Source organism: Pleurodeles waltl, chromosome 9 (assembly GCF_031143425.1).
Source record: "Pleurodeles waltl isolate 20211129_DDA chromosome 9, aPleWal1.hap1.20221129, whole genome shotgun sequence".
NCBI classification, from domain to species: Eukaryota; Metazoa; Chordata; class Amphibia; order Caudata; family Salamandridae; genus Pleurodeles; species Pleurodeles waltl.
Window position 1 is genome coordinate 1,192,222,792 of NC_090448.1, and position 71,488 is coordinate 1,192,294,279.

Sequence of the window (71,488 nt, forward strand, 5' to 3'; positions counted from 1 at the left end):
CCTCGTAAATATGAAATACTGACCGCGCTGCTAGAGTGGAAAAAAAATGATGGGACGGCGGCGCAAGCTCCTTGTAAATATGGAATACCGACCGCGCTGCTATAGTGGAAAAAATAATGATGGGACCGCAGTGCAAGCTCCTTGTAAATATGGAATACCGACCGCGCTGCTAGAGTGGAAAAAATTATGATGGGACGGCGGCGCAAGCTCCTTGTAAATATGAAATACCGACCGCGCTGCTAGAGTAGAAAAAATAATGATGGGACGGCAGCACAAGCTCCTCGTAAATATGAAATATTGACTGCGCTGCTAGAGTGGAAAACAAATGATGGGACGGCGGCGCAAGCTCCTTGTAAATATGGAATACCGACCGCGCTGCTATAGTGGAAAAAATAATGATGGGACCACAGTGCAAGCTCCTTGTAAATATGGAATACCGACAGCGCTGCTAGAGTGGAAAAAATGATGGAACGGCGGCGCAAGCTCCTTGTAAATATGGAATACCGACAGTGCTGCTAGAGTGGAAAAAATAGTGATAGGACGGCGGCGCAAGCTCCTTGTTAATATGGAATAGCGACCGCGCTGCTAGAGTTGAAAAAATAATGATGGGACGGCGGCGCAAGCTCCTTGTAAATATGGAATACCGACCGCGCTGCTATAGTGGAAAAAATAATGATGGGACCGCAGTGCAAGCTCCTTGTAAATATTGAATACCGACAGCGCTGCTAGAGTGGAAAAAATGATGGAACGGCGGCGCAAGCTCCTCGTAAATATGGAACACCGACAGCGCTGCTAGAGTGGAAAAAATAATGATGGGACGGCGGCGCAAGCTCCTTCTAAATATGGAATACCGACCGTGCTGCTAGAGTGGAAAAAATAATGATGGGACGGCGGCGCAAGCTCCTTGTAAATATGGAATACCGACCGCGCTGCTAGAGTAGAAAAATAATGATGGGACGGCAGCACAAGCTCCTCGTAAATATGAAATACTGACCGCGCTGCTAGAGTGGAAAAAAAATGATGGGACGGCGGCGCAAGCTCCTTGTAAATATGGAATACCGACCGCGCTGCTATAGTGGAAAAAATAATGATGGGACCACAGTGCAAGCTCCTTGTAAATATGGAATACCGACAGCGCTGCTAGAGTGGAAAAAATAATGATGGGACGGCGTCGCAAGCTCCTTGTAAATATGAAATTCCGACCGCGCTGCTAGAGTAGAAAAAATAATGATGGGACGGCAGCACAAGCTCCTCGTAAATATGAAATACTGACTGCGCTGCTAGAGTGGAAAACAAATGATGGGACGGCGGCACAAGCTCATTGTAAATATGGAATACCGACTGCGCTGCTATAGTGGAAAAAATTATGATGGGACCACAGTGCAAGCTCCTTGTAAATATGGAATACCGACAGCGCTGCTAGAGTGGAAAAAATGATGTAACGGCGGCGCAAGCTCCTTGTAAATATGGAATACCGACAGTGTTGCTAGAGTGGAAAAAATAGTGATAGGACGACGGCGCAAGCTCCTTGTAAATATGGAATACCGACCGCGCTGCTAGAGTGGAAAAAATAATGATAGGACGGCGACTCAAGCTCTTTGTAAATATGGAATACCGACCGCTCTGCTAGAGTAGAAAAAATAATGATGGGACGGCGGCACAAGCTCCTCGTAAATATGAAATACTGACCGCGCTGCTAGAGTGGAAAAAAAATGATGGGACGGCGGCGCAAGCTCCTTGTAAATATGGAATACCGACCGCGCTGCTATAGTGGAAAAAATAATGATGGGACCGCAGTGCAAGCTCCTTGTAAATATGGAATACCGACCGCGCTGCTAGAGTGGAAAAAATTATGATGGGACGGCGGCGCAAGCTCCTTGTAAATATGAAATACCGACCGCGCTGCTAGAGTAGAAAAAATAATGATGGGACGGCAGCACAAGCTCCTCGTAAATATGAAATATTGACTGCGCTGCTAGAGTGGAAAACAAATGATGGGACGGCGGCGCAAGCTCCTTGTAAATATGGAATACCGACCGCGCTGCTATAGTGGAAAAAATAATGATGGGACCACAGTGCAAGCTCCTTGTAAATATGGAATACCGACAGCGCTGCTAGAGTGGAAAAAATGATGGAACGGCGGCGCAAGCTCCTTGTAAATATGGAATACCGACAGTGCTGCTAGAGTGGAAAAAATAGTGATAGGACGGCGGCGCAAGCTCCTTGTTAATATGGAATAGCGACCGCGCTGCTAGAGTGGAAAAAATAATGATAGGACGGCGACTCAAGCTCTTTGTAAATATGGAATACTGACCTCGCTGCTAGAGTGGAAAAAATAATGATGGGACGGCGGCGCAAGCTCCTTGTAAATATGGAATACTGACAGCGCTGCTACAGAGGAAAAAATAATGATGGGACGGCGGCGCAAGCTCCTTGTAAATATGGAATACCGACAACGCTGCTAGAGTGGAAAAAATAATGATGGGACGGCGACGCAAGCTCCTTGTAAATATGGAATACCGACCACGCTGCTACAGTGGGAAAAATAATGATGGGATGGCGGTGCAAGCTCCTTGTTAATATGGAATACCGACAGCGCTGCTAGAGTGAAAAAAAAAAAGATGGGACGGCGTTGCAAGCTCCTTGCGCATATGGAATACCGACCGCGCTGCTAGAGTGGAAAAAATAATGATGGGACCACGGCGCAAGCTCCTTGTAAATATGGAATACCGACAGCGCTGCTAGAGTGGAAAAAATGATGGGATGGCGGCGCAAGCTCCTTGTAAATATGGAATACCGACTGCACTTCTAGAGTGGTAAAAATAATGATGGGACGGCGGCGCAAGCTCCTTGTAAATATGGACTACGGACCGCCCTGCTAGAGTGGAGAAAATAATGATGGGACCACGGCGCAAGCTCCTTGTAAATATGCCCAAGTTCCTTCAAAAGCCACTGAGGTCACAGCACCAGAACTTCCATTCATGACTTGTGTTTCCTCTTCTTAATATCGGAGTCGGTCTCATGATATTGGTTGAATTTCTGGTTGCTTCAGTGACCTTTGACCTAGTGAGATTGTCTTTGAGATTCAGGGCCTCATTTACGAGGCACTACCGGCACACTGCGCCACTGGGGCATCATTTGTTTCTACTCACCGGTGGCACAGTGTGGCAGCCCACATGTACAAGACCGTGCAAAGCCACCTTCCCTTGTAAATATGGACCTCTTTCAGGAATAACACTGCGTGAAAAGGGCGTTCCATGGGTGTTCCTTGTGGTGTTCCCACACAACACCCATGGAATCCAAAGGAGTCTGACACATTCCCAGATTTACAAGTCTGAGAATGCGTCAGATTCCTACTCCACCTCAGGGGAGGGGGCGTAAAAGTGATGCAACAGAGAGAAATATCTTTATTTCTCCCTGTTTTTCCTCTTTCTATGCAGCACACATAGGGGCTTATTCACAAGCCCCTAGCACCACCAGATTGTCACTTTCAGTGGCGCTCCAGTGGCGCTGTCCCCTTTTGGATACATACAAGGCGGCGCTAAGCCACTTTTCGTGGCTTTATGTCACCTTGTAAATATGGCCCCATCTGTGGGGTTTTCTGCGGTAGAGGGGCATGCACTGGGTGTTGCTGTGGCCGTTTCCATGCAACACCCATTGCTTTTGATGCTGCCCCAGATTTACGAGAAACATAAACCTGAGGCAGCGCCAAAAACGAATGCCACCCCAGGGGTGGCGTTTGAGTGGCACAACACAGAGGAATTATTTTATTTCTCCTTGTTTTTGCTTTTTCTATGTGTGCTGCATTCTTCAGGACACATGTATAGAGCAGCCATCTGTGCGCCCGCGCAGGAGGAGAGGACAGAAAGGGTCTGTATCTTGTGGATAGCGTGCATTGCTGCCCTTGCCCGATGGCGCAGGCCGGAGCGGCATGGCACTTGCTGCACCATGGGCCTTGTAAATGATGCCCACAGTGTCATGACATCACTTGGAATTAGCTGGACCAGTTGTTTGAGCCAAGGCCTCAAGACATATCGATACCCTGGAGGTCACGACATGAAGTCATGCGAGGGCCTCCTCCGCCTTTCACCCATCTCAGCCACGGAAACTACTGAAGCATTAATGTAGCGCTTCATGGTATGAGTAATGAGTAATGCACTGAGGGCCTGTGAAACGGATGCAAAGCATCAAGCATTCCTTTCCCATCATTCTGGGAACTGCAGTTTTCGAGTACTTATATAGGCTTATTAACGTTATAATATTAAAATGCTTTCATGGATGACAAATTAATGTTTGCAGCCCAAACATTTTGCAGAAACATTGAAGGGAACAATTTACATCACTTGAAGTCCTGCCTTGTTCTTCCTCTCTCTGGGGGTGGGTGGGAGGGCAAGAGAAGTGGAATCACACAGTTGTCAAGAGGCCCTGAGCCGAGCCTGGCTGACACCCTTGGCTAGGGCTGTCGCTTTGTATTCCGGACATTTGTAAATCATCACATTACACAAAACTGGTAATTTTCACTTTGATGTCTTATTACAAACCCGTAACTGCTTTGCTCTACTGGTGATGAAGTGTCACTCATAATGGCACGCATAATCCTTACAATGCCACTAAAAACATTTGTTTCAGTCCTTGTTTGGGCAGTGAAAGCTGCCGTTTCAGGCCTCTTGGGCACCGGCCGGCCCCGTGTGCAGTGCACAAGGGACAGCCTGGTGCACAAGAGGCCTGAAACAGCAGCTTTCCTACGGCCCTATCCTGAGTGTGCCCGATCTCGGAAAACACTAAACAGGGTTGGGTCTGGATGACCAGGCCTGACCCTGCTTAGCACTTCCGAGATCGATCGGGTACATTCAGGACTCCGCAGGTCACCGACCTCCACATCAGCAGAAATCCTGTATTTTTTCAATTCTGCAGAATTCCACTGAGTCGATCTCCATCAACTCTGCACAGGGCTAGTCATAAGACAAGACTTAAGACCTAGGAGCTGTCACCGCCAGGGTCAAATGTCGTCCCTATGATCCATGGGTAGGGCTGACGTGGCCGGTGTAGAATTTAAAAATTGCTTGGACCTAGCTTAATGCTTTAGATATCGAGACAACTGTTTGAAAACTTCCACCAAGGCCATGTGGTGGGTTGGGTCCCGGGAGTGTCTACAGGTTCCACAGTATTAACTGCTCGTTTGAGTGCCTGCTTGAGGTCATCGGGTCTTTCTGAAACAGCAGGGTGAGAGAGCAATGGGGGGTACACCAAAGTGTAAGAAATAACCAATAAACAATAACCAGTTGTAGGAAAGTGCCACTGTTGGCATGGTTACCACCCCACACTTTTTGCCTAGTGTTGATGCCAACTTTGATTGAAAGTGTGCTGGGACCCTGCTAACCAGGCCCCAGCACCAGTGTTCTTTCCCTAAAACGGTACCTTTGTTTCCACAATTGGCACTGCCCTGGTACACAGTTAAGTCCCTTTTTAAACATACACATGGTACCAAGGGCCCTGTGGCCAAGGAATGTCCCTAAGGGCTGCAGCATGTATTATGCCACCCTCAGGGACCCCTCACTCAGCCCACGCACACTGCCTTGCAGCTTGTGTGTGCTGGTGGGTAGAAAAAGGCAAAGTCGACATGAAACCCCTTTCAGGGTCCCATGCCCACAAATCACTGCCTGTAGCATAGGCAAGTCACCCCTCTAGCAGGCCTTACAGCTCTAAGGCAGGGTGCACTATACCAAAGGTGAGGGCATAGCTGCATGAGCAATATACCCCTACAGTGTCTAAGTCTATTCTTAGCCATTGTAAGTGCAGTGTAGCCATAGTCAGTATATGGTCTGGGAGTTTGTTATTACAAACTCCACAGTACCAAAATGGCTTCACTGAATACTGGGAAGTTTGGTATCAAACTTCTCAGCACAGTAAACCCACACTGATACCAGTGTGGGATTTTTTTTTTAAATGCACACAGAGGGTATCTTAGAGATGCCCCCTGTATGTTAGTCCAACTGGCAGTAGGCACTATCAGTGCCAGGAAACTCCTTCCCTGGCACTGATAGCGGTCTCCCCGCCCTCTCTCCAGAGTCCTCCCCCACCCTCCCCCTCCCGACTTCCCTCCGACAGCCACATGCGCACACATACACACTCATACACACACACATACCCACATCCACCCACGCATGCACACATACATACCCACACACCGCAACACACACTAACATACATTGTCGCACACACGCATTCACAACGCACAACAGACACATAAACTCACATTCAGTCATACACGCACGCATTCCACGTGACTCACACCCACATGCATGCATACAAAAACAGACACACACCCTACACAGTCACACACACCCCCAGACACGCACACAACACCCCCCAGACCCACTCCTGTCGGAGAACCTGACTTACTTGCTTGTAAGGGGTCCTCCGGCTGGAGACGGGACGCGGCGCTGCTGCCAGCTGCAGCGTCCGCCAGCAAAACACCGCCAGGCTGTGTCATGGAACATGATACGGTCGGCTGTGTTTTGCTGGCGTGGCGCTGCTGCCGGCAGCAGCGCCACCTTACCACCGTCCGCCGCCATGATGGTCAACAGAATTCCACCAGCCTTCTGGCGGAATTCTGCCTACGGTCATAATGCGGTTGGCGGCTGGTAGCCATGGCGACGGTATGTTGGCGCCCGTCGCCGTGGCGGTAGGCGGCATTTGCCGCCAGTGCCATAAGAGGGCCTGTATCTCATTTTGATATAGTATATACAGATGCAGCTTCCGACACCAGTCCAACAGAAAACATCAATGAAAAACTGTGGTAGATAAAGGAGGGGGCAATAGTAAAAAGGTCATGGGCGGAGGCAAGATATCATCAGAGACAGAGCCTGAAGAGGCAAGTCTCTAGAAGCCCCAGAGGAGACCCGTATAGCCAATTGACTTGCCCTGGCATGTGGGCGTGGGGGAGGTGATTATTGCTCCACCACGTGTACGGTGTGGGAGCCAGTTCGCTCATGTGGAGTCACGTGTGAACTGTGTGGGAGCCCGCTCACTCTCGCAGAGCTATGCATGTACTGTGTGGGAGCCCACTCACTCTCGCAGAGCTTTGCATGTACTGTGTGGGAGCCAGCTCACTCATGCGGAGTCACGCGTATATTGTGTGAGAGCCAGCTCACTCATGCAGAGCCATGTGTGTACTATGTGGGAGCCAGCTCACTCATGCGGAGCTACGCATGTAGTGCGTAGGAGCCAGCTCACTCTTGCGGAGCTACGCATGTACTGCGTGGGAGCCAGCTCACTCTCGCAGAGCTACGTGTGTACTGCTTAGGAGCCAGCTCACTCTTGCGGAGCTACGCATGTACTGCGTGGGAGCCAGCTCACTCTTGCAGAGCTACGTGTGTACTGCGTAGGAGCCAGCTCACTCTTGCGGAGCTACGCATGTACTGCATAGGAGCCACGTCACTCTTGCGGAGCTACGCATGTACTGCGTGGGAAAAAAGCTCACTCTCGCAGACCTACGTGTGTACTGCTTAGGAGCCTGCTCACTCTTGCGGAGCTATGCATGTACTGCGTGGGAGCCAGCTCACTCTCGTAGAGCTACGTGTGTACTGCGTAGGAGCCAGCTCACTCTAGCGGAGCTACGCATGTACTGCGTAGGAGCCACGTCACTCTTGCGGAGCTACGCATGTACTGCTTAGGAGCCACGTCACTCTTGCGGAGCTACGCATGTACTGCTTAGGAGCCAGCTCACTCTTGCGGAGCTACGCATGTACTGCGTGGGAGCCAGCTCACTCTCGCAGAGCTACGTGTGTACTGCGTAGGAGCCAGCTCACTCTTGCGGAGCTACGCATGTATTGCATGGGAGCCAGCTCACTCTCATGGAGCTACGCATGTACAGCGTGGGAGGCATCTCACTCTTGCAGAGCTGCACATGTACTCGCTTAGCCCGATACAATCTGGGAGATCCAGAGCAATCAAATTGTGCGTACAGGAAAGCGAGGTCAAAACAGGACAGAAACTGTCTGCGCCGCAGCGCACTGCCTGCCCACCTCCAAGCACCCCTTCGGGTGCCAATATTAAATGGCCTGAAGCAGAATAACAAACTGAAACAAATATTAAACACAACAAAAATGTATGGTAAAATCAAACTCTATTTATCTTATGCGAAAGCAGCAAAGAAAGGGTACATTAATATACTGACAAGGCAATTTATAGCTGCGGAGATATTAAGATTGGTGCGGGATGTGAGATGGCATGCTATGACTTATGGGAAATGTGGTTTATTTAAAAAAGTCTATTTTGATTGGCTGCTGTTGAAATTGGTATTAAACAGCAAAGAAGGAGAAGCATAATCCGAAGCCTAGAATTACAGCTGTGCATGGCGTAGGCAGACACTGCTGATGAGGGCAGAGCCCCAGAATGCATTGTTGCTTGCAAGGGATCCTGGGAGATGAGGGCAGAGTCCCAAAATGCAGTGCTGCTTGCAAGGGATCCTGGGAGATGAAGGCAGAGTCCCAGGATGCATTGCTGCCTGCAAAGGATCCTGGGAGATGATACCTGGGAGATGAGGGCAGAGTCTCAGAATGCATTGCTGCTTGCAAGGGATCCTGGGAGATGAGGGCAGAGTCCCAGAACGCAGTGCTGCTCGCAAGGGATCCTGGGAGATGATCCCTGGGAGATGAGGGCAGGGTCCCAGAATGCATTGCTGCTTGCAAGGGATCCTGGGAGATGAGGGCAGAGTCCCAAAATGCAGTGCTGCTTGCAAGGGATCCTGGGAGATGAAGGCAGAGTCCCAGGATGCATTGCTGCCTGCAAAGGATCTTGGGAGATGATACCTGGGAGATAAGGGCAGAGTCCCAGAATGCATTGCTGCTTGCAAGGCATCCTGGGAGATGAGGGCAGAGTCCCAGAATGCACTGCTGCTTGTAAGGGATCCTGGGAGATGATACCTGGGAGATGAGGGCAGAGTCCCAGAATGCATTGCTGCTTGCAAGGGATCCTGGGAGATGATACCTGGGAGATGAGGGCAGAGTCCCAGAATGCATTGCTGCTTGCAAAGGCTCCTGGGAGATGAGAGAAGGGTCCCAGAATGCACTGCTGCTTTCAAGGGAACCTGGGAGATAAGGAGACCCAGGCACCAGGGGCAACCAGGGTGTGCCAGGGTGGGGAGCTGGCAGGGCTCACGGGTCTGGGAACAGGGAGGACATGAGGTCATGTCCAGTTCTAAACGTGAAGCAGAGTTTTCAGCCATGAGTCATGTGTGAACGTCCCCCTCATCCCTAATCTCTTCCGGCCCAGTGTGCCTGGAGGTCAGGCTCCTAATAAGGAGAGATTCCTGCCTGATGAGTGGAAACAAGGACATGTGGGGGCTGATAACTATGTGCTGTGTGCTGAGCCGGGCGTAGCGCCTTCAGCCGAAACTAGGCACTGCAGAGACCCATGTACTGTGTGTGTACTGAGACCAGAGCTACTGCCTGCAGGCAAAGCGAGGCACTGTTGTCTGCAGAGACCCTTGTACTGTGTGTGCACTGAGGCCAGAGCTACTGCCTGCAGCAGAAACTAGGCACTGCGTGCTGTCTGCAGAGGCCCATGTGCTGTGTGTGCACTGAGGCCAGAGCTGTTGCCTGCAACAGAAACTAGGCACTGAGCGCTGTCTGCAGAGACCCATGCACTGTGTGTGAACTGAGGCCAGAGCTACTGCCTGCAGCCGGAACTAGGCACTGCTATCTGCAGAGACCTATGCACTGTGTGTGCACTGAGGCCAGAGCTCCTCCCTGCAGGCAAAACCAGGCACTGCTGTCTTCCGAGACCCATACACTGTGTGGAAGGACTACCATTTGCAGGGAAAACTAGGCACTGCTGTCTGCAGGGATCCCTGTTCTGTGCGTGGACTGAGGCCAGAGCTACTGCCTGAAGCTAAAACTAGGCACTGCTGTCTGCAGAGAGCCATGCACTGTGTGTGCACTGAGGCCGGGTGCAGCGCCTGCAGCCGAATCTAGGCACTGCTGTCTACAGAGATCTATGCACTTTGTGTGGCAGGCCTACTACCTGCAGAGGAAACTAGGCACTGCGCGCTGTCTGCAGAGATCCATGCACTGTGTGTGACGGGCCCACTACCTGCAGAGGAAACGAGGCACGGTGCCCTGTCTGCAGAGACCCATGCACTGTGCGTGAGGCCAGAGCTACTGCCTGCAGCAGAAACTAGGCACTGCTGTCTGCAGAGGCCCATGTACTGTGGGTGCACTGAAGCCAGAGCTCCTGCCTACAGCAGAAACTAGGCACTGCTGTCTGCAGAGGCCCATGTACTGTGGGTGCACTGAGGCCAGAGCTCCTGCCTGCAGCAGAAACTAGGCACTGCTGTCTGCAGAGGCCCATGTACTGTGGGTGCACTGAAGCCAGAGCTCCTGCCTGTAGCAGAAACTAGGCACTGCTGTCTGCAGAGGCCCATGTACTGTGGGTGCCCTGAGGCCAGAGCTCCTGCCTGCAGCAGAAACTAGGCACTGCTGTCTGCAGAGGCCCATGTACTGGGTGTTCACTGAGGCTGGGCGTGGCGACTGCAGCCATATGCCCCTGTAGCCTGGGTACAGATGCAAGGTAGGTAAGAACTCCAACAAGGGACTTCATTAAACCAAGAATCTTTGATAAATTCAGATATAATTATGGAGATGCCCACGAGTGACATCCAATCTGATGTAAACAATTCTTCAGTACAGAGTCGATGGAGTGAAACAAATTGACACAGCAGGTGTGCAAAGGAGTAAAGTTATATTTTTGAATCCAACAAATATGAAAGGTATAACAATGCGGGTTCACAAATTATATCTCCAAATACATTGACATTGCAAAGTTGGAAGCAGCAGGTGGGATCCTCGTGTAACATAAGTCAGCATATCAACAGCCCACTCACAGGACTGTCCCTAGGAGACCTAGGTCCATAAACATATGGGAGATGAGTTGGGTCATGCCTCTACGTTTCGGCCCACTTGTCACCATCGATGAGGCCTTCATCAGGCCTTCAAGTTCATAGGATGAGGAAAAAAAACCCTTGGTAAGTGAAACAGCACTTTTATAAAGCCTCTATTTGAACATCTGTGTGTTAATTCAAAAAAGATAAGAATGATATACCAGCCACCTGGGTACTTAGGGGTGAGTACTCGTAAACATGCTTGACGCTAAAAACCACACAATGTGAACTGCAGAGCCAAAGTGTCAATAACGAATCAAGAAGGTAGTCACCAGACCTAGGTCCACAATCACCAAAGATGTCTGAAACTAAAGACCAACAGTGCCGAAAGGGTGATAAGAAAAAGGTCAGCTGAGAAGCACTTAGGGCCATATGTATGAACACATTTTCCCATAGACACAGAATGGGCAAAACTCCTTGCTACATCTGGCCCTTACGTACTACGTGGAAAACACTTTTTAAAAAAAGCCGGTCAAAGAATCCAGTGAGAATCAAACACGATCTAAAAAGAAAGTCAAAACAATCTAATGTAATATTCTATCGCCAAAAGGGAGCAAACGCGGAGTCTGCTCCTAGCCAGCAGGAGCTTTAAAAATGCTCCTGTCGGCTGGGAGCAGACTTGTGATCTGTTTCCCTGCCCTCAATGATGTGGGCAGGGAAACAGAACACATACTGGTCCCACCTGGAGGGGGCGGCATAAATAGCTGATCCCTCCAGGCGGAAGCAATGCCGTCTTCCGCACCATGCAGAGAGGCAGGTGGGGCAGTGGGGACTTGGTGGTTCCCTGGGTGAGCACCGGGGCACCCACCTATTATAAATTGAGGCCTCAAGGAATGATGTCCCTGGGGCCAAAATAGACTCGGGGAGGGAGCCTGTGAGGCCCAATCCACTTTTGAAAAGGATGTGGCCCCAGGGTCTGGGTGCTCTGGGCCCTATAATGGCTCGGGAGGAGGGCCACCTGCCCCCCCTCCACTTTTATTTTCATTTGGCCCTGGGTAATGAGGTCCAAGGAGCTAAATTAGGCTCAGGGAGGTGGGTCCACACGCCCCTTCCCTGAATTAATTCCTCATCCCCGGGGTATGGGATCTCTGGGGCCTAATAAATCTTGGGAGGAGGCTGTGTGGCCATTCTCCTTTTTTATCACTTTTGGCCCGGGTGGAGGAGGTCCCTGAGATTCAGGAAGACTGGGGAGGGATCACACGCCCCACCTCTCCTGTTTATTTGTATTTGGTCATGAGAGATGGGGTCCCTGGGGCCTAAAATGGTTCGAGAGGGGGTCTTGTGGCCCCTTCCCTTTTTTATTGGCTTTGGCCCCAGGCGATGGGATCACTGAGGCCTGATGAAGCTTGGGGAGGGGGCAGCATGCCCTCCCCTTAGAATCTGGCCAGGGGGATGGGGTCCCCAGGGCCTATTAAGGATCAGGGACATGTAGCGTATGACCGCCACCCCCTTTTTGTTCAATTTGGACCCAGGGGATGAGCTTCCATGCAGCCCTACCCTTAATATATATGTTTTCACCTCAGGAAATGGGGTCCCCTGGACCCAAAGGCCAATCCTACAATAGATTCCCAAAGGCTGCCTGCGGCGTGGGATTGGCTGTCTGCAGGTGGTTGGCTGCATGCCCTGGCATCAGGCCAGGCCCCGTGGCTAACCCCCTGCCACTCACAGCAGAAGGTCCTGTACAGCATAGAGTTGGCTGCCTTTCGGAGGGTTGGCCACAGGGCCGGGCTGCAGGACAGGTCCTGACCCCAACCCCCGCCGTGCACAGCGGGGTTGGATTTACGAAACAAAGGTTAAAGTAACCTTGTAGTTATGTGAAATGTACTATAATATGTGTCCTTAGGTAACTTTAGTTCGCACCCCTGGCACGGCTAATTACCCCATATATTACATCACTTTTGATATCTTCTATGACATCATTGATAATATCACTGCAACATTTGCAATAAAATTATTGATGAGAAAACTATGCATGGCAGGGGCGCTAGTTAGAGTTACCTAGTTTGGACCTGGCTCAGTGTTCTTTTCAGTGAGGATGCAGGTGTGGGCAAAGGGGGGGTGGGGAAGGAGACCACAAGGAATGTATTTTCCTACAGAGGGTGTTTTCCACACTCCTGTCACTCTCCAAGCTTTGAAAGTGTATCCATGCAAGGCTCCAGCAAGGGGGGCTTTTCAATGTCAACAGTCACTGGGTGCGGTCCCCAGAATGGAAACCACAGGTTGTCAGGCTGCCTTTAAGGAAAACATCCCTCTGAAGAGGGTCTTTGTACAGTGGGGGGTGCCCTGACCTCCTGAGGCCCCACCGCCTCCCCCTCACTCTCTTGGACCTGTCCCCGGAAACTTTGGGAAAACATTCCCCTCAGGATGTGGGAGGAGCTGCACCCAGCCTCAGAAAACGGTATCATCCAAAACAGGAAGTGGCTGCAGGGACCCGGGTCCAAGGCACCATGAGGGCGGTGGAGTGTACCGTGAAGGCCTCTCATGGATGTATGAGGTATTTGCATTGCATCAACCTAGCCACGAGGCAGCATAGCGCTGTACTGGGTCAAAGACAAGCATAGAGTTAAGGAGAGGGCGTGGGTTATGGGTGGGTAATGCACTGTGATGTGGTGTTCTTTAAAGAGGGGCGTCTTTAACCCCTTCCTGAACTGGAGAAGCTCTGGGGCGACTCCTGATGAATCATGGAGGTTCACATTCCAGGTGCATGCCTGGCAGAAGTCCTCTCATCCGGGAATACCAGGTGTGCACTTAAAGTGAACCATTCTGCAGCGGACATAGGGTCTGTGGAGGTGGAGGGGGGAGGGGTGGACACTGGGCAGAGGTTAGTACTGCAGGGAGGGCCTGGCCTCTAAGGGTTGACCTCCTAGTGGTCCAGCAGGTGTTAGCAGCTGAGGCTGAGATGGAGCATCTGCTGGGGTGGAGGGACGATAAGAAGGAAAGGGTAAGCAGAGGGGAGAGTGTTCCTCCACCCACCTCTGCGATCGGAGCCCAGGACCACTGACATCTACCACCAAACTCTCCTTAAAACACTCTTTACCAAGAAACATCTCAGGGGCCACTGGGTCTGTCTAGGGTGGCAGCTCTGCCCGAAGGAAATTGGATCTGTGAGTCTGACAGGGCCTTTAAAAGAAATAACCGAAAGGTAACTCTGTTTGAAAAGATGAATACCTTCAGAGCTGCCAAGTGGAGAAACTTTCAGCCAGTCCTGGTGTGTCGGCCAACAGTGCACTGCATTGTGGGTCTTGTAGGTGTACTGTCAGCACTCAGGGGCATATTTATGAGTTTTTAGAGCAGGGCAGCGCAGCCAGTCACCTTGTGGGGCGGCCCTGCATCACAGGGAAAGGGCAGGAGGGTGCCATATTTAAGCAAAATTGTAAATTTCGGTCCTTCCCCCTGCGCTGGTGCCCTTTTGACAGCCTAGCGCCAATGCAGGCACCCTTCAGCAGGGTGCAAGGGGGCCTGTGTTGCATACAGGATTGTTTTTGTGCAGCAATAGAAAACTTCCTGCACAAAAATTATCCTGAGAGGCGTTTTCCTCTTTTTTTTATGTGTGCTGCAGAATGCAGTTGAAATGGAAAGAGTTAAAAATTAGAAAAACAGTGATATTATTCCTTGTTACACCTCACCTGGGGAGACGTAAGGCTTTGACGCATCTCCAGATATGCAAGACCTTGTAAATATGAGGATGAGCCAAAATCCATGAGTGTTGCTGGGAACACCCACTGCAGTGCCCATGGAACGCCTCCGTGGCACACACTAAGGTAATGCAGAGATTTCCGCTGCCGCGCCTCACTCCATGTTTATGAGGCCATTCAAAGAGGCTTTGCGCAGGTTCAGAAATATGATTTAGCAGTTTGCGCTGCCGTTACGTCACAACAAGTGATGCAACAGCGGCACAAGGGCCTTGTATATTTGGGCCTATGTATGAGAGCTAACATCCTAGCATCCACCATGCCCTTGGATAAAAAGCTGGGCTGGCTAGAATTGCCAGTTGGGAAAAATAATATGAAAAATAAAAGGCAGAAATGAATATGAATTTTGTTTAAAGTGTTCCGGGCGTCTGCTGAAGCCCCTCATGCATTCTGGTTCCTTTGCTGATAAGCGGTGGCGCAGGTACCATTGGTGCAGCAGGTGCAGTGGCACCGGGTCCCGTGGACCCTGCCTCCTGCTTTGTTTACTACTCCAAGAGCGGTCACAGAGGACTCCTTGGGCCTCGTGTCATACGAGCTTCGCTACCGCTTACAATATGTTTTTAGGAGCATGTTTACAAAGAAATGGCGGAGGGCAGCGCTGCAAGTCCTTCTGCTACACTGCGTAGCGCTGCCCTACACCAATTGGAAAGGGCAGCAATGCGCGCTGTTTAAGATATGCGGTGCACTCCTGTCGTTTCAGCCAGCGCTGGTGCACAGTGGGCTGCCTCGCGCCAGCCCAGGCACCCTGGGGTCTGCGTCGTTGGCAGGATAGCTTTGTGCAGGAACGGCCACATGGAGAGAGGAAAAAGCGAGGAGAAATAAAGATATTCTCCTTGTTGCCCTTTCCCGGGGAGGCGTAAGGGCTTGACGCACACCAGGTTTACAAGTTCTTTTAAGTCTGGAGCAGGTCAAAATCTTTGTGAGTTGATTGGGAAACCCAAGGCAATGCCCATGGAACACCTCCTTGACGAAAAGTAAGGCGACGCAGTAACGTGCGCACTGTTGTCTTACACAATATCCAAGAGGCCATTCAAAGGAACACAGAGGGGCACATTTATGACAGTGGCGTTGCACCCAGTGCAGCATCACTTTTCTTGCGCCCCGTAGCGCCCCCAAACGCCACCATGTGTGCGCTGCATTTAATATACGGCACACCATGGCAGAAGTTAGGGATCTAGCGTCAGAATTTGCTATGCTAGTTCGGTGCTTTGCAGGGTTAGTGTCAATTCTGACGCTAACCTTGCAAAGGCCACTGAGGCCCATTGTACCCACTGGAAGCCTCCCTTTAACGCCTGCTCTGAGCAGAGGTAACAGTGCCGAAACAGACGACGCACAGAAATCTCTCCGGTTTCCTTGCGCCCTGTTTCTTCAGCCCCTTGCCGGGGGACGCCGCCTTCATACATCATACCTGGCGCAGGCACAATGTGGCGCAAGAGGTTTTATTTCTGCGGTGCACGCATTGCGCCACTTTGTAAATCTGGTGCAGCGATTCTGCCCTCGGGGGCCGCATGAGCGTAACATGACGCCAATGTGTGGCGAGGAGCGCTGGGCTCCTAAATCTAACCAGGAGCTCTCTGGGCTTTGTGGTTCACTCATAAACGTGGCCCGTGGAGCTCATTCCAGGAGGGAATACCGCAGGACATTGGCTTTGTTCTTGTTCTTTTACAAGACGTCTCTTTCGGCGATCTCACTCCAAACATGGTCTCTCCTGGTCAAGTATAAACCGTAGGTACTGTCACCAGTTCAAGCCCCCCCGCTTCTCGGTGCAGCCGGTACTTCTAGGGGGTGCCACCAGGCAGTGGCAACTTGGGGGGCCCTGCAGAGGACATGGAGGGCCCCTCTCCTCTCCGCACTCACTCGGCAGGACTTAGCCCATTGTGCTGCGCTGAGCTCCCCACCCCCCGCAGCACGGGGCTGCGGGGGCCTTTGTTGCGCCACTGCCACCAAGTCCCTCTAAAATCTTCCAGCATCTTAGCAACAGTTACAATCCAACACATTATTTCGACAAATTTGTTTTTTTTCATTTTGGGAGCGTCCAATGACTTTATCTTGTAGGGGGAGGGGCGGCTTGTCTATTGCAAAGTTTAAGACTTATTGTACCAGAGGGGACGTGCCAAGGCCTGCCAGGGGTCAGGACAATGTGCACAAGGGATGAAGGAGCTTCCGGGTCCGGGGCAAAGCGGTGTCTGCAGGAGGGGCCACGGGAAGGGGTGCCAGCCTGGGGACAGAACAGCGTACCCCCGAGTAAAGGGCAGGCTGGGGTAGAGTAACAGTACCTCACAGTACCCATGGAGGGTCATTGATGGAGCAGCCAGGGGACAGTCCAGAGTAACCCAGGAGTGGAGGACAGGCTGGGATAGAGTAACAGTACCTCACAGTACCTACGGAGGATCACTGATAGAACAGCCAGGGGACAGCCCAGAGTAACCCAGGAGTGGAGGACAGGCTGGGATAGAGTAACAGTACCTCACAGTACCTATGGAGGGTCACTGATGGAGCAGCCAGGGGACAGGGCAGATTAACCCAGGAGTGGGGGACAGGCTGGGATAGAGTAACAGTACCTCACAGTACCTATGGAGGGTCATTGATGGAGCAGCCAGGGGACAGTCCAGAGTAACCCAGGAGTGGAGGACAGGCTGGGATAGAGTAACAGTACCTCACAGTACCCATGGAGGGTCACTGATGGAGCAGCCAGGGGACAGGACAGAGTAACCCAGGAGTGGAGGACAGGCTGGGATAGAGTAACAGTACCTCACAGTACCCATGGAGGGTCATCGATGGAGCAGCCAGGGGACAGTCCAGAGTAACCCAGGAGTGGAGGACAGGCTGGGATAGAGTAACAGTACCTCACAGTACCTATGGAGGGTCATTGATGGAGCAGCCAGGGGACAGTCCAGAGTAACCCAGGAGTGGAGGACAGGCTGGGATAGAGTAACAGTACCTCACAGTACCTATGGAGGGTCATTGATGGAGCGGCCAGGGGACAGTCCAGAGTAACCCAGGAGTGGGGGACAGGCTGGGATAGAGTAACAGTACCTCACAGTACCTATGGAGGGTCATTGATGGAGCGGCCAGGGGACAGGACAGAGTAACCCAGGAGTGGAGGACAGGCTGTGCTAGAGTAACAGTACTTCACAGTACCTACGGAGGATCACTGATAGAGCAGCCAGGGGACAGGGCAGAGTAACCCAGGAGTGGAGGAGGACAGGCTGGGGCAGAGTAACAGTACCTGAGAGTACCTATGAAGGGTCATTGATGGAGCAGCCAGGGGACAGGGCAGAGAAAACCCAGGAGTGGATGACAGGCTAGGGTAGAGTAACAGTACTTCACAGTACCTATGGACGGTCACTGATGCAGCAGCCAGGGGACAGCACAATGCCACCCAAGAAGAGAGAGCATTCTGGGGCAGAGTAACAGTACCTCCAGGAAGAGCATATCAGGGCCAGGTTGGGGCAGAGTAACAGTACCTCCAGGTAGAGCATCCCTGGGCCAGGTTGGGGAAGAGTAATAGTACTCAAGGATTGGTATACCTGGACCAACCAGGGGTCAGGACAGTGTAACCAAGGACGCGAGGGCAGTCGCTGTGGGGCAGAGTTACTGCAGCAGCAGGGGTTGTCAGGGCAGTCACAGCAGGGGGTGAACAGGTATTAATACTTGTCCTACGGAGGAGACGTCTCGGGGCTGACAAGCACCTTGAACAGGGTAACCAGAGACCAGAGCCTAAGAAGAGGGGTACTCTGGTACCCCAGCAGGGCTGGTGGAGAGTCCCTGTGCAGACGAGAAATCATCCCAGGGCCTGTAAGGCTCACTCAAGAAAACTGCGTGCGCGCATGCGCAGTGCAGCCCAAGATAGGGGTACTCTGGTACCCCAGCAGGGCTGTGGAGAGTCCCTGTGCAGAAGATACACCCCCCAGGGCCTGTCAGGGGCCTCAGAAGAGACCTCCGTGCGCGCATGCGCCGTGCAACCTGCGATCCTACTGCTTTTAACAAAGGTCCCTGAATTCTGCTCTGTGGATTTCGCTGGTAAAAGGACACAAACCCCTCCCTCACGCGAGAGGCATCGTCATCAGAGCCTTGTTGCTCACCTCAGGCAGCTGGTGCGGGCTGGGGTGGGCCCGACATGTCAGGACCTCTGAGGGTGCTAAGTGTTCTGGGAGATAGAAGTAACCTTCTCCAGTCAGCCCTCCTACTGGGGGCTCCCCACATTAAGCACAAGAGGGCTGTGACCAGCATGTCCCCCCCCGGTGCGCACGTCTGGGGGCTCCTGCAGGCCCTCATCGGGTGGGAGATCGGAGCTGGATGAGACTCCCCTACAGGTAGGAGTGACCGAAGGTACTCACGCGGGGTACCTCCCCGTGGAGCCAACGCGCTCGTGTTATTACTCACTATCCCCGGTGCTCTGGCTACGCAACACTGATGGAACAACTACTGACCCGTAGCGCCCCTGCACACAACCCCGGAGACCGCCCACTGTCCTGGCAGGCTTCCCTCGTGGCACTAGGGCAGGGGACCGGGCAGGCCCCACCTACTCACTCCTCATTGTAATTGGTAAAGTAGACTTCCCTTAAGTTTCTGCTTACATCTCTGTCACCTGTTTACATTAACAGCAGCCAATGCTTGTTGGATTCTGACTGTTCGACCTATTTCTAACCTCTCTGTCCTCCTCTTCATCTTTCTCGGCCCCTCTGTCACTTCTTTTCCTCTTTCATTGGATCAGTGTTTCAGCTCACCTTTCCTCTTCAGGCCTCATTCCTTGTTCTTCTGCCTGTTTCTGCCCTGTCTTTCCTCTGTTTTCTCTGTTTCTGCACTGTTTTTCCCCTGATTTCTCTATTTCTGCCCCCACTCCTCTTCAGGCCTCATTCCTTGTTCGTCTGCCTGTTTCTGCCATGTCTTTCCTTTGATGTGTCTGTTTCTGCCCCTCACTCCTATTCAGGCATCATTCCTTGTTCTTCTGCCTGTTTCTGCCCTGTCTTTCCTCTGATTTGTGTCTTTCTGCCACTCTTGAGGCTGAGTCCTGATTCTTCTGCTTGTTTCTGCCCTGTCTTTCCTCTAATTTGTCTGTTTCTGCCCCTCACTCTTCTTCGGGCATCTTTCCTGAATCTTCTGCCTGTTTCGTCCATGCCTTTCCTCTGATTTCTCTGTTTCTACCCCCACTCCTCTTCAGGCCTCATTCCTTGTTCTTCTGCCTGTTTCTGCCCTGTCTTTACTCTGTTTTCTCTGATTCTACCACGTCTTTCCTCTGATTTCTCTGTTTCTGCCCCCACTCTTCTTCAGGCCTCATTCCTTGTTCTGCCTGTTTCTGTCCTGTCTTTCCTTTGATTTTCAGTTTCTGCCCCTCACTCCTCTTTAGGCATCATTCCTTGTCCCTCTGCCTCTTTCTTCCCTGTCTTTCCTCTTGTTTGTCTGTTTCTGCTCCTCACTCCACTCTTCAGGCCTCATTCTTTGTTCTACTGCCTGTTTCTGCCCTGTCTTTCCTCTGTTTTCTCTGATTCTGCCCTGTCTTTCCTCTGATTTCTCTGTTTCTGCCCCCACTCCTCTTCAGGCCTCATTCCTTGTTCTTCTGCCCTCCTCTTCAGGCCCTACTCCTGAATCTTCAGCTTGTTTCCTGCCCTTCTTGGCTCTGTTTCGTGTTTCTCCCCGGTCTTTCCTCTGATTTCCCTGTTTGTGCCCCCACTCCTCTTCAGGCCTCATTCCTTGTTCTTCTGTCTGTTTCTACCAGGTCCTTCCTCTAATTTGTGTCTTTCTGGCCCTTATTCCTCTCTTCAGGCCTCATTCCTTGTTCTTTTGCCTGTTTCGCTCCTCTGATTTGTCTGTTTCTGTCCCTCACTCCTCACAAGGCCTCATTCCTTGTTCTTTGGCCTGTTTCTGCCCTGTCTTTTCTCTGATTTGTCGGTGTCTGCCACTCTTTAGGCTGAGCCCTGATTCTTCCGCCTCTTTCTGCCCTGTCTTTCCTCGGATTTCTGCCCCTCTTTAGGCTGAGTTGTCATCCTTCTGCTTGTTTCTGACCTGTCTTTCCTTTGATTTGTCTGTTTCTGCCCCTCACTCCACTTTTCAGGCCTCATTTCTTGTTCTTCTGCTGTTTCTGCCCTGCTTTCCCCCTGTTTTCTCTGTTTCTGCCCTGTGTTTTCTCTGATTTCTCTGTTTCTGCCCCCCCCCCCAACTTCTCTTCAGGCCTTATTAATTGTTCTTCTGCCTGTTTCTGCTCTGTCCTTCCTTTGATTTGTCTGTTTCTACCCTCACCCCTCTCCAGGCCCCATTCCTGAAATTTCTGCTTGTTTCTGCCCTGTCTTCCCTCTGATTTCTCCGTTTCTGCCCCACTCATCTTCAGGCTTTATTCCTTGTTCTTCTGCCTGTTATGTTCCTCTGATTTCTCTGTTTCTGCCCTGTTTTTCCTTTGATTTGTCTGTTTCTGCCCTGTCTTTCCTTAGATTTCTATGTTTCTGCCCTGATTTTTCTGTTTCTGCCCCTCACTTCTCTTCACACCTCATTCCTTGTTCTTCTGCCTGTTTCGTTCCTCTGATTTCTATGTTTCTGCCCTGTCTTTCCTCTGATTTTTCTTTCTGCCCTGTCTTTCCTCTTTCTGCCTTGTCTTCCCTCTGTTTTCTCTGTGTCTGCCCTGTCTTTCCTCTGTTTTCTCTGGTTCTGCCTTGTCTTTCCTTTGATTTCTCTGGTTCTGCCCTGTCTTTCCTCTGTTTTCTCTGTGTCTGCCCTGTCTTTCCTCTGATTTCTCCGGTTCTGCCCACGCTCCTCTTCAGGCCTCATCCTGGATTATCACACCTAGTTCTCTTCCCTGTCCCTCCTGTGGGTCTCTGGCCCTAGGTCCCAGCCCGAGGCCTCTGCCTGTTTCTTCTCTCCCCTTCCTCTTGCCTGGTTTGGACCCTCTTAACACTCAGTCCTGACATTCTGCCCGTCTTCCTTCTCCGGCCTTTATTCCAGAAGCTTCTGCCTGTCCTCGTCCTCTTTCCCACATCGCTTGGTTTAGGTCTACCTATAGAAAGGACCTTTTGGTTTTACTAAAAGTATGTATACCTATCAATCTATCTATGTATAGTACCTTCTACGGGTAGTTATAGTTACAGCCACGTTTCCATAGGAAATTCATTTTTCAGTTTGCTCCTCACTTTGGTGGTGTTTGATGAATCTTCATGAAACTTTCAAAAGAAGTTGCATCCCTTTCAGCTCCTTCCTGGAAAGGTCTGCAGTGATCCATCAAGCAGGGGCAGAGAAAGGTGGGCGGGGGCACGTTCTTCCCAAGCATTTTCCATAGCAAAATTGAACAGCACTACAGCCAAGCAACTGAACAGACCTGCACCAAATGTGGCATCTAAGATGGAGATCCAAAGCTTCAGGGAGAGGTGCGAGCAAGGACGCGAGACCTGGGGCCATGTGTACGAACACATTTTCCCATGGACATAGAATGGGTAAATCCCTTTGATACATCTGGCCCCTGGTTCTTGAAGAACCCCCGCCATGTGCTGTCTCCTCCGTTGACTCCAAGAGCAGAGGACCAACCATTGGACGATGCACAAGAGGGCAGAGTCCATCTCAGCCCCAGATGAGAGCGGTCAGGAGAGCAGGTGGTCCTGCGAACAGCAGCACTCGGACACCTCCACCAGTGTCCACCTAATGTGGCCACTTCCAGGGAATGGCACAGCATGAAGGGCATAGTCAGCTCCCAGTGCCTAATTTGTGCCGGTGCCTGCTGGTGGGGAGCTCTGGCACAGGAATTTATTTTTATCATCAAACTTTGACTTGGAGCAAGAGAGAGAAAGGCATAAAATGGAAGAAAACAAAAAGAAAGATGGAAAAACAGTGACAAGGGGGAGCTCAGGGAGGGAAAAAAACCTGCAAGCGTGAGATAAAGTGTCAGGAAGTGAAGGTGGAGGATGAAAGAGGCTCATGCAAATCACAACTGAGCTACCTGAGTGCTCACATCTCTGCATCTGCTGGCTCCTAAGAAAGGGTTGGCCTCTGCTCTTATTTATTTGTTTACAACATAAGCACTACAGTAATTCCTGGTGTCTGTAGAGCTCATTATCGGTGATTTGTGCCCACTAAGCCCTATTACCAGCTCTTAGAGTCTGATATGACCCAGTGGCACTGTGACATGCCCGCCGGGCCCCAGGGGCACTGTGACTTGTCTGCTGAACCCCAGTGGCGCTGTGACTTGCCTGCCGGGCCCAGTGGTGCTGTGACTTGCCTGCTGGGCCCAGTGGCACTGTGACTTGTCTGCTGAACCCCAGTGACACTGTGACTTGCCTGCTGGGCCTTAGAGGCACTGTGACTTGCCCGCTGGGCCACAGTGGCACTGTGACTTGTCTGCTGAACCCCAGTGGCACTGTGACTTTCCCGCCGGGCCCAGTGGTGCTGTTACATGCCTGCCGGGCCCAGTGGTGCTGTGACTTGCCCTCCGGGCTCCAGGGGCACTGTGACTTGCCCGCCGGGCCCCAGTGGCACAGTGACTTGCCCGCTGGGCCTCAGGGACACTGTGACTTGCCCGCCGGGCCACAGGGCACTGCTTGATGTCTGTTAGGATTGAGTAGCAGTGCTTTGTCTGTGTTTGGCCTCAGCAAGGGCCTGATTTAGAGTTTGGTGGTGGGGGGGGGGGTTACTGTGTCACAAACATGTTGGATCTCCCATCTGCCGTATTATGATCCCATCATACCCTACATGATATCTGTCACATTTGTGACTGAGTAAACTGTACGGCAAACTCCAGATCATGCCCGCAGTCGGCCCAGTGACCATTCGCTGGCTGCAGTAGCGCTGTCTACTTTCTGTTAGGCTGTAGTTGCTGCTCTTGGAGCATTTAGGAACCATTATCCCGTTCCTCTGAGTCTCATTGACAGCGCCTTACTGCAGCTAGGCCCCTTATTGATGTATGAGGAGTGTGGGCACTTGTTGCAGCATTTGGTAGCTCCCGGTCTTGCATAATCTCCCCTGAGCCCGGCATCCATGCCTTGTGGTCCCAGCATCCATGCCTTGTGGTCCCAGCATCCATGCCTTGTGGTCCCAGCATCCATGCCTTGTGGTCCCAGCATCCATGCCTTGTGGTCCCAGCATCCATGCCTTGTGGTCCCAGCATCCATGCCTTGTGGTCCCAGCATCCATGCCTTGTGGTCCCAGTAGCCATACCTTGTGGTTTCTCCTTCTGGTGTCACGCCTTCTGGTTCTGCCTCCCTGGTAGCCACACAATGTGGTCCCTGCTTCCCAGTAGCCTTGACCTGTGGATTTGCTTCTAAGTTTTCACACCTTCTAATCTGTGCTTGCCTCAGCCATGAAATGTCCCCTTCCAGGACCAGGACATGGGTGCCCACATGGCTAAGACACGTTTCCTGCATGAGCCAGGACATAACCCTTCCAGGACTGGGACATTTCACCTTCCTGGCCAAGACATATCTCCCTTGATGGCCAGCACATATCAACTGCATGGGTGATGAAATACCTCCTACTAGGAGATATCTTTCTTCATGGCCAGCACATATCACCTGCTAGGACCAAGACATATCTTCATTTCTGAGTCATATCACCTGCCAGGACCAAGACATATCTCCATGTGAATCACATCACCTGCTAGGGCCAAGACATATCTCAATGACTGAGTCATACCACTGGCAAGGGTCACAAAATATCTCTATGTCCGAGCCTATCACCTGCTAGGGCCATGACGTATCTCTATGGCTGAGTCTTGTCACCTGCTAGGGCTAAGATGTATATCTATGGCCAACACATATCATCTGCTAGGGCCAAGACATATCTCCATGACCAAGCCATATCACCTTGTAGGGCGAAGACATATCTCCATGACCAAGTTTTATCACCTGCTTAGGCCAAGACATATCTCCATTACAAATCCATATCACCTGCTAGGGCCAAGACATATCTCCATGACCAAGTCAGATCACCTTCTAGGGCGAAGACGTATCTCCATGGCCAAATTATATCACCTGCTAGGGCCAAGACATATCTCCATGGCCAAGTCATATCACCTGCTAGGGCCAAGGCATATCTCCATGGCCAAGTCATATCACCTGCTAGGGCCAAGGCATATCTCCACGGCCAAGTCATATCACCTGCTAGGGCCAAGGCATATCTCCACGGCCAAGTCATATCACCTGCTAGGGCCAAGGCATATCTCCACGGCCAAGTCATATCACCTGCTAGGGCCAAGGCATATCTCCATGTCCAAGTCATATCACCTGCTAGGGCCAAGACATATCTCCATGGCCAAGTCATATCACCTGCTAGGGCCAAGACATATCTCCATGGCCAAGTCATATCACCTGCTAGGGTGAAGACATATCTCCGTGATAAAGTCATATCACCTGCGAGGGCCAAGACATATCTCAGTGATAAAGTTGTATCACCTGCGAGGGCCAAGCCATATCACCTGCTAGGGCCAAGACATATCTCCATAGTGAGTCCTATCGATTACCTGGGCCATGAGATGCATACATGTACATGGTATGTTGACACAGAAGCATGCCCTTGCTTTACCAGGACAAGGTCAGGGGCCTCTTCCAATCCAAGACCAGGAGATTTCTGGATCTTGGGCCAGGACATGCGTAGGCCTTTATTTTAATACTGTTGGTGTAATCCTGCCCCATGATTGGCCTTGCAGTAGTTATGTAATATTCTGCCCTCTTATACATCCTACCCACCTGCCGTGTGTGCTCTTGCATGAGACTTAGCTTGGGCAGAAATGCCTGAAGTGAACTGTGAAATTGAATGTGCAACACAAGTGTTGTGCTAGTATCATTCACTGGCTATAGAGCCTGGGCCTTGGCACTTCTACCCTGTGAGCTATTTTAACTGCATGTATATAGTGCTTACCTCCCCTGACAAGGCATTGAAGCGCTTTACGCTGGGTAAGAGGCTGCTTCGGGAACCCAAGGTTGGTGGTTAATCCAGAGATTGTTGGTTATTTCTGGTTACTGGGGTTGGGGCTGGGCTCACACACACACCCATGCATGTGCTCTAGTTTCTCAGGTGTGATCTCAGGTGGGGAGCGAGGCGCTGGTGGCATTCATTTCCGGGCTGAAGACTAGAACCCCCCATGGTTCGGACCAAGCTACGCCCCAGGGTGTCCTTTTCAAGGAAGTAGACGTCTTGATTTTGAAATGAGGGCCATTTGCATCAATAGGGCGCTAGGGATTAAGGTGGGCATGCAGATGTGAGCGAGGAGGCTGTGCTCAGAGGGGGGAGGCGTGCTGGGGGGGCTCATTTGGAATAAAGAGACCAGACAATCTGACCTTTAGTCAAGGGAGCTCTTCATGCAAGGCTTTGGGGATACCCAGGAGGCTTTCTGCAAGCCAAGGATGGAAAACTGTAGAAGAATCCCTACTTGCACATGACATGGCTCTGTCTAGGCACTTGGACAGGCACTAGAGTCAGCAGTCCTGTGAGGCATCAGGCTCACATCTGTGCATGGTTTGCTGGGACAGCGCCTTGAGACCCTCACGGATAGTTGTCGCGCTTTATGAATCCTGACTGATTGACTGCCCGGACAGTGGACACTCCCCGGAGACAGCTCTACAGGTGAACATTGAAAATGAGGACTTTAAGATGAAACCTGCCCAAAGTGCACTTGATCGTGGGACACTCAGAGACCTTTAAGACACCTGTAAGTTGTCCTCATGGGAAAGTGGACTGTCTCTTTGCGTAGCCTCTGTCTCTCCTCTCTCTCCCACTGTCTCTTCTCTGTCTCTCTCGCTCTCTTTCTTCCTCCCCTGACTCAGTCTCTCCCAGGTGTCCTCCTAGGTGGCCTCTGTTTCTTCTCTCTCTTCTCTGTCTCTCTCTCTCTCTCCTCCACCCCTGTCTCAGTCTCTCTCTCCGGTGTCCTCTCACGTGGCCTCGCTCTCTTCTCTGTCTCTTCTCTCTCTCTCTCTCTCTCTCCCCCACCCCTGTCTCAGTCTCTCTCTCCGGTGTCCTCTCACGTGGCCTCACTCTCTTCTCTGTCGCTCTCCCTTCCTCTGTCCCTGTCTCAGTCTCTCTCTCCGGTGTCCTCTCACGTGGCCTCGCTCTCTTCTCTGTCTCTTCTCTCTCTCTCTCTCTCTCTCTCTCTCTCCCCCACCCCTGTCTCAGTCTCTCTCTCCGGTGTCCTCTCACGTGGCCTCGCTCTCTTCTCTGTCGCTCTCCCTTCCTCTGTCCCTGTCTCAGTCTCTCTCTCTGGTGTCCTCTCACGTGGCCTCGCTCTCTTCTCTGTCGCTCTCCCTTCCTCTGTCCCTGTCTCAGTCTCTCTCTCCGGTGTCCTCTCACGTGGCCTCGCTCTCTTCTCTGTCGCTCTCCCTTCCTCTGTCCCTGTCTCAGTCTCTCTCTCCGGTGTCCTCTCATGTGGCCTCGCTCTCTTCTCTGTCTCTTCTCTCTCTCCCACCCCTGTCTCAGTCTCTCTCTCCGGTGTCCTCTCACGTGGCCTCGCTCTCTTCTCTGTCGCTCTCCCTTCCTCTGTCCCTGTCTCAGTCTCTCTCTCTGGTGTCCTCTCACGTGGCCTCGCTCTCTTCTCTGTCTCTTCTCTCTCTCTCTCTCTCTCTCTCCCCCACCCCTGTCTCAGTCTCTCTCTCCGGTGTCCTCTCACGTGGCCTCGCTCTCTTCTCTGTCGCTCTCCCTTCCTCTGTCCCTGTCTCAGTCTCTCTCTCTGGTGTCCTCTCACGTGGCCTCGCTCTCTTCTCTGTCGCTCTCCCTTCCTCTGTCCCTGTCTCAGTCTCTCTCTCCGGTGTCCTCTCACGTGGCCTCGCTCTCTTCTCTGTCGCTCTCCCTTCCTCTGTCCCTGTCTCAGTCTCTCTCTCCGGTGTCCTCTCATGTGGCCTCGCTCTCTTCTCTGTCTCTTCTCTCTCTCCCACCCCTGTCTCAGTCTCTCTCTCCGGTGTCCTCTCACGTGGCCTCGCTCTCTTCTCTGTCGCTCTCCCTTCCTCTGTCCCTGTCTCAGTCTCTCTCTCTGGTGTCCTCTCACGTGGCCTCGCTCTCTTCTCTGTCGCTCTCCCTTCCTCTGTCCCTGTCTCAGTCTCTCTCTCTGGTGTCCTCTCATGTGGCCTCGCTCTCTTCTCTGTCGCTCTCCCTTCCTCTGTCCCTGTCTCAGTCTCTCTCTCTGGTGTCCTCTCACGTGGCCTCGCTCTCTTCTCTGTCGCTCTCCCTTCCTCTGTCCCTGTCTCAGTCTCTCTCTCTGGTGTCCTCTCACGTGGCCTCGCTCTCTTCTCTGTCTCTTCTCTCTCTCTCTCTCTCTCTCTCTCTCCCCCACCCCTGTCTCAGTCTCTCTCTCCGGTGTCCTCTCACGTGGCCTCGCTCTCTTCTCTGTCGCTCTCCCTTCCTCTGTCCCTGTCTCAGTCTCTCTCTCCGGTGTCCTCTCACGTGGCCTCGCTCTCTTCTCTGTCGCTCTCCCTTCCTCTGTCCCTGTCTCAGTCTCTCTCTCCGGTGTCCTCTCATGTGGCCTCGCTCTCTTCTCTGTCGCTCTCCCTTCCTCTGTCCCTGTCTCAGTCTCTCTCTCCGGTGTCCTCTCATGTGGCCTCGCTCTCTTCTCTGTCTCTTCTCTCTCTCCCACCCCTGTCTCAGTCTCTCTCCCCGGTGTTCTCTCACGTGGCCTCGCTCTCTTCTCTGTCGCTCTCCCTTCCTCTGTCCCTGTCTCAGTCTCTCTCTCTGGTGTCCTCTCACGTGGCCTCGCTCTCGTCTCTGTCGCTCTCCCTTCCTCTGTCCCTGTCTCAGTCTCTCTCTCCGGTGTCCTCTCATGTGGCCTCGCTGTCTTCTCTGTCTCTTCTCTCTCTCCCACCCCTGTCTCAGTCTCTCTCCCCGGTGTCCTCTCACGTGGCCTCGCTCTCTTCTCTGTCGCTCTCCCTTCCTCTGTCCCTGTCTCAGTCTCTCTCTCTGGTGTCCTCTCACGTGGCCTCGCTCTCTTCTCTGTCGCTCTCCCTTCCTCTGTCCCTGTCTCAGTCTCTCTCTCCGGTGTCCTCTCATGTGGCCTCGCTCTCTTCTCTGTCTCTTCTCTCTCTCCCACCCCTGTCTCAGTCTCTCTCCCCGGTGTCCTCTCACGTGGCCTCGCTGTCTTCTCTGTCGCTCTCCCTTCCTCTGTCCCTGTCTCAGTCTCTCTCTCTGGTGTCCTCTCACGTGGCCTCGCTCTCTTCTCTGTCGCTCTCCCTTCCTCTGTCCCTGTCTCAGTCTCTCTCTCCGGTGTCCTCTCACGTGGCCTCGCTGTCTTCTCTGTCGCTCTCCCTTCCTCTGTCCCTGACTCAGTCTCTCTCCTGTGTCCTCTTACGTGGCCTCGCTCTCTTCTCTGTCTCTTCTCTATCTCTCTCTCTCTCCTCCACCCCTGTCTCAGTCTCTCTCTCTCTCTGGTGTCCTCTCACGTGGCCGCTGCCTCTTCTCTGGCTTCACCGTAGGAGAATGAGGATAAGGCCTGCCTGGTTCAGCATATGTCTTCATACATGTTCTGCCAGGGCCTTGTGTGACCTGCCTGGTCCAGCGTATACCTTCATGCATGTTCTGCCAGGGCCCTGTGTGACCTGCCTGGTCCAGCATGTCTTCATACATGTTCTGCCAGGGCCCTGTGTGACCTGCCTGGTCCAGCGTATACCTTCATACATGTTCTGCCAGGGCCCTGTGTGACCTGCCTGGTCCAGCATGTCTTCATACATGTTCTGCCAGGGCCTTGTGTGACCTGCCTGGTCCAGCGTATACCTTCATGCATGTTCTGCCAGGGCCCTGTGTGACCTGCCTGGTCCAGCATGTCTTCATACATGTTCTGCCAGGGCCCTGTGTGACCTGCCTGGTCCAGCGTATACCTTCATGCATGTTCTGCCAGGGCCTTGTGTGACCTGCCTGGTCCAGCGTATACCTTCATGCATGTTCTGCCAGGGCCCTGTGTGACCTGCCTGGTCCAGCATGTCTTCATACATGTTCTGCCAGGGCCCTGTGTGACCTGCCTGGTCCAGCGTATACCTTCATGCATGTTCTGCCAGGGCCCTGTGTGACCTGCCTGGTCCAGCATGTCTTCATACATGTTCTGCCAGGGCCCTGTGTGACCTGCTGGTCCTGCGTATACCTTCATGCATGTTCTGCCAGGGCCCTGTGTGACCTGCCTGGTCCAGCATGTCTTCATACATGTTCTGCAAGGGCCCTGTGTCTCCTGTCTGGTCCAGCATATGTCTCCATACATGTTCTATCAGTTCCCGTGTGACCTGCTGGTCCAGCACATGTCCCCATACATGTTCTGCCAGGGCCCTGAGTGACCTGCTGGTCCAGCACATGTCATCATACATGTTCTGTCAGGGTCCTGTGTGACCTGCCTGGTCCAGCATGTCTCCATACATGTTCTGCCAGGGCCCTGTGTGACCTGCTGGTCCAGCATATGTCTCCATTCATGTTCTGTCAGGGCCCTGTGCGACCTGCCTGGTCCAGCATATGTCCCCATACATGTTCTGTCAGGGTCCTGTGTGTCCTGCCTGGTCCAGCATATGTCTCCATTCATGTTCTGTCAGGGCCCTGTGTGTCCTGCCTGGTCCAGCAAATATCTTCATACATGTTCAGTCAGGGCCTATTTTAAGAGAGCACAAAGAGGGTCTGTAAACCACTCCGAGGAGACCTGTGAACAAAGCAGCCCGGCCTGGAAATCAGAGCTGCGGACCCCAAGCAAAACCAGCTGAAAGCGCCATTCACTGACATCAGACGGAAAATCCAGGCTTCTGGGCGCTGCATCCGGTGACATCACCCACCTCATCATCAAGGAACGGCGGAGCTTGCACAACACCAGGCACTGACAGCCATCGTTCTGTGTGCACGTCAGTGGCCTGCAAGCCTTGCACACCACCACGCGCTGACAGCCGCCGCTCTGTGTACACGGCAGTGTCCTGCGAGCCCTGCACAACACCAGGCACTGACAGCCGCCGCCCAGTGTACACTATCATTGCCCCAAGAGGAAATGTGGACACTGGATTCTGGTGACATCACCCATCACATCACTAGGGGCCGACGCAACTCTGCATAACACCAGGCACTGACGTTCGCAACTCTGTGAAGACGTCAGTGTCCGGCGAGCCCTGCAAAACACCAGGCACTGACAACCGCCGCTCTGTGTACACGTCGGGGTCTGCCGAGCCGTGCACAACACCAGGCACTGACAGCCGCCACTGGCAGTGTCCGGTGACCCAGGAATAAATGTTACCACCTGCTCCTGGGGAGTGGCGCTTCCTGCTCCTTGAAGTCGGGCTTCCAGGAGCTTCATCCTACCAGCGCCGCTCGCGAGAACAGAAGCGCACTGTACACTGCGGCCTGGAAACCACAAACTGAGCCCAGACCCCCGAGCAGTGCCTTGAATGAAGCCCCTCTCTCCCGTGCCAGACCGCAGCCACCCCTCCCCAGAGGGCACTCCCTGCCCCCTGGCACGTGGAGGCAGCAGGGGGCAGCCGAGGAGAGGGCTGGTCACACTGCCCCGCAGCACCCCAGTATTGTCGGTCTGTCCTGCACGGCAAGGGTTAACCTGCTGCACCCAGGCCGGTGCCAAGGGGTGCCAGGGGTCCCATGTCTTCATTTACTCCCCCCTCCCGTACTGTCGGCCTGTCCTGGCACGGCTAGGGTTTACCTTCTGCACTCATGCTGGTGCCAGGGGGTGCCAGGGGGCTGCACATCTTAGGGGTGGGCTCCGTCTGTGGTCACAGCAGCAGCCTCCCTGCCCTTGCCACGGTGCCAGGCACAGACTCTTGATGCCCCCTCTCACTCTAGAGCAGAGGTCTTCAAACTTTTTGTGCTCTGCCCCCCACAAGCAAAATGTTTTAAAGCCAGCGCGCCCCCAAAAACTTTATGTCAAGGATTGGGTGAGAGGGAGGAAAAGGAGTGAGTGCAGGGAGCCTGGCGTGGGAGATCATTCCAGGGGTACTTTTCCTATAGCTCATAGACCTCACTAAGGGGCAGATTTAAGAAAAGTGGTGCTGCCCCCCACTACTGCCACCGTGTGCACCCCATATTTAAAATACGGAGCACCAGGGGGCAATAGCATTAGGATTTCTGACGCTATTGATGCACTGTTCAGGGTTAGCGCCAAAACGTTGGCACTAACCCTGACCAGTACATAGAGGACCCTTGTAACCAATGGCGTGCCCCCTTTTAACGCCTGCTCCGAGCAGGCGTTAAAAATGCAGAAAAAAATGACGCTAAGATTTTGGCCTCATTGGTCCACATTAACGTAAAAAAAAATGGTGCTACTGTGGCACTAGGAGGCGCTAGAGGCTGCTAAATATGAGACTTATAAAGCAGCAAATGGCTCAAACATAAACACTTACTGACCCCAAAGTACTGCTCCTCACAATTGGGGTGCTGTGAGCCCCTGGCACTCGCAGACCCCAATTCATTTACACATGCAGCTCTTACGATATCCGCCGTCCCGGGGAGCATGCTATCTGCTCCGCGTCTTCCACCCTTTGCCACCATGCCCGACCATCACTCCAATCTTGGACGAGCCCCTCGGTCCCTGCCGGAAGCAACGGGCCACATTCACAAGAAGGTGGCGTATCGCTAGTGAGGCGCCACTTTTCTTTAGGACCCCTGCGTCTCCTAACCCCACCATGGTAGCGCCGTATTTACAATACAGCACACCATGACGCATGTTAGGGGCAATAGCGCCATTTTTATGATGCTATTGTGATGCTATACTGGATTAGCGTAAAAAAATGACGCTAATCCAGTGTAGTGTTAAGAGGCCCATTAAAATCAATGGGAGCCTCACTTTAATGCCTGTGTTAACCAGGCGTTAAAATGACGCTAGAAATGGCGCAATGGAATCTTGTAAATTTCAATGCCCCATTTTTAGCGACCCTCTAACGAGGGAACACCCCCTTTGCATACATCTAGCATATATTATGCATGTTGTGGCGCAAAGGGTTTACAAAGTGGCGCAAACCTCGTTTGTTCCACCTTGTAAATATGGTGGTATGACAGTGGCCCAATAGTGCCACATTTGTGGCAAAAGTTTTGCTGCACATGTGGCACGTAGGGGCAAAAGGGCCTTGTAAATCTGTCGCTAAGAGCTCCTGCATGTGTCTTCCTTTTCTGCAAGGGTGCCCCAGTCCTAATGCTAGAAAGGAAAGTAAGTTCCCAGGCCCCTTGTTATGAGTGAGACAGTCCTCACTGTGGTGCAGCGGGCCTCTCCGATTCCTGGGCCCCGGTGATGCTGCACCCTCCTCACTTCTGGTAGCTACTGCCTTGCAAAGAGGGCCCCCTCCTCAGCCATTGGATAAAAACACGGACTCCCATCTAGCCACACCCCTCCTCTGCCATCTCCCTGAGTCCACACAATGGCGTCTGCATTGTTTCATTCTTCCCTCCCATGGGCGGTTCTTCCTCCGCCCAAGTCTACGCCGCCGCTGTGCGGCCGACCCTATTGCAAGCAAGGAAGGATAGTAAACAGCCATAGTTAATGTTTAGTTGGCCCCTCATGCCTCTGGGCCCTGGTGCCACTGCACCTGCAGCACCCAGGACTCTTCCCAGAGGGACTTGGGCTCCAATGCTAGCAAGGACAGTGGCCCCCGCTCCACTGGATGGTAAGACCAGCATGATTGAGCAACAGTGGCCACCCACAGCCCTTGCGGGAGCTCCTGCCCCACCGCCTGTGGCCCTCCTTAAACAAAACATAAGAGCCCCCTGTTACTGTCCCCTTCCTGGGGGGGTCTCTCGGAGGAAGTGGTATCCTGCCGTTTGTAAACGCGAAAGAGAGCGCCCCCGCAGGGGTCCCTCTCCTGGGCCATCCCTTCGAGAGTACCTAGGAATATGTCTTGTTTCTCTGTCTCTGGGGCCGCAGGGGTCCCGGGGGTCCGGACTCTGCTGGTGAGTGCAACCCTGCTGGCCGCCTCCCTGCCACCCCCTGCACCCCCTTCTACAAAAGCAGCTGCCCCGGAGCCCCTACTTCTGACTTTCAGACTCGAGGAATTGCTGAGAGTTAAACAAGAAACAAGCCTTCTTACCAACCATCAATCGATTGGCTCACTTAAAGCCGGGGCCACTGGAAGTATGGGTTTCTGAGCAGCGTTTACCACGTTTGCTACATAATCCCTCACCTGCTGCATAATCTGTAGATTTTAACACAAACAATGTGATTCTACCTCAGACGGATCAAAAGTTACTTAAAAGATTCTTGGTTAATGTCCATGTCAGTGTTCAGCTGTCTCCTATGCTGGCGATGGTGTTTCCATATGTAACTTGGCATCCTGATGTGATATTGCTGCATCATTGAAGATATAGAGGCCCTTAAAACGCGGTGACGTGTGCGGCGCAGGACAGGACCCTTCATGAAGGGTGATTGGTCGTCTTGCAATTCCTTAGAGCTGTGTTTGGGTGTTACATTAGTACAAAGGTAGAATATTTCCCTGACAGTGGTACCACATGTCAAAATGATTAAATAATGAAGTCATGCTAACCACAAAATGTGGCGCTTACGCTGCATAATTTAGCTTTTCTTGTTGCATAATTGAGTCAACCCTGCCTCATAATTTGGTCTCCTTTCACCGCATAATTCCAGTGGCCCTGGTCACAGCTTCACAGTGACAGAGATGCCTTCTTTTTAGAGACAACGAGGGATGTTATCAGCCAAGCTGCGTAATCCTGGAGGCATCCGTAGAAAAGCTTGCATTAGCTACAGACTGATGTTTAATCTCAAGGGGTGAATCCCTTGGCAGCTGCCCAGCTCGGACTGAGTGCCCTGCAAGGATTAATAACAACTCACAGAGTCCCAGTGCTTGCTGTCACAGGTCCTGTGAGTGCACGGGTCACTACCCCCAGCCTGCCTTACTCGGGTGTCACCCATAACATCTGCAGTCCTCCCAACCTGCATGAGCACATTTACCACACATTACTCTAACTTGCTTTCACCTTTCAATTGAGCTGTTTCTGCATCATTTTATATGCGGTTAGCTGACACTGAAAAAACAAAATATTCAGGCTATATAGTTCTTTTCTTTGTAGCCATCTTCTTGGCACTCAGTGACCCCCCCCCCCCCCCACACCCCACCCCCACCGCACTCCGATTCACAGTGCCATTCTTTTTAATCCACTCTCCAATACTGTTTTTTAATCATTAAACCTAGAAATGTGGCAAATGAACAATGCATCGGATCCAGGCCACCTTCATTACATGTTATTGCAGAGGCATTCGGGCCCCAGGAGACCATCCGCGCCCCCCCGGGGGGCATCCCACAGTCTGAAGACCCTGGCTCTGGAGCTCACTCTAGACACTCACTCTGGAAACACAACATTAGTTGTTTGCTCACCTCAATTCTAGTTTCCAACTCTTCCTCTACATATCCTTTTCAGCCCACGTCCTTGAAATCCTTCTTTCACAATAAAGCTCCTAGTCGAACTTTCTCTGAGGAAACAGGAAGTGACGTTGGGTTCCTCTGAAACCATCATGGTCTCGTCCTCAGTCTATAAGTGTTAGACCTTACAGCCTTAGCGTGGCCTTTGCCAACGTTTTCTCCCGCCTCCCTCCATTTTCATGTTCTCACCTTTTACTGGTTTTAGGACTCTGCGCCCTGTAACCAGCGCTAAAGTGCACGTGCTCTCTCCCTGGAACATGGTAACGGTGGCTCGTGCCCAAGTGCATATTTAATTTACCTATAAGTCCTTAGTAAAGTGCACCACATGTGCCCAGGGCCTGTAAACCAAATGCCACTAGTGGTCTGCAGCACTGGTTGTGCCACCCACATTAGTAGCTCCTTAACCATGTCTCAGGGCCTGTAAACCAAATGCCACTAGTGGTCTGCAGCACTGGTTGTGCCACCCACATTAGTAGCTCCTTAACCATGTCTCAGGCCTGCCACGGCAGGCGCCTGTGTGTGCAGTTTCACTGCCACTTCGACTTGGCAATTAATACTACTTGCCAAGCCTTAAACTCCCCTTTTATTACATATATGTTACCCCTAAGGTAGGCCCTATGTGCCCTACTGGGCAGGGTGCAGTGTATGTGAAAGGCAGGACATATAGGCCCTCATTACGACCTCGGCGGTCTTTTCACAAGACTGCCGAGGTACCGCCGTGCTGAAGACCGCCAGTGGTGGTGGTCTTCCGCGCCGCGTATTATGACCGCTGGCAGCCCTCCATCCTTTTCCGTACGGAAAGCCGCCAGCAGCCATACTGGCGGTCGGCGGGAAAGTGGAGGCTGCTCAACCTCCACGCCACGTCAACAGAACACCGCCCACAGAATCACGTCCCATGATTTGTGTGGCGGTGTTCTGGTGACGGTGTACTGGTGGCGGAGCTGCCCCCATGGATCCCGTCCCCTCCCAGAGGGCCAACGGACAAGGTAAGTTGACCGTCCGTTAGGGGAGGGGGGGGGGGTGATGTGTGTTGTGTGCGTGCATGGGGGTATGCGTGTGAGTTTGTAGAGGGGGTGTGTGAGTGCGTGTATGCGTGCGGGGGGTGCTGTGTGTATGGGAAATGTGTGCAGGTCGGTCAGTGTGCATGTCTGTTTGTATGTGTGCGGGTATGTGTTGTCGTGATAGATGTGTGCGAGTAGGGATGCATGTATGTGCATGTTGGGGGTGTGTGTGTGTAGGTGTGTGTATATGTGTATATGTACATGGTGTGAGGGTAGGGAGGGGGGTTGTGCCACCTTTGGGGGTGGCAGGGGTGTGGGGGTGTGGGGGGAGGATGCGTGGGGGTAGCAGGGGAGACCCCTATCAGTGCCAGGGAAGGAATTACCTGGCACTGATAGTGCCTACCGCCATGGATCTCATGGCGGTTCCCAATCACCCGAAGTCCATGGCGGTATGCAGGGTCCTGATACAGTTGGCGGTCGGGTGCCGGCTGCCGGGCTGGAGACCGAAATCTCCAGCCCAGCGGTCATCACCACCATGGCGGTCGGAGTGGTGAAGTGGCGGATAACTGCGGAGGTAACCGCCGAGGTCATAATTACATTTTTTTCCCGCCGGCCTGTTGGCGGTCTTACCGCCGCTTTACCACCGTCCGCCAGGGTTGTAATGACCCCCATAATGTTAAGTTTTACATGTCGTGGTAGTGAAAAACTCCCCAAAGTCATTTTTCAATATTGGGAAGCCTGCTTCTCTCCTAGGCCAGCATTGGGGGTTCCTTAAAGTACTTTAAAGCTGTAATTCCTGATCAGGAGGGAGTGGCTACCTCATGTTTCATATCTTTGGAATGGGAAGGGTAAATCCTCTTTATTGATAAAGTTTGATAGGACATTGCTATTTTAGAAAGTAGGCCTTTCTCTGCACTCACTGCCATCTGTGCCTTACAGCCTGTCTCCAATCCATGTCCCGTCTGTGCTGGTTGACAGCTCCCCTTGTGCATTCCACCCAGACAGCCATAAACACAGCACACTCAACTGCATCTGCATACAGATGGGTCTTCCTGGGCAGGTAGGGTGGAGGGGATCTCACTTACACTTCAAAGGCGGGTGGTCTGACCTCACATAAAGGACTGATAAGCCCCGGCCGATCTCCTGGCAGACAGGACAGGGCTGAATGGGAAATGGTGCACTTCAAAACCACTCTTTGGGCATAAGTAGTGATGCTCTGAACCCCTCATATCAGACACTACTGGACCTGGAACTGGAATCCTATCAGAAGGCTGTGCTGCCCAAAGAACTCACCTGGACCGCTTTCCTGCAGAAAGCTTGTTGCTCTTCTGCCTGCTGCTCTCCGACTCTGCTCAAAGGACTTTGCTTTCCCACTAGAGTGATCTCCAAGGGCTTGCTGGCTTCCCCCTGTTTTTCCCTGAGGTCCCAGGGACATCAAAGACCTCGAGAACAGGGCTTCATTCCAGCCCTAGCACTGCTCTGACCAGGTGGAACTTTGTCACAGATTATTGCTAGTGAGCAGGGTGCCTCTCTGCAGCCCCAGCACCACTCTTCTGAAGTTGTACTTGCTGTCACGGATCGCTAGTGAGCGCAGTGCCTCTCTGCAGCCCCCACACCACTCTTCTAAAAGTTGTGCCTACTGTCACAGATTACTGCTAGCGAGCGCGGTACAGAAGTGATGCCTAGGGACCCAGAGTCACATCTCATGAGCGCAGTGCCACCCGCACCCACTGAACCACTCTGCAGTTGAAAACCCACCTGGTGGACAGCAACAATCATTTCAGGAGGAGTGTTTTTGCTCACCGTTAGTCCCAGAATCGAATGCCAAGTACGGCCACAATCCATTGACAGGCACTGAACTACCCGGGTCCGCGTGCTCCATCACCAGCTCACTCCCCGGTGCTCATTCACAGCTCTAAGCCTAGATTCAGACATTACCTATCGCTCCTAAAAGGAGGGCACCCAATTTCTAAAGCACTGTGTGAATATTTATATCAGGGGATATCTCGATATATGCTTATTGGATTTGTGTTGTTATGATCTTGAGTCACTCAGATAAATAACCTATATTTTTCTAACCTGGCGTGGAATCGTTCTTGGGGTGTTTTACTGTGTTACTGTATGAGTAATTTAACAAAATCTTTACACATCGCTGTAGGAGGCTGGCCTAGTTTGTAGTGGTACCAAGGGGTACTAACACTCTGCACCAGGTCCAGATATCCCTTATTAGTGTAGAAGTGGTGTTTCTAGCAGCTTGGGCTGATAGAAGGTAGCTATAACAGAGCAGCTGAAGCTGAACTAGGAGACATGCAAAGCTCCCACTATACCACTAGTGTCATATGCACAATATCATAAGAAAACACAATACACAGATATACTAAAAATAAAGGTACTTTATTTTTATGACAATATGCCAAAAGTATCTCAGTGAGTACCCTCAGTATGAGGATGCCAAATATACACAAGATATATGTACACAATACCAAAAATATGCAGTAATAGCAAAAGGAAGTAATGCAAGCAATGTATAGTCACAATAGATTGCAATGAGAGCACATAGGTGTAGGGGCAACACAAACCATATACTCCAAAAGTGGAATGCGAACCATGAATGGACCCCAAACCTATGTGAGCTTGTAGAGGGTCGCTGGGACTGTAAGAAAACATTGAGGGTTAGAAAAATAGTCCACCCCAAGACCCTGAAAAGTAGGTGTAAAGTGCACGTAAGTTCCCCAAAGAGCACAGAAGTTGTGATAGGGGAATTCTGCAAGGAAGACCAACACCAGCAATGCAACAAAGGTGTATTTCTGGACGAGAGTACCTGTGGAACAAGGGGACCAAGTCCAAGTGTTGCGACAAAGTCGAGATTGGGCAGATGCCAAGGAAATGCCAGCTGAGGGTGCAAAGAAGCTGCCACCGGATGGTAGAAGCTGTGGATTCTGCAAGAACGAAGAGGACTAGGAACTTCCCCTTTGGAGGATGGATGTCCCACGTCGTGAAGAAGCTTGCAGAGGTGTTCCCACGCAGAAAGACCGCAAACAAGCCTTGCTAGCTGCAAGGGTCGCGGTTAGGGTTTTTGGATGCTGCTGTGGCCCAGGAGGGACCAGGATGTCACCAATTGCGTGAGGAGAGAGAGGGGGTGACCAGCAAGATAGGGAGCCTTCACAGAAGCAGGCAGCACCTGCAAAAGTGCCAAAACAGGCACTACAAAGAGGAGTGAACCGGAGCTCACCCGAAGTCACAAAAGGAGATCCCACGATGCCGGAGGACAACTCAGTAGGTTGTGCACTGCAGGTTAGAGTGTCGGGACCCAGGCTTGGCGGTGCACAAAGGAAATCCTGGGAGAGTGCACAGGAGCTGGAGCAGCTGCAAATCACGCGGTACCCAGCAATGCAGTCTAGCGTGGGGAGGCAAGGACTTACCTCCACCAAACTTGGACTGAAGAGTCACTGGACTGTGGGAGTCACTTAGACAGAGTTGCTGAGTTCCATGGACCACGCTCGTCATGCTGAGAGGGGACCCAGAGGACCAGTGATGCAGTTCTTTTGGTGCCTGCGGTTGCAGGGGGAGGATTCCGTCGTCCCACGGGAGATTTCTTCGGAGCTTCTAGTGCAGAGAGGAGGCAGGCTACCCCCACAGCATGCACCACCAGGAAAACAGTCGAGAAGGCGGCAGGATCAGCGATACAAGGTTGCAGTAGTCGTCTTTGCTACTTTGTTGCGGTTTTGCAGGCTTCCTGAGAAGTCAGCGGTCGATTCCGTGGCAGAAGGTGAAGAGAGAGATGCAGAGGAACTCTGATGAGCTCTTGCATTCGTTATCTAAAGAATTCCCCAAAGCAGAGACCCTAAATAGCCAGAAAAGGAGGTTTGGCTACCAAGGAAGGAGGATAGGCTAGCAACACAGGTAAGAGCCTATCAGAAGGAGTCTCTGACGTCACCTGCTGGCACTGGCCACTCAGAGCAGTCCAGTGTGCCAGCCGCACCTCTGTTTCCAAGATGGCAGAGGTCTGGAGCACACTGGAGGAGCTCTGGGCACCTCCCCTGGGAGGTGCAGGTCTGGAGAGTGGTCACTCCCCTTTCCTTTGTCCAGTTTCGCGCCAGAGCAGGGCTGGGGGATCTCTGAACCGGTGTAGACTGGCTTATGCAGAGATGGGCACCATCTGTGCCCATCAAAGCATTTCCAGAGGCTGGGGGAGGCTTCTCCTCCCCAGCCCTGACACCTTCTTCCAAAGGGAGAGGGTGTAACACCCTCTCTGAGGAAGTCCTTTGTTCTGCCTTCCTGGGCCAAGCCTGGCTGGACCCCAGGAGTGCAGAAACCTGTCTGAGGGGTTGGCAGCAGCAGCAGCTGCAGTGAAACCCTGGTAAAGGCAGTTTGGCAGTACCCAGGTCTGTGCTAGAGGCCAACAATTCCATGATCTTAGACATGTTACATGGCCATGTTCCGAGTTACCATTGTGACGCTGTACATAGGTAGTGACCTATGTCCAGTGCATGCGTGTAATGGTGTCCCCGCACTCACAAAGTCCAGGGAATTTGCCCTGAACGATGTGGGGGCACCTTGGCTAGTGCCAGGGTGCCCACACACTAAGTAACTTAGCACCCAACCTTTACCAGGTAAAGGTTAGACATATAGGTGACTTATAAGTTACTTAAGTGCAGTGGTAAATGGCTGTGAAATAACGTGGACGTTATTTCACTCAGGCTGCAGTGGCAGGCCTGTGTAAGAATTGTCAGAGCTCCTTATGGGTGGCAAAATAAATGCTGCAACCCATAGGGATCTCCTGGAACCCCGATACCCTGGGTACCTTAGTACCATATACTAGGGAATTATAAGGGTGTTCCAGTATGCCAATGTGTATTGGCGAAATTGGTCACTAGCCTGTTAGTGACAATTTGGAAAGCAAAGAGAGAGCATAACCACTGAGGTTCTGGTTATCAGAGCCTCAGTGAGACAGTTAGTCATCACACAGGGAACACATACAGGGCACACTTATGAGCACTGGGGCCCTGGCTGGCAGGGTCCCAGTGACACATACAACTAAAACAACATATATACAGTGAAATATGGGGGTAACATGGCAGGCAAGATGGTACTTTCCTACACAACCCCCCCAAACGAAGGACAATAAGACTAGCCATGACCTGATGAGTCTTCATTGTCTAAGTGGAAATATCTGGAGAGTCCATCTGCATTGGAGTGGGTACTCCCAGGTCTATGTTCCACTGTATAGTCCATTCCCTGTAGAGATATGGACCACCTCAACAATTTAGGGTTTTCACCTTTCATTTGTTTTAGCCAAAGTAGAGGTTTGTGGTCTGGCTGAACAATGAAGTGAGTGCCAAACAGGTATGGCCTCAACTTCTTCAGTGCCCAGACCACAGCAAAGGCCTCCCTCTCTATGGCAGACCAACGCTTTTCTCTAGGGGTCAACCTCCTGCTGATAAAAGCAACAGTTTGATCCTGGCCCTCAGAATTGAGTTGTGATAAGACTGCCCCTACCCCTAATTCAGATGCATCAGTTTGAACAATGAATTTCTTGGAGTAACATGGGCTTTTTAGATCAAGTGCAGAGCACATGGCCTGTTTCAGCTCCTCAAAAGCTTTCTGACAGCTAGCTGTCCACAATACCTTTTTAGGCATTTTCTTTGAAGTGAGGTCATTAAGAGGGGCTGCTATGGAGCCATAGTTCTTTATGAACCTCCTGTAGTACCCAGTGAGGCCTAAGAAGGCTCTCACCTGGGTCTGAGTTGTAGGAGGAGCCCAATCTATAATAGTTTGGATTTTCCCCTGAAGTGGTGCAATCTGTTCTCCACCTACAAGGTGTCCTAGATAAACCACTTTCCCCTGCCCTATGTGGCACTTTGAAGCCTTGATAGTGAGGTGATCATCCCAGGTGGAGCTAAAGACAGCTATATCATCTAGATATGCTGCATTAAAAGCCTCCAACCCTTGCAGGACTGTATTCACCAACCTCTGAAAAGTGGCAGGTGCATTTTTCAAACCAAAGGGCATTACTGTGAATTGGTAGTGCCCTCCAATAGTCGAAAATGCCGTTTTTGCTTTAGCCTCCTCTGATAACTTGATCTGCCAATACCCTGCAGTCAAATCAAAGGGGCTTAGATACTTGGCAGATGCCAGTGTATCTATTAGCTCATCTGCCCTGGGTATAGGGTGAGCATCAGTTTTAGTTACCTGGTTGAGACCTCTGTAATCCACACAAAATCTAATTTCCCTTTTCCCATCTTTGGAATGAGGTTTTGGTACAAATACCACAGGAGAGGCCCATGGACTTTCAGAGTGCTCAACCACTCCCAGTTCAAGCATTTTCTGAACTTCTTGTTTTATGCAGTCCCTGACATGGTCAGGCTGCCTATAGATTTTACTTTTAACAGGCAAGCTGTCTCCAGTATCTATAGTGTGCTCACACCAAGAAGTGGTGCCTGGCACAGTAGAAAAGAGTTCAGAAAACGGACCCAGGAGATTTATGCAGTGGTCTTTCTGCTCAGCAGTAAGACAATCTGCTAAAACTAACTACACCTTCCACTAGAGCATCTTGTTCTGTGGAAGAGAAGAGATCAGGGAGAGGATCACTCTCTTCTTCCTGTCCTTCATCTGTTGCCATGAGCAGGGTGAGATCAGCCCTGTCATAGTAGGGTTTCACGCGATTGACATGGAGCACCCTAAGGGGACTCCTGGCAGTGCCTAAGTCAACCAAATAGGTGACTTCTCCCTTCTTCTCAACAATTATGTGGGGTCTACTCCATTTGTCTTGGAGTGCTCTTGGGGCCACAGGCTCCAAGACCCACACTTTCTGCCCTGGTTGGTACTGAATCAGAACAGCCTTCTGGTCATGCCATTGCGTTTGGAGCTCTTGGCTGGCCTGGAGGTTTTTACTGGCCTTTTTCATATACTCAGCCATTCTGGATCTTAGGCCAAGTACATAGTCCACTATGTCTTGCTTAGGAGCTTTTAAAGGTTGTTCCCAACCCTCCTTTACAAGTGTTAGAGGACCTCTTACAGGGTGTCCAAATAGGAGTTCAAAGGGGCTGAAGCCCACTCCTTTTTGGGGTACCTCCCTGTGAGCAAAAAGGAGGCAAGGTAACAGGACATCCCATCTCCTCCTGAGTTTTTCAGGGAGTCCCAATATCATTCCTTTGAGAGTTTTGTTAAACCTCTCAACCAGTCCATTTGTTTGTGGATGATAAGGCGTGGTGATTTTGTATGTTACACCACATTCCTTCCACATGGCCTTCAAGTATGCAGACATGAAGTTGCTACCCTTGTCTGATACCACCTCTTTTGAGAAACCCACCCTGGAAAAGATTCCCAAGAGGGCCTTTGCCACTGCAGAGCTGTAGTGGTCCTTAGAGGAATATCTGGTGGCATGGTCCACTACCACCAAGATAAACCTATTGCCTGAAGCAGTAGGAGGGTCAAGGGGGCCAACTATGTCAACCCCTACCCTTTCAAAGGGAACCCCAACCACAGGTAGTGGAATAAGGGGAGCCTTTGGGGTGCCACCTGTTTTGCCACTGGCTTGGCAGGTGACACAGGACTTACAAAATTATTTTGTGCCCTCTGACGTTCTAGGCCAATGAAACGGGGGACAAGCCTATCCCATGTTTTCATCTGCCCTAAATGTCCAGCCAAGGGAATGTCGTGGGCTAGAGTTAGGAGGAACTCTCTGTATTGCAGGAAAATCACCAATCTCCTGGCTGCTCCAGGTTTTGGGTCCCTTGCCTCTGTATACAAGAGGTTGGCCTCCGAGTAAACTCTGTGAGAGTCACTGACATCCCCATTTTGCTGCTTGACAGCTTGCAGTCTTAGACCCTCTAGTGTGGGACAGGTCTGCTGTGCCACACTCAGGTCCTCCCTGGCAGGCCCCCCTCCACCCAAAAACTCAGCAGTGTCTGCTTCCAGCTCCTCTGGTGAAGGTTCTGCACAGGGGGGAACTTCTTCTTCCTTAGAAGTAGAATCATCTGTAGAGGGAGGGATAGTAGGTAGTGATTTACCTTTACTAACCCTAGCTTTAGGGAGCACTTGGTCCATTGTTCCAGGATCCAAGTCACCCTGTCCTTTTTGCTTTTTGGCCTGGGCCCTTGTCAAAGCAAAAATATGCCCAGGAATGCCCAGCATTGCTGCATGAGCCTCAAACTCCACTTCTGCCCAAGCTAATGTCTCTAAATCGTCCCCTATTAGACAGTCTATAGGTAAATCTGAGGCAACTACAACTTTCTTTGGACCAGTAAACCCCCCCCCCCAGTTGAGATTCACATCAGCCATGGGGTGGCTAAGAGTGTTGTTATGAGCATTAGTCACTTGGTACTGGTGACCAAGTAGGTGTTGTTCAGGGTGGACCAGTTTCTCTATTACCATGGTAACACTGGCACCTGTGTCCCTGTAGGCCTGAACCTCAACACCATTTATTAGGGGAAGTTGCTTGTACTTATCCATATTAAGGGGACAAGCAACCAAGGTTGCCAAATCAATGGCACCTTCAGAGACTAACACAGCCTCTGTGGTCTCCCTAACAAGAGCAACCCCAACTAAATTACCAAAAGTGAGCCCAGCTACTCCCTTGGATTGGCTATTAGTAGGTTTGCTCCCACCACCACTGCTATTACTAGGGGCACTAGGTGTAGCAGTAGGGGTTGTGGTAGTGGGTGGCTTGGTGCTTTTCTTTGGACAACTGGCATCAGTTGTCCAATGGCCTTTTACTTTACTTAAATAGCACTATGGTTTCTTTACTTGATTAGAAGAGGATTCTTGACCACCACCCCCACCAGAAGACTCATTTTTAGATTTGTCCCCACCCTTGTCTGAAGACTTACCATCCTTCTTCTTGCCATCCTTGTCACCCCCTGTATGAACTTTTCTGTTCACTCTTGTTCTGACCCATTTGCCTGCCTTCTTTCCCAATTCTTGGGAAGAGGTCAGATCTGACTCCACTAGATATTGGTGTAACAAATTAGACACACAGTTATTAAGAATATGCTCTCTCAGGATCAAGTTATATAGGCTTTCATAGTCAGAAACTTTACTGCCATGTAACCACCCCTCCAAGGCCTTCACTGAATGATCAACAAAGTCTACCCAGTCTTGTGAAGACTCCTTTTTGGTTTCTCTGAACTTAATCCTGTATTGTTCAGTGGTTAAGCCATAACCATCTAGGAGTGCATTCTTTAAAACTGTAAAATTATTGGCATCACTTTCCTTCACAGTAATGAGCCTATCCCTACCCTTTCCACTGAAAGATAGCCATAGGATAGCAGCCCACTGCCCTTGAGGGACCCCTTGTACAACACAGGCCCTCTCAAGTGCAGCAAACCACTTGTTAATGTCATCCCCCTCCTTGTAAGGGGGAACTATCTTATGCAGATTCCTAGAATCATGCTCTTTTACAGGATTACTATCTGTAATACTGCTGCTGCCACCATGGGGTCCAAACCCCAACCTCTGTCTTTCTTTTTCTAAGTCTAAAGTTTCCCTGTCTAGAGCCAGCTGTTGCTGTTTAAGCTTCAGCCTGGTCTCTTCCACTCTCAATCTATTGAGCTCCCTTCTAACATTCTGTCATCAGGGTGGGTGGGTTGGGCATGCTTAGACACAGAAGAATGGTGTTAATGAACAGAGGGAGACCTGTCCCTAACAGTTGGCACTCTAACAACATGGCCTGCAGGAATGAAACCCCTACTGTGATGAGAGCTCACATTAGTACCAGTTATGCTAGGTGGCCTGCTAAGGGGCAGGTAGGAAAGAATACAATCTAACATTCTTACTGGGGCTACCCCAGAATCAGAGTGTGAACCATCTGCTAACTTCTCACCTGATGTGCCACCTAAGGCCTTATCATTTTCAATGAGCATGTTAATCAACAATTCTCTAGAGGGATTCTTCCCTACCCCTAAACCTCTATCAATGCAGAGCCTCCTTGCACCTTTCCAGCTAAGGTGGTCATAGCAGTGCTGGCCAGATCAAGAGTAGGACCTGTACCAGACATGATTGAAAAAGGTTTAAGGGACAGAAAAAGAAAGAAAAAGTGTCCGAACTTTTTAAGGAAACAGAAAAAACTTTTTCAACTTTTTAAGAAACTTTTTGAAAGTTTTAGAGGTATACTAAAAATAAAGGTACTTTATTTTTATGACAATATGCCAAAAGTATCTCAGTGAGTACCCTCAGTATGAGGATAGCAAATATACACAAGATATATGTACACAATACCAAAAATATGCAGTAATAGCAAAAGGAAGTCATGCAAACAATGTATAGTCACAATAGATTGCACTGAGAGCACATAGGTATAGGGGCAACACAAACCATATACTCCAAATGTGGAATGCGAACCACAAATGGACCCCAAACCTATGTGAGCTTGTAGAGGGTCGCTGGGACTGTAAGAAAACAGTGAGGGTTAGAAAAATAGCCCACCCCAAGACCCTAAAAAGTAGGTGTAAAGTGCACCTAAGTTACCCAAAGAGCACAGAAGTCGTGATATGGGAATTCTGCAAGGAAGACCAACACCAGCAATGCAACAAAGGTGGATTTCCGGACAAGAGTACCTGTGGAACAAGGGGACCAAGTCCAAGTGTCGCAACAAAGTCGAGATTGGGCAGATGCCCAGGAAATGCCAGCTGAGGGTGCAAAGAAGCTGCCACCGGATGGTAGAAGCTGTGGATTCTGCAAGAACGAAGAGGACTAGGAACTTCTCCTTTGGAGGATGGATGCCCCACGTCGTGAAGAAGCTTGCAGAGGTGTTCCCACGCAGAAATACCGCAAACAAGCCTTGCTAGCTGCAAGGGTTGCAGTTAGGATTTTTGGATGCTGCTGTGGCCCAGGAGGGACCAGGATGTTGCCAATTGCGTGAGGAGAGAGAGGGGGCGCCCAGCAAGATAGGGAGCCCTCACAGAAGCAGGCAGCACCTGCAGAAGTGCCAAAACAGGCACTACGAAGAGGAGTGAACCAGAGCTCACCCGAAGTCACAAAAGGAGATCCCACGACGCCGGAGGACAACTCAGGAGGTTGTGCACTGCAGGTTTGAGTGTCGGGGACCCAGGCTTGGCTGTGCACAAAGGAAATCCTGGGAGAGTGCACAGGAGCCGAAGCAGCTGCAAATCACGCGGTACCCAGCAATGCAGTCTAGCGTGGGGAGGCAAGGACTTACCTCCACCAAACTTGGACTGAAGAGTCACTGGACTGTGGGAGTCACTTGGACAGAGTTGCTGAGTTCCAGGGACCATGCTCGTCGTGCTGAGAGGGGACCCAGAGGACCGGTGATGCAGTTCTTTTGGTGCCTGCGGTTGCAGGGGGAGGATTCCGTCATCCCACGGGAGATTTCTTCGGAGCTTCTAGTGCAGAGAGGAGGCAGGCTACCCCCACAGCATGCACCACCAGGAAAACAGTCGAGAAGGCGGCAGGATCAGCGATACAAGGTTGCAGTAGTCGTCTTTGCTACTTTGTTGCGGTTTTGCAGGCTTCCTGAGAAGTCAGCGGTCGATTCCGTGGCAGAAGGTGAAGAGAGAGATGCAGAGGAACTCTGATGAGCTCTTGCATTTGTTATCTAAAGAATTCCCCAAACAGAGACCCTAAATAGCCAGAAAAGGAGGTTTGGCTACCTAGGAAGGAGGATAGGCTAGCAACACAGGTAAGAGCCTATCAGAAGGAGTCTCTGACGTCCCCTGCTGGCACTGGCCACTCAGAGCAGTCCAGTGTGCCAGCAGCACCTCTGTTTCCAAGATGGCAGAGGTCTGGAGCACACTGGAGGAGCTCTGGGCACCTCCCCTGGGAGGTGCAGGTCAGGGGAGTGGTCACTCCCCTTTCCTTTGTCCAGTTTCGCGCCAGAGCAGGGCTGGGGGATCCCTGAACCGGTGTAGACTGGCTTATGCAGAGATGGGCACCATCTGTGCCCATCAAAGCATTTCCAGAGGCTGGGGGAGGCTACTCCTCCCCAGCCCTGACACCTTCTTCCAAAGGAAGAGGGTATAACACCCTCTCTCTGAGGAAGTCCTTTGTTCTGCCTTCCTGGGCCAAGCCTTGCTGGACCCCAGGAGGGCAGAAACCTGTCTGAGGGGTTGGCAGCAGCAGCAGCTGCAGTGAAACCCTGGGAAAGGCAGTTTGGCAGTACCCAGGTCTGTGCTAGAGACTCAGGGGATCATGGAATTGTCTCCCCAATGCCAGAATGGCATTGGGGTGTCAATTTCATGATCTTAGACATGTTACATGGCCATGTTCGGAGTTACCATTGTGACGCTGTACATAGGTAGTGGCCTATGTCCAGTGCACGCTTGTAATGGTGTCCCCGCACTCACAAAGTCCGGGGAATTTGCCCTGAACGATGTGGGGGCATCTTGGCTAGTGCAGGGTGCCCACACACTAAGTAACTTAGCACCGAACCTTTACCAGGTTAAAGGTTAGACATATAGGTGACTTATAAGTTACTTAAGTGCAGTGGTAAATGGCTGTGAAATAACGTGGATGTTATTTCACTCAGGCTGCAGTGGCAGGCCTGTGTAAGAATTGTCAGAGCTCCTTATGGGTGGCAAAAGAAATGCTGCAGCCCATAGGGATCTCCTGGAACCCCAATACCCTGGGTTCCTTAGTACCATATACTAGGGAATTATAAGGGTGTTCCAGTATGCCAATGTGAATTGGTGAAATTGGTCACTAGCGTGTTAATGACAATTTGGAAAGCAAAGAGAGAGCATAACCACTGAGGTTCTGGTTAGCAGAGCCTCAGTGAGACAGTTAGTCATCACACAGGGATCACATACAGGGCACACTTATGAGCACTGGGGCCCTGGCTGGCAGGGTCCCAGTGACACATACAACTAAAACAACATATATACAGTGAAATATGGGGGTAACGTGCCAGGCAAGATGGTACTTTCCTACAATCGCCTCCCAAGGGCCTGACTTAGGTCTCAACGGAGGCGCAACGATGACCAATATCCTGTCGCTGGAATCTAACTGCCGTAGACAACAATGGTATTTAGATGTTGGCGGACGCGATATCAGTCACCGTTGTGACGGAGTAACCCCTCCACTGACATCCAGATCAGGCCCAGAGTTAGGCCTGCCTCCTGTGCCAAGCTCTGTGCCAAGCTTCCCAAGGGTGCACACAGGATGGTTCAGTTTGTGTCTTCTACCCTGATTAGAATTGTGGCCCCTGCTTGGTCAGGGTACATACCCTGCCAACTATAGACCACGATTTCTAACAATAATGTTCTCGCATCCCTACCTATCATCAAGGCACTAAATACTGTTTATCACTTCCTTCTGCCCACTTCACCCTTTATACAAAGCTGGATTCACTTCCTGTTTTTTTTTACTCTGCTTACTGCTTTTTTTTTTTTTTCTACAGAGAATTCTTTCCAGCATCTGGATCCCTTCATCTGCTCCTGGTGTTCTGCTCTAACTGGATCTGATTCTCACCAGCCCCACTCTGGGTTGTGTAAGTGCAGGTTCTTCAGCCATTCTCTACCCTGGATAGCCTGTCTGCCTGGCGATTCTTGAATGCCCCTTGGCAGTTTCCTACAATCACTGAGTCTTCAAGGAAATATCTGTTGCTTCCGTGTTATATTCCTGAGTGTTATGCAGCACTGTGGCTGCTCATGTTTATCAACCCTACCAGTCTGCTTATCATCTCAGTGAAGGTATTTTCAAAACCTCAACAGCACTGCAGACGGCAAAGTTATGGGCCAGATGTACGCATCTTTTTTCAAATCGGGCTGTTTGCGACAAGAAAAAAGCATTTTGGCATGTACAGACCATATTTTGCGATTCGGGAATCTATTTACCGAATCACAAAACAGGTTTACGAGTCGCAATTAGAAAGGGGTATTCCCTTCCTAATTGCGAGTCGCAGTGCAATGTAGGATTGTTTTGTGACCGTGAATGCGGTGACAAAACAGTTGCAGTTAGCACCAATTTCAAACTGGTGCTAACCCATTCGCAAATGGGAAGGGGTCCCTATGGAACCCCTTCCCCTTTGTGAATGGTAGCAAACATATTTTTTCAGAGCAGGCACCACTGCCTGGTCCGAAAAAATGAAAAGATTTTTTTTTATTTTTGTTTCTGAAATGCATCCCGTTTTACTTTAACGAAAACGGATGGCATTCTTTAAAAAAAACTGCTTTATTTAAAAGCAGTCATAGACATGGTGGTCTGCTGTCCCCAGCAGGCCACCATCCCTGTAAGGACGGCCATTCCCAACGGGGTCACAAATTGTGACCTACCTCAAGAATATTTATGAGGTAATCAATAACACAAAAGTGTATGGGGGACATTCAGAACAGGAAATGTTAACCTCTTCCACTGGTTGGTAAAAAAGGCCAATTGCCTCAGGTCTGGGATGGTGGGGGGAGTTTTCCCTTGTAGTTACACTTACTCCATAGGGAACAACTTGCAGTGTCACCTAAGGGGACCCCTGTCCCAGCCCTGTCTCCTAGGGCTTTCCTTGAAACAGGTAGGCCCAGTGTGCATGCCAACGTGTGTGCTCACTCTTTAGCTTAGCAGGCCACCCCCATATACAAAAGGGATCCTAGGCCCTGGTGAATGCCCCAGACCAGTTTGGCTATAGATGAGGGCAGAAACATCTTGGCAACTTAAGTCCTGACGAAACTTTGAGTCATTATATTCAAGATTGTCATAATTAATTTTTATCTTACAAACAAACACTGCAATTAATGGTCTAGATTAGACAGGTGATTTGTGAAGTACATTTTAACTTATATTCCCTTTCAACTGGATCCCTGCTCCATCCAGAATGATTAATCTCAGCAAACCCGCAGAGTTCCTTTAACTTTGAGGTTGAGTCCGCCCAGGTGGTATCATCCTACTTGGGTGGGGCTAGGTGGTCATATGATGAAGCATGACACAATTATGTGTGTGAGACCACCTAGTCCGTAAGGGAAAACCCCCGACTTTTCGTTGAGCACCGGCTGACTACTACCACATTTCATCTCAACAAGTAGACCACCAATTTGGTGGACTACCAACCAGTGGAACAGGTTAACATTTCCTGTTCCGAATGTCCCCCATACACTTTTGTGTTATTGATTCTTAGATCAGGGAGATTGTATGGGGATAAAACGCTCCCGGAACTCTCTTTTGTGTGTAACATTATTTATGAGGTAAGTCATTTGCGACCCCATTGGAAATCACAAACAGTGTCATTGACACTGTTGTACATCAGGTTTTGCGACTCGCAAATTGCGAGTCGCTAAGACTCGGAATTTGCGAGTCGCAAAACCTCATATTCGTACACATGGCCCTAAGTCTCTTATATTAACAGAGTTCTAGGTATGTAGAAAAAGTGGTTTTGGACCTGGATTGGAGATCAAGGAGCAGCTGGTATATCCCGATTTTAAGTCGACCTTTGAGAAACACTTGGAGCCACTGACCTCACCCACAAGAGTCAATCAATCAATCAATCAATTTATAAAGAGCGCTACTCACCCGTCAGGGTCTGATGGCGCTGGAGGAGGGGGGAATATTGGTTGAATAGCCAAGTCTTGAGGTGTTTTCTGAAGGCCAGGAGGTCTTGGGTCTGGTGTAGTTGGAGCGGTAGGGAGTTCCAGGTCTTGGCAGCGAGGAAAGAGAAGGATCTTCCTCCGGTGGTGGTGCAGTGAATGCGGGGGACGGAGACGAGGGCGAGGCTGGCGGATCGGAGCTGGCGGGAGGGGTGTGGAAGGTGAGTCTGTCTTTGAGGTAGGCCGGACCTGTGTGGTGGAGGGCTTTGTGTGCGTGGGTGAGTAGTTTGAAGGTAATCCTCTTCGATACGAGTAGCCAGTGGAGCTCTCTGAGGTGGGCAGAGATTAGATTGCAGCGTGGGACGTCAAGGATGAGTCGGGCAGAGGTGTTTTGGATACGTTGCATTTTCTTTTGTAGTTTGGCTGTGGTTCCTGCATAGAGCGCATTGCCAAAGTCCAGTCGACTGCTGACTAGGGCGTGGGTGACTGTTTTTCTGGTTACGACAGGAATCCACTTGAAGATCTTGAGGAGCATGCGGAGGGTGTTGTAGCAGTAAGAGGAGACTGTGTTGACCTGCTAAGTCATGCTGAGTGCTGAGTCGAGGATGATGCCCAGGTTCCGTACATGGGTGGTAGGGGTGGGGACGGCTCCGAGGGAGGTAGGCCACCAGGATTCGTTCCAGGTGGAGAGGTTGCTGCCGAGGATGAGGACCTCTGTTTTGTCTCTGTTTAGCTTGAGGCGGCTTGAATCCATCCAGTCAGCGATAGCGTGAAGTTCCTTGTGGAGGTTGTTTCTTGCTGTTGTGGGGTCCTTCGTGAGGGAGATGATCAGCTGGGTGTCGTCTGCATAGGATACTATGTTTATGTGGTGGGATTGTGCGACATTGGTGAGGGGAGCCATGTAAACGTTGGAAAGTGTTGGGCTGAGGGAGGATCCCTGAGGGACGCCACAGATGGTTTTGGAGGATTCGGACAGGTAGGGCGGAAGGCGGACTTTCTGGGTTCTGCCGGAGAGGAAAGAGGAGATCCAGTCGAGGGCCTTGCCACTGATCCCTGTGTTGTGGAGGCGTGTACGAAGGGTGTCGTGACAGACGGTGTCGAAAGCTGTGGAAAGGTCCAAGAGGATGAGCGCTGCGGTTTCGCCTTTGTCGAGCATGGTCCCGATGTCATCTGTGGCAGCAATGAGTGCGGTTTCCGTGATGTGGTTCTTGCGAAATCCGGATTGGGAGGTATCGAGCGCTTTGCTGTCTTCCAGGTAGCGGGAAAGTTGGCTGTTCACAATTTTTTTAATGACCTTCGCTGGGAAGGGGAGGAGGGAGATAGGTCGGTAGTTAATGGGGTTATATGGATCTGCTTTGGGTTTCTTCAACAGGGCGTTGACGTCGGCGTGTTTCCATCTCTCCGGGAAGGTGGCTGTCTTGAAGGAGCTGTTGATGATTGCGCAGAGGTGGGGTGCGATGATGTTGCTGGCTTTGTTGAAGATCTGGTGCGGGCAGAGGTCCGAGGGGGAGCCGGAGTGGATGGAGGCCATGGTGTTGATGGTGTCTTTCTTGTTTACGTGGGTCCAGGAGCATAGAAGGTTGGTGTTGTTTGATGCTTTGGGTTCGTGGTTGTCTGTGGTTGGCTGATGGGTCTGGGGTTCGAGGCTGTTGTGGATGTCTTCGATCTTTCGACGGAAGTGAGTGGCGAGGGAGTTGCAGAGTTCCTGTGATGGCGAGGGTTCATGGGAGCAGGTCCTGGGGTTGGAGAGTTCTTTGATGATGCCGAAGAGCTCTTTGTTGTTGTGGGTGTTGGTGTCTATTCGGCTTTTGTAGTTGGTTCTTTTGGTAGTGCGGATCAGCTGGTGATGTTTGCGGATGGCAGTCTTGAGGGCGGTGTGGTTGGATTCGGTGGGTGCAACGTGCCAGTTCTTCTCCCTTCTTCGACATTCCCGTTTGGAGGCCTGCAGGTCGGGGTGAACAAACTGGCCTTGGGTCTGTGGTGGGAGTCTGAGGGGTGCGAGGGTGTTGGCGCAGTCTTCTAGCCATTTGTGCAGGTAGGTGGCGGCTATGCTGGGGTCCTGGGAGGGGGTGCCTGGGTGAGGGTGGAGATCAACTGTTCTGTTGAGATTCTGTTCCAGTAGCAGCAGGGTTTTTTAGTGGTGAGGTGGTGAGTGACCGGCTTCTGAAAGGAGAAATGGATGCAGCGATGGTCGGTCCATAGGAGTTTTGTGGTGTGGCTGAAGGAGACGTGGTTGCTGGCTGAGAAGATGGGGTCAAGTATGTGTCCTGCGGTGTGGGTGGGTGAAGTGACGAGTTGCTTGAGGCCGAGGTTGGCGAGGTTGTCTATTAGGTTGGTGGTGTTGATATCGTTGTTGTTTTCTAGGTGGAAGTTCAGGTCGCCGAGGAGGATGTAGTCCGTTGAGGTGAGGGCTTGGGAGCTGATGGCGTCGGCGATGTCATCGCAGAACTGCGATCTAGGGCCTGGGGGTCTATAGACCAGAGTTTCTCTGAGGGTGGTGTTGGCGTTGATGTGGATTTTGAAATGGAGGTGCTTGGCGGATTTGATGGTGTCGTGGGAGCTGGTGGAGACTCTTATGGTGTTTTTGTGGACTATGGCGATTCCTCCTTCTGGTTTGCTGCTGCCGTCTCTACTGGTGATCTTGTAGTTTTCTGGTATGGCCATGGCTACGTCTGGTACTGAGGCCGAATTCATCCAGGTTTTGGTGAGGAATGCGACGTCGGGTGAGGATGTGGTCAGTAGGTCCCAGGGTTCGATTGCGTGTTGTGGACGGAGCGGGTGTTGAGCAGGATGCATCTTAGGCGGCAGTCTGAGGCTTTGAGTTGGAGCTTGGAGGTTAGGTTGCAGGTGATATTGCAGGCTTTGCAGGAGAGGGGTCCTTTGGTGCGCGTCGGTGGACTGGAAGCAGATAGAGGAGCGTCCTGGTTTGAGGGCGTGGAGGTCGTTGGCAGTGTAGTGGTGATTGGTGGTGCGGACGGCGTGTTGGCCAGGGGTTCTGGCGCTGGGCACGGTCTTGCCGCAGATGGGTGCAGACGGGCTTGCCTTTGGCGCACCTTTGGCGCACCAGCTGTGCGTGTCCGCTGCGTGTCCGTGCTGTGGCCGGCATAAGAGGGGAGGTGGGAGGGAGTGGCAGCTGGGAGGAGGGAGGGATCGTCCAATGGGAGAGCAGGGGGGGCGGGCAGGAAGGCTATGAGGTGGGTAAAGGAAATGGAGAATCGAGGTGGAGGGAGGGGGTGGGCCGGAGGGACGCAGCAGCGAGTCAGAGCCGAGAAACGGGAAACAATACCAAAAATAGAATGGCACCTGAGTGGAGCAGTGGTGGGGAGGAAGCGACCTGCCTGCCAGAAGCAGGGTCAGAGAGAAGATTGTCTACTTTTGAGGTTAGACAGTACTCACATTTAACCTGTTAGATGCGGGCGTCGCCCACTGGCCGACGCCCACACACCCTCCCTGGTGTGGGTCACGACCAGTGGCCGACACCAGGAAGGGTATTAATAAATCCTCGGGTGCATCGCACCCGAGGATTGTTTTTTTTTTTAAACCTTCCCCCGGGATGCACGGAAGCTTCCGTGTCTCCCCCCGCCCCCCACCCGCCCCTTTGTGACGTAAGCGCGCCGCGAGGCACGCTGACGTTTCAAAGGTGTTTTCCCCATCAAAGCAGGAAGCAGCCTTGCGGCCGCTTCCTGCTTTGATGGGGAAAACGGCCTTTCCCACGTTCGGGAAGGCCTCGTAAGAAAGGGGAGAGTCTCCCCTTTCTTACGAGGCCTTCCTGAAAGTGTTTCCTGGCCCCCGAACGCAGCACAGCTGCGATCGGGGGCCAGAAACAGTTTCAGAAGGCCTCGTAAGAAAGGGGAGAGTCTCCCCTTTCTTACGAGGCCTTCTGAAAGTGTTTCCTGGCCCCCGATCGCAGCACAGCTGCGATCGGGGGCCAGGAAACACCACTAGACGCCAGGTATTTCACTTTGGGGGGGCAGCCCCCTCGGAAAACGGGCCACCCCCCCGGCATAATTTTTATAAAAAATAAAGGTAGGTGCCCCGTGGGGGGGGGGGGGGGGGGGCGCGATCGCGCCCCCCCCAGGGGATTTTTTTTTTTTCAAAAATAAAAATAATAAAATAAAATGACAGGGGGTCGCCCGTGGGCAGGGTGACCCCCTGTGGGGGCAATATTTTTTTTTAGATGTTGTAGGGTTTTCCTGGGGGCCATTTTGGCCCCCAAGGAAACCATACAACAACTAAAAAAAAATAGATGTATATATAGATCTATATATATCTATGTAGATAGATATATCTAGGTACATGGATATATCTATAGATATATCTATGTAGATAGATATATATATATATAGAGGTAGATCTATATCAATCAAAGAGATTTATAAATCGCGCTACTCACCCGTGAGGGTCTCAAGGCGCTGGGGGGGAGGACGGGGGGAGGGAAAGGGGCTGGGAGGTTCACTGTTCGAAAAGCCAGGTTTTGAGGCCCTTCCTGAAAAGAAGTAGGTTTTGGGTCTTGCGAAGGTGGGTTGTGAGGGCGTTCCAGGTTTTGGGTGCAAGGTAGGAGAAGGATCTGCCCCCGGTGGTGGTGTGTTTGATGCGGGGGACAGAGGCGAGAGAGAGGTCAGCTGAGCGGACGTTTCGTGTGGGGGTGTGGAAGGTGACTCTCATTGAGGTAGGCAGGGCCTGTGTTGTGGAGTGATTTGTGTGCGAGGATGAGGATCTTGAAGGTGATCCTTTTGTCAATGGGGAGCCAGTGGAGGGATTTGAGGTGTGGAGAGATGTTTTCGTGTCGGCGGAGGTCGAGGATGAGTCGTGCTGCTGAGTTCTGGATGCGTGTAGTTTGCGCTTGAGTTTTAGAGTGGTGCCGGCGTAGAGGGCGTTTCCGTAATTAAGCCTGCTGCTGATGAGTGCGTGAGTGACAGTTTTTCTGGTCTCTGTGGGGATCCATTTGAATGTTTTTCAGTATACGGAGTGTGTTGAAGCATGAGGAGGTGAGAGCATTGATTTGTTGGGTCATCGAGAGGGAGGAGTCTAGGATGATGCTGAGGTTGCGTGCGTGGTTGGCGGGGGTGGGTGCAGGGCCTAGCGTGGTGGGCCACCATGAGGGGTCCCAGGTGTTTTTGTGTGGGCCAAAGAGGATTATTTTGGTTTTGCTTGAGTTGAGTTTCAGGTGGTTGGCTGTCATATATATATCACTTTTGTCAATATGTGTGTGGTTTCCCTGGGGGGAAAAGGGTCTGACTTGTCTAGTGGCAGTTTTAGTGCCATAAAGAAGCGCAGAAGGTTTATATGCCTACTGCAAAGAGCAAATCTGTATTTTATGTAAATAGCTGAGTACATTAGTAAAGTCTATGGAGAGATGAAGGGCACTTTTGCTGGGTGATAATGAGGGAATCCGAGGAGGAGGGAGTGGGAGCACCAATAATGATTGTTGGACTGGGCGCAGGAGGTGCTAAAGACTGTGACGAATGGTAAGTGACAAGGTGTTTTTTGAGTGTCTTGAAAGAACTTGCTGATTGAGGGAAGAAGCGCAGGTGAGGTGGCCTCTACTGTTGCACGTATCTCACACACCATCGATTTTGTGACTGTCTACGTAGGCTAGTGTTTTAGAGCAACAGTTTAGCCAATAGCAGAGATGGCATCTTGATGGATGACTGCTGCCTGCACTCGGGTTATAGAGGACCACTCTGACATAGGATCAGAGACTGAGACATCAGATACTGAGACAGCATCTGAGGGATAGGACAATGGCGCAGACTCTGGGAGTGATTTTTCAGTCAGAGGAGTCCCATTCGATAACTCCTCTTCCAGTACATTATGAGGGAGGTGATGAGGACAGTCCTGCTGTCCCTTCGCAAGCTGTTCGTGCAACTGGGTAATAGTGGGTTAGGCCAACCCAGAGAGCAGGTGAATGCGGCGGCAAGCAGAGAGAGAGTGCTCTCTTGGGAGCTCCCCAATTTAGTTCAGCCCCAAATTCCACCACCCAAATCATATTGTGGAGACATCAAAATTATCTATGGCAAAACAAACAGGTTTTGTAAGGCAGGCACCTGTGTTTTTGGTCCTGGATTCGGCGGCCATATAGAGAAACACACTAAACCCAAACATTTCTGGAAACTAGACATTCGGGGGAGTCCACAGAGGTGTGACTTGTGTGGATTCCCCAAAGTTTTCTTACCCAGAATACCCTGCAAAGCTGAAATGTTGAAAAAAAATCAATTTTTCTCGCATTTCTGTCACACAAACTACTGGAATATGCTGGGATCCACAACATTCCTACCACCCAGTGACTCCTCACCTGTTCTGATAAAAACACTACCCCATTTGAGTGCCTACACCTAGTGCCTGTGTCATGAATGGATCACCCCAGGGTCAACAGCTGCCTCACGTAAGGACCAACATTGACCGTTGTGTGATCTATTCCTGTCGCAGGCACCAGGCCTAACCACACAAGTGAGGTATGATATTTATCGGGAGACTTGGGGGAACGCTGGGTGGAAGGAAATTTGTGGCTCCTCTCAGATTCCAGAACTTTCTGTCACCGAAATGTGAGGAAAACGTGTTATTTTAGCCACATTTTGAGGTTTGCAAAGGATTCTGGGTAACAGAACCTGGTCCGAGCCCCACAAGTCACCTCATCTTGGATTTCCCTGGGTTTCTAGTTTTCAAAAATGTGCTGGTTTGCTAGGTTTCCCTAGGTGCCGGCTGAGCTAGAGGCCAAAATCCACAGGTAGGCACTGTTTTCTATGAAAAAATGTGATGTGTCCACGTTGTGTTTTGGGGCATTTCCTGTCGCGGACGCTAGGCCTACCCACACAAGTGAGGTATCATTTTTATCGGGAGACTTGGGGGAACGCTGGGTGGAAGGAAATTTGTGGCTCCTCTCAGATTCCAGAACTTTCTGTCACCGAAATGTGAGGAAAACTTGTTTTTTTAGCCACTTTTTGAGGTTTGCAAAGGATTCTGGGTAACAGAACCTGGTCCGAGCCCTGCAAGTCACCCCTCCTTGGATTCCCCTAGGTCTCTAGTTTTCAGAAATGCACAGGTTTGGTAGGTTTCCCTAGGTGCCGGCTGAGCTAGAGGCCAAAATCTACAGGTAGGCACTTCGCAAAAAACACCTCTGTTTTCTTCCCAAAATTTGGATGTGTCCATGTTGCGCTTTGGGGCGTTTCCTGTCGCGGGTGCTAGGCCTACCCACACAAGTGAGGTATCATTTTTATCGGGAGACTTGGGGGAACGCTGGGTGGAAGGAAATTTGTGGCTCCTCTCAGATTCCACAACTTTCTGTCACCGAAATGTGAGGAAAACTTGTTTTTTTAGCCACTTTTTGAGGTTTGCAAAGGATTCTGGGTAACAGAACCTGGACCAAGCCCCGCAAGTCACCCCTCCTTGGATTCCCCTAGGTCTCTAGTTTTCAGAAATGCACAGGTTTGGTAGGTTTCCCTAGGTGCCGGCTGAGCTAGAGGCCAAAATCTACAGGTAGGCACTTCGCAAAAAACACCTCTGTTTTCTTCCAAAAATTTGGATGTGTCCACGTTGCGCTTTGGGGCGTTTCCTGTCGCGGGCACTAGGCCTACCCACACAAGTGAGGTATCATTTTTATCGGGAGACTTGGGGGAACGCTGGGGGGAAGGAAATTTGTGGCTCCTCTCAGATTCCAGAACTTTCTGCCACAGAAATGTGAGGAACATGTGTTTTTTTAGCCAAATTCTGAGGTTTGCAAAGGATTCTGGGTAACATAACCTGGTCCGAGCCCCACAAGTCACCCCTCCTTGGATTCCCCTAGGTCTCTAGTTTTCAGAAATGCACAGGTTTGGTAGGTTTCCCTAGGTGCCGGCTGAGCTAGAGGCCAAAATCTACAGGTAGGCACTTCGCAAAAAACACCTCTGTTTTCTTCCAAAAATTTGTATGTGTCCATGTTGCGCTTTGGGGCGTTTCCTGTCGCGGGCGCTAGGCCTACCCACACAAGTGAGGTATCATTTTTATCGGGAGTCTTGGGGGAACGCTGGGTGGAAGGAAATTTGTGGCTTCTCTCAGATTCCAGAACTTTCTGCCACAGAAATGTGAGGAACATGTGGTTTTTTAGCCAAATTTTGAGGTTTGCAAAGGATTCTGGGTAACAGAACCTGGTCCGAGCCCCGCAAGTCACCCCTCCTTGGATTCCCCTAGGTCTCTAGTTTTCAGAAATGCACAGGTTTGGTAGGTTGCCCTAGGTGCCGGCTGAGCTAGAGGCCAAAATCTACAGGTAGGCACTTCGCAAAAAACACCTCTGTTTTCTTCCAAAAATTTGGATGTGTCCACGTTGCGCTTTGGGGCGTTTCCTGTCGCGGGCGCTAGGCCTACCCACACAAGTGAGGTATCATTTTTATCGGGAGACTTGGGGAAACGCTGGGGGGAAGGAAATTTGTGGCTCCTCTCAGATTCCAGAACTTTCTGCCACAGAAATGTGAGGAACATGTGTTTTTTTAGCCAAATTTTGAGGTTTGCAAAGGATTCTGGGTAACAGAACCTGGTCCGAGCCCCGCAAGTCACCCCTCCTTAGATTCCCCTAGGTCTCTAGTTTTCAGAAATGCATAGGTTTGGTAGGTTTCCCTAGGTGCCGGCTGAGCTAGAGGCCAAAATCTACAGGTAGGCACTTCGCAAAAAACACCTCTGTTTTCGTCCAAAAATGTGGATGTGTCCAGGTTGCGCTTTGGGGCGTTTCCTCTCGCGGGCGCTAGGCCTACCCACACAAGTGAGGCATCATTTTTATCGGGAGACTTGGGGGAACGCTGGGTGGAAGGAAATTTGTGGCTCCTCTCAGATTCCAGAACTTTCTGTCACCGAAATGTGAGGAAAACTTGTTTTTTTAGCCACTTTTTGAGGTTTGCAAAGGATTTTGGGTAACAGAACCTGGTCAGAGCCCCACGAGTCACCCCATCTTGGATTCCCCTAGGTCTCTAGTTTTCAAAAATGCACAGGTTTGGTAGGTTTCCCTATGTGCCGGCTGAGCTAGAGGCCAAAATCTACAGGTAGGCACTTTGGAAAAAACAGCTGTGTTTTCTATAAAAAAAATAGGATGTGTCCACGTTGTGTTTTGGGGCATTTCCTGTCGCGGGCACTAGGCCTACCCACACAAGTGAGGTATCATTTTTATTGGGAGACTTGGGGGAACATAGAATAGCAAAACAAGTGTTATTGCCCCTTATCTTTCTCTACATTTTTTCCTTCCAAATATAAGAGAGTGTGTAAAAAAGACGTCTATTTGAGAAATGCCCTGCAATTCACATGCTAGTATGGGCACCTCGGAATTCAGCGATGTGCAAATAACCACTGCTCCTCAAAACCTTATCTTGATCCCATTTTGGAAATGCAAAGGTTTTCTTGATACCTCTTTTTCACTCTTCATTTTTCAGCAAATGAATTGCTGTATACCCAGTATAGAATGAAAACCAACTGCAGGGTGCAGCTCATTTATTGGCTCTGGGTACCTAGGGTTCTTGATGAACCTACAAGCCCTTTATATCCCCACAACCAGAAGAGTCCAGCAGACAAAACGGTATATTGCTTTCAGAAATCTGACATCGCAGGAAAAAGTTACAGAGTAAAACATAAAGAAAAATGGCTGTTGTTTTCAGCTCAATTTCAATATTTTTTTTATTTCAGCTGTTATTTTCTGTAGGAAAACCATGTAGGATCTACACAAATGACCCCTTGCTGAATTCAGAATTTTGTCTAGTTTTCAGAAATGTCTAGCATTCCGGGATCCAGCATTGGTTTCACACCCATTCCTGTCACTAACTGGAAGGAGGCTGAAAGCACCAAATATAGTAAAAATGGGGTATGTCCCAGTAAAATGCCAAATTTGTGTTGAAAAATGTGGTTTTCTGATTCAAGTCTGCCCGTTCCTGAAAGGTGGGAAGATAGTGATTTCAGCACCAGAAACCCTTTGTTGATGGCATTTTCAGGGAAAAAACCACAAGCCTTCTTCTCCAGCCCTTTTTTCCCATTTCTTTGGAAAAAACTAAATTTTCACTGTATTTTGGCTATTTTCTTGGTCTCCTCCAGGGGAAACCACAAACTCTGGGTACCATTAGAATCCCTAGGATGTTGGAAAAAAAGGACGCAAATATGGCGTGGTTAGCTTATGTGGACAAAAAGTTATGAAGCCCTAAGCGCGAACTACCCCAAATAGCCAAAAAAGGGCTCAGCACGGGGGGGAAACAGCCCAGCAGCTAAGGGGTTAATTGTCACACTCAAGAATTGCATATCAACCCAGGTTCATACTTCTGAGTTTTTCATTGTCCACAATGGGTGGGATCCAAAGAATGGTTCCTTTCTGCCGAAGTCTGCCTCCTCGAGTTTCAGCAGTTCTTCCTCTGCCCTTGACCTGAGATGCAAAGCACCCATTTAGTGGTGGAGGGCAAACAGTTAAATGGCATGATCAATGTGCAACTTGACTATATGGTCCATCTGGTAGCCGAGTCCATCCGATTGGTCAATTAATTCTACCACAAGAGAGTCCAGATCATTTGAGTGTGTGCTGTACATAAACTGGATGAGCTGTAGGTACTCTGTTGTTTCTGCACAACATATACTTTTGTAGTAACTGAGTAATTGCAGGGGTGCAGTTCTGAAAACCCCACAGGGAGCCAGAGGTGTCGCCCTCCCATACATTAATAACCTCATGTTTGTTTTTATTCCTGGCTTTGGTGCTAACTGTTCAACTTGGTTCTTTGCTACGACACTATTGGAGGCCTCAGTGTTGACCAGGGCCCTGATAAATTGTTTGTCCACCTCCCCGTGGTATGTTGGTTGCAGCCACCGAGTCTTCCCTTCAGCTTCATGGTGTGGACCACATGTGTGCTGCTTCTTCGTGGTTGTCGTCGTACATGCCACTAGTACGTGGGTTGGTTCTTTGGAGCCCACTGCGCTGACCACTTTCTACATCAGGGCCTTGCCCTGATGTGTTGATCTGCAAGCTTTTGCGTAGTGCTTCAGCTTTCCATGAGCTTGATATTTGTGCCATCCATCGGGCATTCTCCTGAGTAGGTCAAGGCGCCCACAAGGCTGGATACTGCTGAATCTACAAGGGTGGTGCCAGGATCATGGATCTCCTCCAACGGAAAGCGGTGAGACATATAACGTGGCACCTGTTTAATGTTTCAGGCTCTTTCCATTCATACAAAATAACCTCCATCACATTCTGATGAAAAGGAGCTTCTAAGGCAGTTACTCTTGGAAACTGGCAGGGAAGAGTTCCATCTGATGTTCTGGGGGCATCCTGCGAAGCAAATCCAATGTTCTTTCCAATATGGAAAAGAACTTCATCCTACAAACTCCTTGCGATTCCGCGGAGTTCTGCCAACGGGCGGAACATATCCAGCTTGCAGTGCTCGAGCTGCAACTTAGCGCCGGTGGTGCAAGTCACATTGAAAAGCTTCGCCAGCGGCACCATGCGCTGCGCGAGAGCGCGCGCATCATCGAGCAGCAGCAGATCTACTTCAATGGCCGGCCTCTGAGCAGACCGCTCGTGACTGCCTGGCGGACATCCAGCAGGGGGGGTGCCAGCTCGCATGTTCTGGAGCCTCGTGGGAGAAAGATTTTACCACACGACGACTGGCGATTTGGCCAGAATTCTGCATTAAAGAGTAATTCAGAGTGATCAAAACGCGGGTGGAAGTGAACATCCCGCCCACCCCTAGGTAACATCGGCTTTCCTGCTTTAGATAAGAAAGCAGGAGGTTGCGACATACTTGCCACTGTCTTAACTGTTTTCAAAATCGATTTACTAATATAACAATTCAACAACACTAATTAATAACAAACTAACACAATAAGTTACCACAACTCATTCTATTAGGCCTCTGATGCCTCCTGATCGTGTTTTCTTCAAGAAGAACTGAGCGAGGAAAATAAAAACTGAGAATATGTGGAAGCACCAGCCATCTTTAGGCTGAGCTCACCATCCACCCAGCTTGTCTTCAAGGATTGGTAGAATATGTGCAGTAATCCTTCAGAGTATCAGAGGTGTATTCAAAGGTCTATAGGAATCAGCCTGTTCCAGTGCCCTGCTTTGTACCCGCAGGGTCCGGCCATCCAGTCTGAAGAGTGCCTTTGGAGACGCCTTTCTTCTTCTCAGCACTTTGCTTGTTTCTGGGGTGGTGATGTCAGCTCCGAGCTTCACCTCCTCTGAGGTCCCAGGTTCCACCTTAGAATGGGACTCATTGTCCAGTCATTATATTCATCATGGGGTCAGATCACAACAGACTCCCATATCTCACAGATATCTATGGGCTTTCTACTGGATCGTGGAGGGTGGGGCTTCCTGCAGAATATGACAAGGGGCCCCTGAGACTCCCATATCGCACAGTCACCCCTCGGCTTTATATTGGATCATGAAGTGTGGGACCCCTGCAAAAAATGACAAGGGGCCCCTGAGACTCCCACAGCTCACATATACCTCTAGGCTTTATACTGGATCATGGAGGGTGGGGCCTCCTGCAAACTATAACAAGGGGCCCCCAAGACTCCCATATCTCACAGATATCTATGGGCTTTATATTGGATCATGAAGGGTGGGGCTTCCTGCAGAATATGACAAGGGGCCCCTGAGACTCCCATATCTCACAGATATCCATAGGATTAATACTGAATCACGGAGGGTGGGGCCCCTTTCTAAATATGATGAGGCGCCCGAAGACTACCATATCTCACAGATATCCTTAGGCTTTCTACTGGATCGTGGAGGGTGGGCCTCCTGCACAATATGACAAAGGGCCCTTGAGATTCCCATATCTGACAGATACCCATAGGCTTTATACTGGATCATGGAAGATGGGGCCCCATGCAGAATATGACGAGGGGCCTTTGATACTCCCATATCTCACAGATACCCATAGGCTTTACCTTGAATCATAAGGGGTGGGCCTCACTGAAGAATATGATGAGGGGCCCCTGAGAATCCCATATCACACAGATATCCATAAGGTTTATACTGGATCATGGAGGGTGGGGTCTCCTGCAGAATATGACGAGGGGCCACTGAACCTCCCATATCTCACAGGTACCCCTAGGCTTTATAGTGGATCATGGAGGGTGGGGTCCCCTGCAATATTTGACAAGGGGCCCCTGAGACTCCCAGATCTGACAGACATCTATGGGCTTTATACTGGATCATGGACGATGTGGCTCCCAACAGAGTATTACGACGGACCCCTGAGACTCACATATCTCACAGATATCCATAGGGTTTATACTGGATCATGGAGAGTGGGTCCCCCTGCAGAATATGACGAGGGGCCCCTGAGATTCCCATATCTCAGACATACCCCTAGGCTTTGTACTGGATCATGGAGGGTAGGACCCTCTGTAGAATATGACAAGGGGCTCCTGAGACTCCTATATCTCACAGCTATCTATAGGCTTTATAAAGGATCATGAAAGGTGGTGCCCCCTGCAGAATATGACAAGGAGCTCCTGAGACTCCTATATCTCACAGGTAGCCATAGGGTTTATAATGGATCATGGAGGGTGGGGCCTCCTGCAGAATATGACGAGGGGTCCCTCAGACTCGCATATCACATAGATACCTCTAGGCTTTTTATTGGCTCATGGAGAGTGGGTCCCCTGCAGAATATGACAAGGGGCCCCTGAGACTCACATATCTCACAGATACCCCTAGGCTTTATATTAGATCATGAAGGATGGTGCCCCCTGCAGAATATGACAAGGGGCCCCTGAGACTCCCATATCTCAGACATACCCCTAGGCTTTGTACTGGATCATGGAGGGTAGGGCCCCTGCAAAATTTGACAAGGGGCCCCTGAAACTCCCATATCTCACAGATATCCATAGGCTTTATACTGGATCATGGAGGGTAGGGCCCCCTGCACAACATGACAAGGGGCCCCTGAGACTCCCACATCTCACAGATATCCATAGGCTTTATACTGGATCATGAAAGGTGTTGCCCCCTGCAGAATCTGACAAGGAGCTCCTGAGACTCCCATACCTCACAAATATCCATAGGGTTTATACTGGATCATGGAGGGTAGGCACCCCTGCAGAATATGACAAGGGGGCCCTGAGACTCCCATATCTCACAGCTACCCCTAGGCGTTTTATTTGCTCATGGAGGGTGGGGCCCACTGCAGAATATGACAAGGGGCCCCTGAGACTCCCATATCTCACAGATATCCATACGCTTTATAGTGGATCATGGAGGGTGGTGCCCCCTGCAGAATATAATGAGGGGCCCTTGAGACTCCCATATCTCCCAGATATCCCTAGGCTTTATATTAGATCATGAAGGATGGTGTCCCCTGCAGAATATGACAAGTGCCCCCTGAGACTCCTATATCTAACAGATATCCATAGGCGTTGTACTGGATCATGGAAGGTGTGGCCCTCTGCAGGATATGATGAGGGGACCCTGAGACGCCTATATCTCACAGATATCCATAGGGTTTATACTGGATTATGGAAGGTGGGGCCCCCTGCAGAATATGACGAGGGGCAGCTGAGACTCCCATGTGTCACAGATATTGATAGGGTTTAAACTGGATCATGGATGGTGAGGCCCCCTGCAGAATATTGCGAGGGGCCCCGAGATTCCCAGAGTTCACAGACACCCCTAGGCTTTATACTGGATCATGGAGCGTGGGGCCACTTGCCAATGTGATGCGAGCACCTGAGACTCAAATATGACACAGATACCCCTAGGCTTTATACTGGATCATGAAGGGTGGGGCCCCCTTCAGAATATGACAAGGGGCCCCTGACACTCCCTTAACTCAAAGATATCAATAGGCGTTATACAGGATCATGGAGGATGGGGCCGCTTGCAAATGTTATGAGGGGCCCCTGAGACTTCCATGTCACATAGATACCCCTAGGCTTTATACTGGATCATGGAGGGTGAGGTCCCCAGCAAAATAAGATGAGGGGCACCTGAGACTCTCATATCTCACAGATATCCAAAAGCTTTATACTGGATCATGGAGGGTGGGGTCTCTGCGCTACAGCCCTGAACGGAGGATGTGGTATGGTCCCTCTCATCCTGTTGGGTTTATCTGTGGAGTTTGACCCCCTCGAACATCCACGTCTCCTCCGCACCAGTTTGAGGCTGGAGAATGGGTCAGGGCCCTGTCCTGGACTGAAACCTTCTTGGCCCTTAGTGTCCAGTCCGTGTCCCCAGGTCCCCCATAGAGCCAAAGGCAAGAGGTAGCTCTCATCAGTTTATAAACATCTGTTGGTCGAATATTGAATATCAGTCGGGGAGTAGACAAACCTCAGTAAAGGACAAAACCCTAGAACTGTCCAGGTAAGACGTCCTCACCCTCAATCCTATGCTGTCAGTACACTTCCACTGTCCAGGTAAGACGTCCTCACCCCCCATCCTATGCCATCAGTACACTTTCAATGTCCAGGTAAGACGTCCTCATCCCCCATCCTATGCCGTCAGTACACTTCCAGTGTCCAGGTGAGACGTCCTCACCCCCCATCCCATGCCATCAGTACACTTCCACTGTCCAGGTAAGACGTCCTCAACCCCCATCCTATGCCGTCAGTACACTTTCACTGTCCAGGTAAGACGTCCTCACCCCCCATCCTATTCCGTCAGTACACTTCCACTGTCCAGGTAAGACGTCCTCACCCCCTATCCTATGCCGTCAGTACACTTCCACTGTCCAGGTAAGACGTCCTCACCCCCTATCCTATGCCGTCAGTACACTTTCACTGTCCAGGTAAGACGTCCTCACCCCCCATCCTATGCCGTCAGTGCATTTCTAGTGTCCAGGTAAGACGTCCTCACCCCCCATCCTATGCCGTCAGTACACTTCCAGTGTCCAGGTAAGACGTCCTCACCCTCCATCTTACGCCGTCAGTACACTTCCACTGTCCAGGTAAGACGTCCTCACCCCCCCATCCTATGCTGTCAGTACACTTCCAGTGTCCAGGTAAGACGTCCTCGCCCTCCATCCTATGCCGTCAGTACACTTCCAGTGTCCAGGTAAGACGTCCTCACCCCCAATCCTATGCCGTCAGTACACTTCCACTGTCCAGGTGAAACTTCCTCACCCTCCATCCTATGCCGTCAGTACACTTCCACTGTCCAGGTAAGGCGTCCTCACCCCCCATCCTATGCCGTCAGTACACTTTCACTGTCCAGGTAAGACGTCCTCACCCCCCATCCTATGCCGTCAGTGCATTTCGAGTGTCCAGGTAAGACGTCCTCACCCACCATCCTATGCCGTCAGTACACTTCCAGTGTCCAGGTAAGACGTCCTCACCCTCCATCTTATGCCGTCAGTACACTTCCACTGTCCAGGTAAGACGTCCTCACCCCCCCATCCTATGCTGTCAGTACACTTCCAGTGTCCAGGTAAGACGTCCTCACCCTCCCTCCTATACCATCAGTACATTTCCAGTGTCCAGGTAAGACGTCCTCACCCTCCATCCTCTGCCATCAGTACTCTTCCAGTGTCCAGGTAAGACGTCCTCACCCCCCATCCTATGCCGTCAGTACACTTCCAGTGTCCAGGTAAGACATCCTCACGCTCCATCCTATTCCGTCAGTACACTTCCAGTGTCCAAGTAAGACGTCCTCCCCCTCCATCCTATGCTATCAGTATACTTCCAGTGTCCAGGTAAAACTTCCTCACCCTCCATCCTATGCCGTCAGTACACTTCCACTGTCCAGGTAAGACGTCCTCACCCTCAATCGAATGCCGTCAGTACACTTCCACTGTCCAGGTTAGACGTCCTCACCCTCCATCCTATGCCGTCAGTACACTTCCACTGTCCAGGTTAGATGTCCTCACCCTCCATCCTATGCTGTCAGTACACTTCCACTGTCCAGGTAAAACTTCCTCACCCTCCATCCTATGCCGTCAGTACACTTCCACTGTCCAGGTAAGGCGTCCTAACCCTCTATCCTTTGCCGTCAGTACACTTCCACTGTCCAGGTAAGACTACCTCACCCTCCATCTTATGCTGTCAGTACACTTCCACTGTCCAGGTAAGACGTCCTCACCCTCCATCCTCTCCTGTCAGTACACTTCCAGTGTCCAGGTAAGACGTCCTCACCCTCCATTCTATGCTGTCAGTACCCTTCCACTGTCCAGGTAAGACATCCTCACCCCCCATCCTATGCCGTCAGTACACTTCCACTGTCCAGATAAGACATCCTCACCCTCCATCCTATGCCGTCAGTACACTTCCAGTGTCCAGGTAAGACATCCTCACCCCCATCCTATGCCGTCAGTACACTTCCAGTGTCCAGTTAAGACGTCCTCATCCCCCCATCCTATGCCGTCAGTACTCTTCCACTGTACAGGTAAGACGTCCTCACCCCCCATCCTATGCCGTCAGTACACTTCCAGTGTCCCGGTAAGACGTCCTCACCCTCCATCCTATGCCGTCAGTACACTTCCACTGTCCAGGTAAAACTTCCTCACCCACCATCCTATGCCGTCAGTACACTTCCACTGTCCAGGTAAGACGTCCTCACCCTCAATCCTATGCCGTCAGTACACTTCCACTGTCCAGGTTAGACGTCCTCACCCTCCATCCTATGCCGTCAGTACACTTCCACTGTCCAGGTTAGATGTCCTCACCCTCCATCCTATGCCGTCAGTACACTTCCAGTGTCCAGGTAAGATGTCCTCACGCTCCATCCTATGCCATCAGTACACTTTCACTGTCCAGGTAAGGCGTCATCGACGTCCATCCTATGCCGTCAGTACACTTCCAGTGTCCAGGTAAGACGTTCTCACCCTCCATCCTATGCCGTCAGTACACTTCCACTGTCCAGGTAACGCATCATCGACGTCCATCTTATGCTGTCAGTACACTTCCAGTGTCCAGGTAAGACGTCCTCGCCATCAATCCTATGCCGTCAGTACACTTCCAGTGTCTAGGTAAGATGTCCTCACTCTCCATCCTATGCCGTCAGTACACTTCCAGTGTCCAGGTAAGGCGTCATCGACGTCCATCTTATGCCGTCAGTACACTTCCAGTGTCCAGGTAAGACGTCCTTGCCATCAATCCTATGCCGTCAGTACACTTCCAGTGTCCAGGTAAGATGTCCTCACGCTCCATCCTATACCATAAGTACACTTTCACTGTCCAGGTAAGGTGTCATCGATGTCCATCCTATGCCGTCAGTACACTTTCACTGTCCAGGTAAGACGTCCTCACCCCCCATCCTATGCCGTCAGTGCATTTCGAGTGTCCAGGTAAGACGTCCTCACCCACCATCCTATGCCGTCAGTACACTTCCAGTGTCCAGGTAAGACGTCCTCACCCTCCATCTTATGCCGTCAGTACACTTCCACTGTCCAGGTAAGACGTCCTCACCCCCCCATCCTATGCTGTCAGTACACTTCCAGTGTCCAGGTAAGACGTCCTCACCCTCCCTCCTATACCATCAGTACATTTCCAGTGTCCAGGTAAGACGTCCTCACCCTCCATCCTCTGCCATCAGTACTCTTCCAGTGTCCAGGTAAGACGTCCTCACCCCCCATCCTATGCCGTCAGTACACTTCCAGTGTCCAGGTAAGACATCCTCACGCTCCATCCTATTCCGTCAGTACACTTCCAGTGTCCAAGTAAGACGTCCTCCCCCTCCATCCTATGCTATCAGTATACTTCCAGTGTCCAGGTAAAACTTCATCACCCTCCATCCTATGCCGTCAGTACACTTCCACTGTCCAGGTAAGACGTCCTCACCCTCAATCGAATGCCGTCAGTACACTTCCACTGTCCAGGTTAGACGTCCTCACCCTCCATCCTATGCCGTCAGTACACTTCCACTGTCCAGGTTAGATGTCCTCACCCTCCATCCTATGCTGTCAGTACACTTCCACTGTCCAGGTAAAACTTCCTCACCCTCCATCCTATGCCGTCAGTACACTTCCACTGTCCAGGTAAGGCGTCCTAACCCTCTATCCTTTGCCGTCAGTACACTTCCACTGTCCAGGTAAGACTACCTCACCCTCCATCTTATGCTGTCAGTACACTTCCACTGTCCAGGTAAGACGTCCTCACCCTCCATCCTCTCCTGTCAGTACACTTCCAGTGTCCAGGTAAGACGTCCTCACCCTCCATTCTATGCTGTCAGTACCCTTCCACTGTCCAGGTAAGACATCCTCACCCCCCATCCTATGCCGTCAGTACACTTCCACTGTCCAGATAAGACATCCTCACCCTCCATCCTATGCCGTCAGTACACTTCCAGTGTCCAGGTAAGACATCCTCACCCCCATCCTATGCCGTCAGTACACTTCCAGTGTCCAGTTAAGACGTCCTCATCCCCCCATCCTATGCCGTCAGTACTCTTCCACTGTACAGGTAAGACGTCCTCACCCCCCATCCTATGCCGTCAGTACACTTCCAGTGTCCCGGTAAGACGTCCTCACCCTCCATCCTATGCCGTCAGTACACTTCCACTGTCCAGGTAAAACTTCCTCACCCACCATCCTATGCCGTCAGTACACTTCCACTGTCCAGGTAAGACGTCCTCACCCTCAATCCTATGCCGTCAGTACACTTCCACTGTCCAGGTTAGACGTCCTCACCCTCCATCCTATGCCGTCAGTACACTTCCACTGTCCAGGTTAGATGTCCTCACCCTCCATCCTATGCCGTCAGTACACTTCCAGTGTCCAGGTAAGATGTCCTCACGCTCCATCCTATGCCATCAGTACACTTTCACTGTCCAGGTAAGGCGTCATCGACGTCCATCCTATGCCGTCAGTACACTTCCAGTGTCCAGGTAAGACGTTCTCACCCTCCATCCTATGCCGTCAGTACACTTCCACTGTCCAGGTAACGCATCATCGACGTCCATCTTATGCTGTCAGTACACTTCCAGTGTCCAGGTAAGACGTCCTCGCCATCAATCCTATGCCGTCAGTACACTTCCAGTGTCTAGGTAAGATGTCCTCACTCTCCATCCTATGCCGTCAGTACACTTCCAGTGTCCAGGTAAGGCGTCATCGACGTCCATCTTATGCCGTCAGTACACTTCCAGTGTCCAGGTAAGACGTCCTTGCCATCAATCCTATGCCGTCAGTACACTTCCAGTGTCCAGGTAAGATGTCCTCACGCTCCATCCTATACC

The 71,488-nt window shown here is 51.1% G+C and overlaps 1 protein-coding gene across 1 annotated transcript; it reads right to left on the reverse strand.

Annotated features, from left to right (window-relative positions):
• Positions 1–26,641: 26,641 nt before the first annotated feature.
• On the reverse strand, positions 26,642–35,178 carry LOC138259828 (trichohyalin-like). Its single transcript, XM_069207722.1, has 2 exons — positions 35,109–35,178; positions 26,642–28,845 (listed from the first exon to the last, which is right to left on the reverse strand). Exons 1-2 carry the CDS (start codon positions 35,176–35,178, stop codon positions 26,642–26,644), a joined length of 2,274 nt encoding a protein of 757 aa, XP_069063823.1.
• Between the last annotated feature and the right edge of the window lie 36,310 nt (positions 35,179–71,488).

What these genes read in the sequence shown, in the direction of transcription:
- LOC138259828 (XM_069207722.1), bottom strand. Translation starts at nt 35,178, where the DNA reads ATGTTCCAGGGAGAGAGCACGTGCACTTTAGCGCTGGTTACAGGGCGC. An exon ending in AGTCCTAAAACCAGTAAAAG is followed by an intron (nt 28,846 to 35,108) that starts GTGAGAACATGA and finishes AGACTGAGTCAG; the next exon opens with GGACAGAGGAAGGGAGAGCG.